Source organism: Cryptomeria japonica, chromosome 11 (assembly GCF_030272615.1).
Source record: "Cryptomeria japonica chromosome 11, Sugi_1.0, whole genome shotgun sequence".
Classification (NCBI taxonomy): Eukaryota; Viridiplantae; Streptophyta; class Pinopsida; order Cupressales; family Cupressaceae; genus Cryptomeria; species Cryptomeria japonica.
In genome coordinates, this window is record NC_081415.1 from 535,936,668 (window position 1) to 536,008,756 (window position 72,089).

The 72,089-nt window shown below is 36.8% G+C and overlaps 1 protein-coding gene across 2 annotated transcripts; it reads right to left on the reverse strand.

Moving 5' to 3' along the window:
• Positions 1-9,467: 9,467 nt before the first annotated feature.
• Positions 9,468-38,579, reverse strand: LOC131066476 (uncharacterized protein At1g76660). 2 transcript variants are annotated; one of them, XM_058001245.2, is made up of 3 exons: positions 37,720-38,579; positions 37,377-37,497; positions 9,468-11,527 (listed from the first exon to the last, which is right to left on the reverse strand). In XM_058001245.2, exons 2-3 carry the CDS (start codon positions 37,485-37,487, stop codon positions 10,190-10,192), a joined length of 1,449 nt encoding a protein of 482 aa, XP_057857228.2. In that variant the 5' UTR covers positions 37,488-37,497; positions 37,720-38,579; the 3' UTR covers positions 9,468-10,189. The 2 variants fall into 2 exon arrangements, with proteins under 2 accessions (XP_057857228.2, XP_057857229.2); XM_058001246.2 differs by lacking the exon at positions 37,720-38,579 and adding an exon at positions 37,600-37,704.
• Positions 38,580-72,089: the final 33,510 nt, after the last annotated feature.

Here is a 72,089-nt window from a genome sequence, read left to right on the forward strand (position 1 = left end):
TGGTCTTTTCTTGAGATTTCTAGGTGTGTTTTCATTTTCATTTTCAGTTTCATCTAGATTCTCCCTCTGAAACTCAAGGGCAGGATTTTCATCTAAGTTAGAGGTAGGTACATATTTCAGGTTCTATGAAGTTTTGAGCTCTTTTGAAAGCCAGGTCTTCTTCAAATATTACATCCCTACTTAGTTCAATATTTCTTTGACCAGGTACATAGATTCTGTAGGCTTTGGAGGTTTCACTATATCCCACAAGCAATCCTCTCTTTCCAGAAGGTTCTAGTTTTAGTCTCTTTTCTTTAGGTATATGGATATAGACATGACATCCAAATATCCTAAGGTGGCTAATATCAAGCTTAATCTTAGTGAATACTTCCTTAGGAGTTTCCTCCTCAAGATGGGAGTGAGGGCACCTGTTTTGTATATATACAGCGGTGCTGGAAGCTTCAACCCAGATATTAGTGTTAAGGTTTTGATCGAGGATCATGGCTTTGGCAGCTTCAACTATAGTCCTATTTTTCCTTTCCGCTACACCATTTTGTTGGGGGTTATAGGGTATAGTAAGCTCCCTCTTAATCCCATTATCTCTACAAAATTCTTTAAATGAGTCTGATGTGTATTCTCCCCCATTGTCGGTTCTTAGGGTTTTAACTTTGTTTCCTGAGTGGTTTTCAGTTAGTGATTTAAATTCTTTAAACCTAGAGAGGATCTCTTCTGATTCTTTACTTTTCAGAAAGTAGATCCAAGTCTTCCTAGAGTAGTCATCAACAAATATTACATAATACAAGAATCCCCCTAGAGAGGATACGGACATAGGTCCGCATACATCAAAATGAACTAATTCTAGAATTTTGCTAGTTTTCCTAGTACTATTTTGGAATGCACCTTTGGTATTCTTACCTAGGGCACATCCTTTGCATGCCCCTGAATGATCTTGCTTTAATTTGGGTAGACCTATGACAAGGTTTCACATTGAAGATAAAGCCCTAAAATTCAGATGGCCTAATCTTCTATGCCAAACTTCATTTGCATTAGTGGCTTCATGGATTAGGGCTAGATTGGTTTCCGTGCACAGCTCATACAAATAGCCCTGTCTCTGTCCAATGGTCTTTGCCTTCTTGATGGAGGAGTTCCTTGGCCAGGCCAATACTTTGTTGTCTATGAATGTCACTCTGTATCCTTTATCTTCCAGTGCCGATATAGAAAGTAGATTTCTTTTGATGTCGGGGACATATAGTACTCCTTCAAGCCATAAGGTTATGCCTGTCTTCAATTTGATAGCATTGGCCATTTGAAGAAATGTGATGTAGTATATAACCTTGTTCTTAAATTTGTTTCACGAAATTAAATAGCCTCAAGTTCAATCAACTTGGCTCTGTTACCATGTAAATGTATTGTAATTTCCAATTTAATGGACAAGTTATATGCAGGATGGTGTATTTTAAATTTGATATTATGCCTATGACACTAATATTGCTATCTTTATTTTACTGTAGGTAAGGAGGATGAACATGTATTGATTTCAATGTCATCTCCTTTGATTGGAATTATGTATAAATAGTAGGGTGGCCATGATCAAGTGGCACCTTGATCGGACATGTCTTTTAGACATGTCCGACCAAGATGTCACTTGGTCGTGACCCCTACTAACAACAACCAATCCATAACTAATCGGTGCTTCAAACATACCTGATAATGAATCGGTATCCTTAATGATAACAGCGCTTATAACATGCTCGATAATGAATCGGTATCATTGTTGATGATAATAGTGCTTAATCATATCCGATCGATATCATATGTTAATGATAATAGTGCTTAAACATATCCGATCATGAATCGGTGTCATTTGTTAATTGTTACAGATATAAAACATACCCGATTATGAATCGGTATCAAAGCATATGGATTAATATAACATAAACAATAACAATAGTTGTTAGCATTATATGCTATCGGGTTAATACCCTGATAGCATATTAATGCCGATATGAATCGACATTAATATGCTATCGGGTTATTAGCTTGATAGCATTTTAGATTGACGCTTAACATAGTTAAGCAGGTCGTCAATCTAATCCAATATCAATATCATAATTGTGACCAATGTTATAATCTGATAAATATAAAGCATGAATGAGTAAACAGAATATAGGAGATTACTGAGTTAGGAGAGTCTTATCTTGCAGAGGCTACTAATGCATTAACAAATAGAACACAAAAAATTGTTGGGAGTATCAATGTCAGGGTTTATGAATCCCCTGAGGAACCTGAGGAAACCTGCAGTGAGAAAGTGGAAGATGAACCGGTTATAGCCTTCTGGGAACCGGTTAAGAAAGAAACAAGTAAAGATCTCAGTGTTCTTGTATCGGTAGAAGTTGCAGTGGGTGAAGAAGAAGAAGTAAGTGAAGAAGAAGAAGAGGAAAAGCTAGCAGAACCAGCTAGAGTCATTCCTAGATATGTGAAACTACATCATGATCTGAAGCAGATCATAGGAGATAAAGATGCAGGGATAATCACAAGAAGAAAGGTGAAAGAAAACTCTTGCATGATTTCTGAATTAGAGCCCAAGGCTTCTAGAGAAGCACTTACAGATGAAGACTGGATTAAGGCAATGGAAGAGGAGCTAGACCAGATAGAAAAGAATGCAACATGGTCCTTGGTACCCAGACCAGAACACAAGAATGTCATAGGTACCAAATGGGTCTTCAGGAATAAGTTAAATGAAGAAGGCACAGTTGTGAGGAACAAGGCAAGACTTGTATGCAAAGGATATGCTCAAGAAGAGGGAGAAGACTATGGAGAAACCTTTGCTCCTGTGGCTAGACTGGAAGGTGTCTGAATGCTACTTGCATTTGTAGCATTCAAGGGATTTAAGGTATACCAGATGGATGTGAAGTCTGCGTTCTTGAATGGAATCCTAGAAGAGAAAGTGTATATTGAGCAACCGGATGGGTTTGCCTTATTAGAAGATAGTAACATGGTGTGTAGATTACACAAAGCCTTGTATGGATTGAAACAAGCACCTAGGGCATGGTATGAATGGTTACACTCTCATCTTGTGAAAATAGGATTTCAGAGAACAAGTGAGGATAGCAACATCTACCTGAAATCTGAAGGTGATCAGATTCTGATCTGTGAAGTATTTGTAGATGACATAATCTTTGGAGGAGATGATAAAATGAGTCATGCTTTTGCAGATGAAATGAAAAAAGAGTTTGAGATGTCTCTGATTGGAGAGATAAAGTTCTTCATTGGTTTACAAATTCAGCAAATGAAAGAGGGTGTCTTTATTACCCAGTCCAAGTATGTCAAAGAGGTATTGAAGACCTTTGGCATGGAGGAGAGCAAACCAGTTGGTACACCGATGGTGACCGGTTGTAAACTGACTAAGGAAGATGATTCAGCGTTGGTGAATGAGAAGGAGTATCCGTCAATGATCGGTAAGCTGCACTATGTGGTGCACAATAGACCAAATATTGCTCATGCAGTGGGCATAGTAGCTCATTTTTAGAAAAGTCCAAGAGAATCCCACTTGGTAGCAGTCACGAGGATTCTTAGATACTTGAAAGGGACTGTTGACTATGGATTGTGGTATCCATACAATGGTGATTTTAATCTCAAGGTATTTACCGATGCAGATTGGGGAGGTAATGTGGACGACCGAAAAAGAACAACCGATGGAGCGTTCTTTCTTGTTGGAAGACTAGTCTCCTAGACAAGTAAAAAGTAGAGTTGTACTTCTCAGTCTACAGTTGAAGCGGAGTATGTGGCAACATTTATGAACTGCACTCAGGCAATCTGGATGAAACATGTATTGGATGGTTTCAAAGTACCTATATCTGAACCGGTGAGTATATTTTGTGACAATACTAGCGCAATCAATATTTCCAAGAATCCGGTATTGCATGCTAGAACTAAGCACATTGAGCTCAAGTATCATTTCTTGAGAGAGAAGGTTCAAAATAGAGAGGTTGTATTGCAACATGTTTCCAGTAAGGAGCACCTAGCAAACATATTCACTAAGCCCTTACCGAAGACTACATTTACCTATTTGAGAGGTGAATTAGGGGTTTTGCCCCATCATGAAGTAAACTAAAGATGTGTGCTCCACATCAGTCAGGTATTACAGTGACAAATCTTTCAGGATTGATGTGTTGAAGGATGCTACTCCATAGGGGGAGCATCATAGTGGAGTATGGAAGCTTGTGCCTCCACTTTGGCATTGTTGTCAAAGGGGGAGAAGATATCTGATAGGGGAGAAGATATCTGATGAAGATATTTTAGATGCACTAGTCTATGATGTTTTTAGTTGCAATGCTACGCTGAGTATTGCCATCAATGCCAAAGGGGGAGATTGTTGGCATATGATGAACCGGTGACAAAGTATGTTGTCATTGATGTCAATATGTGTTCAAGCAGATACATCGATATGCACCGATATGAAGCTTGGAAGTGATACAGGTCAACTGATATGAAGAGATGTAGTGAACCAGTGTCAGGGTTTCACTAAGTGTGACTACCGGTTGGTAGTCTCAGCTCTAGGGTTTCCAGTTTGGCAATCTAGCTTGTGCGATGCAACCGATGGTATTTTGTAATGATTTAGCTAAGAAATAAGGATGAGATCGAGATGCCATGTCAGTTTTGTGCACGTGAAGGATTTCCTTGAGGATCTTGCATATGAAGATCGACTGCATTAAATGTCTACCTCGGGAATGAACATTCTTCTTAGAGGTATGAGAAGAAAGTGTGATGGGTTACTGATTTCTATGTGCGGTGAAGAATGGACAATGCAGAATGACTTGCGATCTGTTTAAGATTGTTTCATTCTATGAAAAGTGTTTGGATGGTCAAGATTGGACCGCTTGTAATTGTCAACCTAAGATGCTTAGGGTTTAAGGTTTGTGTTACCAACCTAATTATTGTCTATAAGGTCGATGATGTTAGTTATTGTGAGTTGTTGGCAAATGTTGTGTGTGTATCTGAGTGATGAGATACTTGCCAGACTAGTGAGAGAAAACTGCAGAGTATTATTGCAGAGTAGAGGAACTGAAAAGGATATGCCTTAGCATATAGTGTTGTTATCAAATCAAAGTTTTACCTGTTGTCTTCTAACCATTTCAACAGAAGGAAAATCCCTTTATCGGGTAGCTTTAACATGCTTATTGTAAAACCTATAACCAGGTGACTCAAGTTCATTGAGTTCTTTAAATCCTCTAGCAAGGTAACCTTTAACAGGGTTTCAACCTTTAACAAGGTATATAGTCATCCCTTAACCGGGTGATCTTTAATAGGATCGATTCCTAGCAGAACCTTATTGTAAAGTCTTTAATCGGACTAGGCTCCTAACAGAGCGAGCTTCAAAAGAGTTCAAAACAAGCTTGTGGGTATTCATCCCCACCGTGGTTTTTCCCATTTGGGTTTCCACGTGAAAAATCTGTGTGTCATGAGTTGTGCATTTTTCATGTGATGATTAAGTATTATTTGTTTGAGTGATTATGCATGCAGAGCTAATGGTTATGGTATTGTTGACATAACACATGCATATGTTTAAGGGTGAAGTAGTTATCAAGTATTGAATGTATTTGAAGTGTTTAGTTTTAGAGGTTTATGTTGTCTGAAGTCTTATTGTGTTTAACCGGTATTGCCATGGTTAAGTTCAGTAATGAAGACAACCGGTTAGCATTGTTTTAACTTGATAAGTTGCAGAGAAGTTTTTGTATGTACCGATTCATCCCCCCCCCCCCCCCTCTCAGTACCAGTTAGGGTATTTGTTGTTCATCATTATTCATTATAACCTTGAGGAGGTTATTTTGCACTTTGTCTTCCAAACTTTCCACATTCATTTCATCTTCACTTATCACCTTGCGTTCAAGTACCTCTACAACTACAACAAATATCTTACTTTGAATTGCCTTGATCACTCCTTCTAGACGCAATCATCAGCTATCTTCCCAAGTATTTCTTTCTTTGCCATCAATGTGCAATACCAATGACCAAAGTCATATATGTCTTTCTCTTCTATCACACTTCCATCAATCAAAGATTGTTTGGAAGTCTTCTTCAACACACACAAGCATGGAATTGTCTTCTCTTGCGCAACTAGGAAATCCTCCCACAATTCAACCACACTCTCAAAATCAATAATATTGACAACATTTACAAAACTATCAATATTGTGCATTCGCTTCCACCCCTCAAATTTAAGGACCTCTCATCAAAGATAGCTCAAATCACACACTTGATCAAATTTTGAAAATGACTTACTTCCGGAGATTAAGAACTACTGCCAAACTAACAAAACCCTAAAGACAACTAGACACCTAGACAGAAAAAGTGGGGGTTCCCATTTGCAATGAGTTGATGTGTGAAAAGGTCACAACAGGTCCTAATGCAAGGACAAAGAGCAATAGAAATATATATTTTTAGGAAGAGAAAAAAGGAATCTCCAAGACTCTTTTAAGCACCATGAGATATTCTACTAGCAAGATCTAAAGGCGATTGAGCTCCTAAAGTAATTGTAGTTTGGGGAGGTTTGGTCTTCAATTTTTGTCTTGTGTTGGGTCTTGGTTTGGGTGGTCTATTCTTCTTTACTATTGGTGTTGGTGTTCACAACTAGTGATTTTTTTGTTGTAGTTTTGTTGTTTCTTTATTGTAAAGAGTTTTGAGGTCCCTTCTAAGCATATTTTACCTTTAATTAAATCATTAAAAATATCATAAATATGTATCACCATCTTCTCTTCAACTTCTTTTGAATTTGCAAACAAATCCTTATGAGAAACAAAAAAATTATAATTAGCTCCTTATCCTTATCTCCGTGATAGGTTCATAGACTCCATTTTTCTTCTTCAATTGTTTTTCACCACCTCGTGTATAGACAAATTAGCATTAAAAAATTCCAAATTTATTTCTTCATTCTCAACTATAACAATATCTTCATGTAAGGCATCACACAAATCAACAGCTCATCAATCTTCATTGTCTCTTGTTCAAGAAAAGGGTCTTCATCAATTCTATGATCAACTAACTGCTTCCAAAGAAAGTTCTATAACAACTCTCTTATCTTCTACAACTTGTACTTCTTGAACTTCTATCACCAATTCTCTTATATATTATCATCAAGCAAGAGGAATTTCTCGTCTTTGTGTTCGCCTTTCTTCATATCTGCAAACAAATCATGTTTGGCAAAACAAAGCTTTTATCACCCTTCTCTCACAACCTTATCCATAAACACATCCATGCCTTTGGACTAACATGATTTAACTACAATCACATTCTTTTATGCTTGCTTGCCACCTATATGATATTCTCCATCAGGATTTCATAACTTCTCCATGTTGCATAGCCTCCAACTTGTCCAATCTCAAATGGATGTCCATCATCTGCTCAAGGATTTTCTCTTTTTGGATCTTCCTTCAGTGTTGCGCTACACACTCAAATGACATCTTCAACATCATCTTTATCTTCTTTTTCAAAGGCACTCACACACACAATTGCCTCCAATTATAGGACTTACACCTACAACAAACTCACTCGCATTTTGACAACAAAACCCTTTATGATACATTCATGTCTCCTTGCATTGACCCTCTAGATCCTTTGAGACACCTACTAGCCAAAAAAAAAATCCATCGAATCATTCCATGCAACTCACACAACTCTCCTCAACATTCCCAATGAACATATCAACTCTAATACCAAAGTGATGTAGCTTTGAGTGGGGTATTGGCAACAAGAAGTCGGGCAACCCAATGAGACAAACTTAGAAATATTGCACTAGCAGCAAAATCAAAATGAAACAAGAAAAAAAAAGTAATAGGAATGAAACCATCATTACAATGATAACTTTATGCTTATCTTAGTCTGAGAGCAATCCAACCAATCATTCAATACAACCAACATCTTATTACAAAGAAAAAGATCATACAACTAATTGCCCAAAATCCTTCAATACAATAGAGAACCTACAACAAACTTCAGGTTCAAATTACTATGGACTCGCAAGATGTTCATTTTCAGAAATAACAAATAATACCCGTAAAATTTGTAAACTCTTCAAGAAACAACATACCAAAGAAAGTTCTCACTACTTTATTAATCAAAAACATACCAAAGAAAGGCCCACACACAACAAAAAGAAACCTGCAAATAAAATGGCCTCTATGGCCAAGTAATCGACCCATTTTGAATGGCCATTGTAAAAAGAAAAATGCTATGAAAACAAACTACAAATTACTAGACATACTGAAATGGACTTCCATGACTATCGTCCCTACTGTGTTTCATTGTGTATTTGATTATATGGATGTATTATCAATGTTTCAATAAGTCTTGATTATGTTGCTTGTGTTCACAATTCCTTTTGTATGAGAATATTAACATAAAATTTAAGTGCCCTAACAATTTGGAATAATCAATATTTTGATTTAACTATACATTACAACTTTATTATTATATGACATGCATTGTACTATCATTAAATGGTCACATTTAATATTGATGGATCAGATTGTCATGAGCTAGATTAGTCAATTGTTGGTCTACCTAAAATGGTCCATAAGTATAGGAATCTAAATTCATGTATTTGAACAAAAATCTTTAGGCCAAGATTTACTAAATTGTAATAAGATTTAGATTTGTGAATAATTCTATAAATTGATTATTCATTCTCCATTTTGGAAGCCATTTAATAATAAGATATTTTTATAACGAGAATACAACAAATTATATAGAAAGGTAAAAAATTGATTTGGTTTTGATATTACTAGCAAGATTCATTTATGTAGTTTTGAATGATACTGCAGACAACACCTCCTAATCATCAATTGATTTAGCGTTTTCAATTCTTTAGAACTTAATGACTAGAAATGTGTATGCCAATGATGTAGTTGTGGATGAATTAATTGAGATTCTCAATCTATTAAGAGGCGTAACACAAGACCAAACTAGATGGAAATTGTCATATGAGCTCTATATCTCTCACATACCTTACATATTAACATAAATACATATAATCAAAATAATGGGATTAATCTATTTTAAATTATCTATATAACATGATAGAACGAGATCTTTAATCCTCTATAGAGCTAGTTATTTCCTAGTCAATATAATAAAACATGGTAGATCAATCTTTTAATTAGTAAGTTATAACTAGCATTAAAATTTATTTGAATAAAGGAAAAGAAATTGCCCAAAGACTCAGCCTACCAATTTTCACACAAACACAACCACCAATATTATTTATCATTTTTCCAAAAGAATTTGCATGCATATCCAACATATTTTTTCTAATTCTCGAGATCAAAATAACATAAATTTAAAAGAAAAATATTTCTATTAAGAAGATTACATCTTGAACCAAATAGAATAGAAAACTAGCAATGAATTGCACCATCCACTTATTGTAGCCTCCACCATCTTTAACCTATTGTGGGAAAATACGATGAATAAAATGCATATTAATGTGAGTAGGAAATTAAAATAACAAATATAATTGCAACGTTCAGATACTGTAGCCTCCAATTCCTTCAGTTATTGTGGGAACATACGATGAATAAAATACATATTAATATCATGGATAACTACCCTGTGCTGATCATGAAGGCTGTTTACAAAGGCAATCAACACTGTAACACAATACATAAGCATTATAATCCATGTTGACAGCCTAAATGAAATCTGTCAGCTAAAAAATTTACAGTGCCCTTGAAAGATAACATTCCACAGTTTTGAAACATGTTTCCAGATCAAGTATATGGACTACTCCAGAGATTGAACACATGCACACCAAAAAGAGCAATCATTGGGTCTTCTGAGCAAGAAATATCGAAGTACCAGAATCAGTGAAAATTTTCACAATTTCTCATTCTACTTTCTTGTCATTTTTTATGGCTTCATGCATCTCTCTGTCATCATAACTTGAAACAACTGCTCCATCTCTCATTTCGAATTCTTTAAGTTTTGAGAAAAATGTTTTTTTTGTCAGTATCAGCATGAAATTTAAATATCTTCGAGGCACTGCTAGTGAATCCTGAATATCTATATTAACATGGGTTGGCGTAAGAATTTTTTAACTTCAGTTCCCAGAATGCTGATTTTATCCTTTTCTGAACATGTTTGTCCATACCATCCCTGATTACTGCAAAAAAGTGACTTATTTTACATGTGAAGAGGACCAATAAACAAAGGCTAACTAATCTTTAACAACACCATCTCTGGCATGACCTGTAAAACATTTTAAGGGATCTATGGTTGATACTTCAGTCTGATTATTTGGTAAAGCTAACTCTGTCAAATGTATGTCTTCCCTGACACATCTGTTGGAAGATGTAGAATACTCCCCTGCATATGAATTCTGAGCTTCTGTACATGATAAAGGAAGCCTTTCTACTAAAACTTCTATGGGTCTGGAACTAGCCTTAGTGATTTCATCAGTGACAAGTTTGATTTCATCAGTGACGAGTTCAAATGAAGCCCTATTTAATTCTTGTTCCATCTGCATTTGACTGTTTTCCATGGGAAACTTGACTAGGATATCCACACTAGACTTGTGAATTACATTTGTGCAACATTTGTTTGTTTCCAAATGCCTTTCCTGCTCCATATTTTCACTGTTGCAACAAACAAAAGCTTCTCCCGTTAATTGTGGCTCTATGCTGCTCTGACCCCCAAATGACCATCGCTGAGACACATGGTCCAATTTGAAATTTGCTGAGGTAGCAGAGAAGAAAGCATTTGAACCCTTTGAGAATATAGAAGTTCCTGAAGTTGCTGAGCGATAATTGAAGGGGTTCGAGTGCTCATTCCTGGAAAAAGGTGAATCCTTAGCAGAATGCAAAACTTTCCATTGAGCAGGAAACTCCAGGTCAGGGAATGGAGAAGAGGGTGCTGATCCAGAAAACCCTGATCTTGGTGATAGAAGACTGCCTGCAGGACTTCCTGGATAAAGTTGGTAAGCAGATAGAAGGTCATTTGTTGCACCATAACCTGAGGATATAAATGGAAAAGAAGAAAATGTTAACCCATGATCTTGGCTAGTTTCTTTTGCATTTGATGAAGACTGAAGCAGGTGTGCAAAAGGTACTTCTGGTGATGGCGGGTTAGTAAGTTGAGCCAACTCAGGTGGTGGTGTAAATGGAGCAGTGGAAGGTTCAGTAGTAAGAGTGGAGAAGACAGGAGGCGAAACCAGTTGAGTCTCATGTGCATATGGTCCAACTGCAAACATATTTGAGATAGGTCTACCAGGTGAACAAGTGGTACCAGACATTGAAGACAAAGGTAAGTACCCAGAGGGGGATGGTATAGTAGATGAATTGCCAGAATTCAAAAATGAAGCTGGTGATGACGGAGGTGCTGATAGTGATGTGGATAAAGTTGTCAGTTGATGAGCACCACCTGCTTGTTGAGCTCCATTTGTGAGAGCTTCTGTTGCATTTCCTTCTTGAACATGATATGCAGGTACGATGCGCTTTGTTCGTTTCTGTGGGCCAAAGCACCAGAAACGACTCCAGTAACCTTTCCATCGTCCATGCTGTAAATCAAGTATAGCACTTTGAATAATTTAGAAAATTGAGCAGATGAACAATTAGCAATTCCATTAGTTTTTGCAAATAAAGCACAAGTGAACATGAATAACTTAAAGAAACATTCGATAAATGAGCTAAAAGAAAAACTGAAAAACGGAACTTATAATCAAACTTTTCTTTTTGCCCATTTCATCCTAAACCGGAGAAAAACAGATCCAATAAAATTTGCTTGCATGAAGGGATGATAAGCAACAAGTTCTGTATCGAAATTTCTTAAGATGAAAAGGTTCGGCACCATATATTTTCATCAAGAGTATGTTAAACAGAATAAAGAACGATAAAATTTCAGAGTTTAGTAGCATTAAGCATACATAAACAACTGTAAAAATAAAACCTAATTACAAGCCAGAAACAGATGATTCAATTTGTTATTTAAAACACAGTATCGTTTTTAACTTTATAAATGTCTACATATTAGAAAATTATGAGCAAAAATGGGTCCTGACCATCAATATACACAAAACCATGTCTACCGTTTACATTCCATGTTATTGCCATTTAATCTTTGTGTGTATTTTTGCCCGTGTGCATGGGCGTGGAATTTCTTGTTGCAGGTGGATGGGAGATGGACAATAAATGAGGGATATCAGAGATTGATACTAAATGCCTAAATATAAGGAACTATAGAACAGATTCTGAAAGTAATAAAAGATAGACTAAGAATATAGTAGGAAATCACGTGCTAAAGACGAGAATGGGTCTTAACTATGAAAATCCCAAAAATACCAGCATCATCTTCATTTTTGGTAGGGATACAAAATGCCCTAAAATCATAGTCCCTCTCTTTACCTCAACAATAGTAGTGGGTTGAATTGTGAACAACCTGAGAAATATGTCTGAAGCTAATAAACAGCCAGCTAAAGACGAGCAAAAGAATATTTTTGATGGTGACTTTATGAAAATCGGCAAACTAAGGCTAAAAAAATATAGCTAGCCTCTTAAAGGCAAGTTTTTCAATTAAAAAACAATTATTTAAAAAAATAATAATTACAAAGACATATTATGATCTCCATATCATCATGTGGTGCATCAACCAATCAAGCAGTTATCAATTACAATACGATTAACAACTATATTCTAAAGCTGATGTTTTACTTCTGTTCAGGTAGGAAACAACACAATCATGGAGGGGGATTTCTGGGCAATATCAGAGCACAAGCATAGTCCGTTTACAACCTTTAAAATGAACTAAAGATAATTCACATCAACTTGTATTGTAAATAATGTGGTTGACAATTATTTGCTTGATACAAATTTCTAGCTTGATTACATGTATGCTAGTTTTTGTATCATATAGAGTGCTTATATTCATCCTTATAATAGTCACACTGAAACTTACAAGTGCAAATGAAGAAAGGAAGGTTTGAATATGTTAGATTTAACTTTGAGAACAAGATTTCAAAATGAGGGAACGTATGAGACCTTTTATTTATTATAAAAATAGTATTATTATATTAATTATAGGAATGTGAAGTTTTATAGTGCATTCTTTCATCCATAGAAACATTTGATATTAACAGGCTGTCTAAGTTCTAGCTATTAATAAGTTATTTTCTATAGTTTTTCCTTATCTAACGGTCAACAATATGAAGGTTTGTTTGGTCAACTCCTGTTGATAAGCGAACCAAATTTTGATATTTTCTTTGGCTCTATGACTCATAATAATTTACTTTGGACTCCTGATTGTACTTAACCCGAATTCCTAGAAATACTGCCATAATAGTTAACAATGGTGTAATACGAGCCCCCTTACTATCCTGAGATACATTTGAAAAATGGAATATTGCACTACTGACAAATCTACAATGTTTAGATAAGCTTCGACCAGCAGTTGTGTCATATAATATATATTTTTCCTTTAGCAAACTTTTTATCTTATCTCACACCATAATGTTGTTTCTTTTATTCAATATTTTAAATAACATGCAATGGATATCAGATCGTAGTCCTTTTGAACCATTATATAAATAGAAACATTTGGTACAATGATTCAAGTGATGTTACAGGTGCTGAAGGGTAGAAATGTAATGCACTTCGCTTGCAACCTTTTTACATTTGATGTCTTTGATTCAGTGAAAATTCTATGCTTTTTCTAACTTCAAATTTGGTTATAAATATTGGACAACCATCGGCAGTGAATTAATTGATGGAATGATTCTTGGACATTTGTCTGATGTTGTTGCTTCTTGTGAGGAAACTCTTTTTTTGATAATCAAACAATTAAATCTCAGATAAAGGATGTGGAGGCCTGGGAATGAAACGCAGATGAATGTTAACAAAATGAAATGGACAGGAAATTAAACAAGAAGCAAGTATTCATACAAATTGTGATATAATGTACATAATTATTAATATGAGATGACTGTTCAGTTCATCTTCAAGATGACTGTTTAGCTTCCAGTGTATCTAGGAAACGTAAAATATAAAATATTATTCCACTAGGTTTCCCCACAACTGGGATTATGTACAATAGCGTTACAGGATGATGTAACAGAAAACAGAAAATACATAAAAGAGATACTATTCAATTAATGTCTCCCAACAATGACCAGGGCCTCTATATTTCCACATGACAATGACAACATTTACCAAAGTGTCATGTGCTGCTCTAGGCAAATTTTGAAAATCACACAGGACCATATCAAATACTCTGCGGAATAATGGAAATGCTTTGTAGACTATATTGCCAGTAGCAGGAGTGTATCTGAACCCTCAACCTTGCCTCTGATTCAAACCCTCAATCTTTCTTATGCTGAATTCAAACAAGCACACAGGATAGGACTAGACATTATGGGAAACATGAAACAACTGGAAGAGTATTTTCTCGTGAGAATAGAGGATGAATAGCCTGCTCTGAAACCAATGTAGGCCTGGGAATGAAATGCATATGTAAGATTAACAAAATGAAATGGACTACATTAAAGAAGAAGCAAGTATTCAATAAATCTCATATTCCATTCACGCAAAATGTGATAAGATGTACATATTTATCAACATGAAGTGACTGTTCAATTCATCTTCTAGATAACTGTTCGATTTCTAGTGTATCTTGAAATTAATAATATAAAATATTATTCTACTAGATTTGACTACACCTAGGAATCTAGGATTATGTACAAAAGTGTTACAGGATGATTGATGTAAGAGAAAACAGAACATACGTAAAGGAGATACTAATCAATCAATATCTGTCATGTCCCCTTTCTAGAGTGGACATCGGAGACGGAGGAGTTGGCCTATCATTGGAGTCTCATAGGCTAGCAGAGGTTGATTGGGACTCATTCAGTGCATATAGTGATTGGATTTTGGCTTTACAGGCAGTTTGGAGCCAGTTTGGAGCAGTTCCTAGATTTTAGGGGGTATCCCTAAATTTTAGGAGGTCGTGACAGTTGCCAGTCGTGAGGTTATTCATGACCTTTTAGATGGTTTCAGTTTCAAAGAGATTGGGCTTGTTTCCTAAATTTTAGGAACATCCCTAGATTTTAGGGATGAGACTACCAGTGAATCCTTGATTTCCGACTTCAGTCACAGACAGGTGACAGGATGATTTTAGGGTTTGTAATGTCAGTTGGGCATTTTGTGGCTATTTGGGTTATATTTTTAATATTTCCTAAGTTAGCGTTTAATAATTAAATAAGGCTAAGTTGTTAGCCATTTTGGAGTAATAAGGGGATTTTTGGTCTCATCTGGATGCGCATCCTATTGTGTGATAGCTCGTTGGAAAGATCTTGAAATTCTTTAAATCTTTCTCTTTGGTCTCAGGGCAATTCAGTGAGCGGATTTCTGTCTATGGGGAAAAAGGTCATTTTCTAGTAACATGACCACTTTAAAATAAGAAATTATAACATTTCCACTAGACCACGCCACTTGGAGACAATTAGGGTTCGATTTGCAATTGAGAGGGGTTATAAGGGGATAGGAGCTTCATTCTATGATTATCTTTTACACATTTTACATCTTGGATTTGAGATTTGGCTCTGGAAGAGCTTTTCAGCATCTGGGACGCCAACCCCAATGCCTTGCCTGTTTGGGACGTAGCCCCCAATACAGTGGTTTGGATTTGTTTGCAGCTATTAGCATCTTGGAGATTGTACAGCATTCTTTCTGGAGGTTCAGCAATTCTGACAGAGTTCAACGTGGGGTTTGGGGTTTCTAACCAGCTGGGTGTACTTGGCAGCCGTACGGCTGTACCTGGCAGCCACTTTCCTTCCCACGTGCAGCACTTGGAGGGCTGGAATCTTGCCACAACTTCATTCCTAGTTATGTTACTCTTTCAGCATCCAGGTTGGAATTATTCCTGATTGTAATCTTCCTGAAATTATTAGAAATCTTCATCTGGTCAAATATTTGATTTTATATTCAGAAATCTGCCTTGAATCGAATTTGTTTTGGCTGTATATGAACTTCATTTTCAGTACTTTGTTCATGTACTTGTACTTCATTATTTACTTGTTGAAAAATCATCAAAATACAAAAAGAATTCAACCCTTCTGCAACTTCTGTCTATTTCTGAAAGAAAATATTAATAAGCAGGAAAAATCAATTTAAATAAATAAAAATTACAGCAGATTGGTAAAAGAGATCCATCAGGGATCTTTCAGTGGTATCAGAGCTTTGATCTTGCCAGCCTGTTGGGTGAAGATCAAGAGTTCTAATTCAGATTTGAGTTTAGTTTGGTTGAAAATCAAATTGGACATCATGACAGGGTTGTTTAGAAATAAACAAGCAGGAAAAGAATTTGAACAAACACCTTCAAGGAGTTCCAGACAGTCTAAGGGTACAACTCCTTCAACAAGTACAAGGAGAAGGTCTCCTGCCAAGACATTCAATGATATAGTTATGAACAACTATGATAAGTATTGCTCTCTTCCTAAAAAGATACGTGACCACCTTTCCTTCACACAATTCATGGGTGTACCAGTTGAAGATGACTTGATGTTTTCAAGTCCACGTCATCAACCAAGAACAAAACAAGAGTCAATTGAGAGCAAGGGAAGCAAAGGAAGAGGAGCAGATATGATGTTTACCAGTGAGATTGGTAGGAAACTATTTGAAGATTTTGAGAGACATGTAGATCCAATTGGTGCCTCTTTGGTTGGTTACAACGCTGTCCCATCATTTTTGGTGGAAGATGTGAAGGAAGAGTTTGTAACTTCAAGCAATACACAAGACATTCATGAGAGGTTTGATGAGTTTTCAGATTGCCCAAAGACTGATTTTGAATCAGCAATTGATGAAGAACATGAGGTTGAAATGGACAGCGTAAGTTTGGATTCATTTGTCACACTACTTCCTCTTCTCAATTGGGAAGACCATGAGGAAAGTCGAAATTTAATGGTGTGTAGTGAATCCAAAGATTTGTCACCACAGTATGATCATAATTCTGAAGTCCATAACAGCAGTGACATAACTTATCTCCCTCAAGATATGACAGCCTTTGGTCATGAAGAGAATAGAGATTTGCATTCTACATTTGCGGGTGCTTATGGTACAAGCATGGGTTATGCTGATGCAAATAATACAACTCACCATAAGTCTGATTTTGTGTACTTTGGGGCAGCTGATATAAAACATTGCCAAAAGTTGAACGAAGATTGGTTACATAGAGCTGCCCAAGCAAAAACGCTTGCTGCCCAAGCAAGACACCACCTCCAAAGAGTCAAAGAGCGTCACAATCGGTTAGATGATGCAAGGATACAAAGAGAATCATCCATTAGATCTTTATTTCTTCCAAGGGAAGAAAAGGACAGCGAAGATATATTGAATGGAAATAGAAATCAGTTTGATTTTCTGAGTTTGATCAGCAATTTTCCTTCATCTAATGAGTCAAATTTGAAACCTTGCATTGAGAACATTCAAGTTGGGAAGACTAGGTGTGAAGTTTATGAGTTGTTAGGTGGCATTCATAGTGGACCAGCCACTGAAGGTTTATCCATGTTGCAGAACAAAAGCATCTACTATTCATTTGTGGACTTGTCACCTCTTTCATATGATAGGGCAGCGATGTACTTGTTAATTGGTGACTCAGTTTTCTTAGATGTGATAGTGGGCTATGAAGATCAGCGTGTAAGAGACTATATTTGGTGCATGGCTAAACAATATATTTATTTGGCATCCTCCAATGAAGACATACTAACTTGTGGAGAAATTGGGCAAGTTGCAGCCGCTGATCAAAGGTTTTGGAGAGGTTTCCATCACACTTTGCTTGTTGGAAATTGTCTTATTGATGGGTCCATTTCAACATTGAAGATTGGTGGTATTTATGGTTTCATAGTGGCTATAGAGAGACACGGTATCGACGATGCCTCTTACTATCATTGTCTCTTCATGACAGATGGATGTGGATTTTATTTTATTTGGGATCCAGGTGTTGATTCATTTGATACAGCGTCTTATAGGGATTATAGTATGTTGCTCCAGATATTAAGATTATATGGCACTTATATCAGAGGAGAGCAGCAGGAGCAGTTTATGTCCTACAGGTGGTTTGTGTGGGATCATGGTATAGACATGTGTAGTACCTTCCTTTCGTGGATCCTACATGGGTTGCTTCACTCCAGATGTATAGATGTAGTCGTGGGTGTACAATGGTTGTTGACACTTGGACGGTATGTTCGGAATATCACGAGGATGGAGCTGGAGTTTACCCACTATCCATCTCAGTTTATCGAGCAGAGTGGGACGACAGTTGATCCACAGGTTGATTGTCATCAGCTAGCTGGCGTGGATGAGTTATGTGATGTTACTCCTAGTGAGTACTTTGAGCCAGTTGATGTGGCAATTTCACCTGATTCTCTAGACAGGGTGATTGTTTCATTGCTAGTTGGTGATTACATATTTTTAGATGCCAACTTGGACAGTGATGATTTTAGTCAGTATTATATATTGTCTAGTGAGTTGGCATTAGATCTTCCGGCACATCAGCAGCAGTGTGTGGCAGTTGTGTGTCACTTGTGTCAGATGGGGTCAGATCACAGAGGGTCTTCCATGGATTGGCATTCATTGGATATTATGACGGATGTTATGCATGTTGGTGATCACAGACACACTAGTGGTCTTGGCATTTATGGATATTTGATCTATGGAGATGATATAGTTTTCCATTGCTCACTTGAGGTATTCAGCGGGAGCTATGCTTCGCTCTGGGACCCAGACAGTGTTGATTTGACAGCACAGGTGCTTCAGCATTTTGAGGAGCCATTCCAAACCGGGGCATTGCATGTTGTTTATATCAGAGATGAGCAGCAGTTACATGCAATGATTTGTTTACATCTTATTTGGGATGGTGGAGGATTGGTGTTTCAGTTGCTTGTGGGCAAGCAACTCCGAGAGGGGAGGCTTGTCATGTCCCCTTTCTAGAGTGGACATCGGAGACGGAGGAGTTGGCCTATCATTGGAGTCTCATAGGCTAGCAGAGGTTGATTGGGACTCATTCAGTGCATATAGTGATTGGATTTTGGCTTTACAGGCAGTTTGGAGCCAGTTTGGAGCAGTTCCTAGATTTTAGGGGGTATCCCTAAATTTTAGGAGGTCGTGACAGTTGCCAGTCGTGAGGTTATTCATGACCTTTTAGATGGTTTCAGTTTCAAAGAGATTGGGCTTGTTTCCTAAATTTTAGGAACATCCCTAGATTTTAGGGATGAGACTACCAGTGAATCCTTGATTTCCGACTTCAGTCACAGACAGGTGACAGGATGATTTTAGGGTTTGTAATGTCAGTTGGGCATTTTGTGGCTATTTGGGTTATATTTTTAATATTTCCTAAGTTAGCGTTTAATAATTAAATAAGGCTAAGTTGTTAGCCATTTTGGAGTAATAAGGGGATTTTTGGTCTCATCTGGATGCGCATCCTATTGTGTGATAGCTCGTTGGAAAGATCTTGAAATTCTTTAAATCTTTCTCTTTGGTCTCAGGGCAATTCAGTGAGCGGATTTCTGTCTATGGGGAAAAAGGTCATTTTCTAGTAACATGACCACTTTAAAATAAGAAATTATAACATTTCCACTAGACCACGCCACTTGGAGACAATTAGGGTTCGATTTGCAATTGAGAGGGGTTATAAGGGGATAGGAGCTTCATTCTATGATTATCTTTTACACATTTTACATCTTGGATTTGAGATTTGGCTCTGGAAGAGCTTTTCAGCATCTGGGACGCCAACCCCAATGCCTTGCCTGTTTGGGACGTAGCCCCCAATACAGTGGTTTGGATTTGTTTGCAGCTATTAGCATCTTGGAGATTGTACGGCATTCTTTCTGGAGGTTCAGCAATTCTGACAGAGTTCAACGTGGGGTTTGGGGTTTCTAACCAGCTGGGTGTACTTGGCAGCCGTACGGCTGTACCTGGCAGCCACTTTCCTTCCCACGTGCAGCACTTGGAGGGCTGGAATCTTGCCACAACTTCATTCCTAGTTATGTTACTCTTTCAGCATCCAGGTTGGAATTATTCCTGATTGTAATCTTCCTGAAATTATTGGAAATCTTCATCTGGTCAAATATTTGATTTTATATTCAGAAATCTACCTTGAATCGAATTTGTTTTGGCTGTATATGAACTTCATTTTCAGTACTTTGTTCATGTACTTGTACTTCATTATTTACTTGTTGAAAAATCATCAAAATACAAAAAGAATTCAACCCTTCTGCAACTTCTGTCTATTTCTGAAAGAAAATATTAATAAGCAGGAAAAATCAATTTAAATAAATAAAAATTACAGCAGATTGGTAAAAGAGATCCATCAGGGATCTTTCAATATCTCCCAATGATGACCAGGGCCTCTATATTTCCACATGATGATGACAACATTTACCAGAGTGTCTGGTGCTGCTCTAGGTAAAAAAGTTCTCTTTTAGGCCCCATATTTTATATTTTTCTTAATTTTGTTAGATTTCTTGTGAAATTTGATGCAAAACCTTGGTTTTTCCCTTGCAATTGAACATCTAAGTTTATTGGTGTATGCAGTTACCATTTATACATTGTTTCCACCAAGCTTGTTCCTTTGGCGAAATACATGCTACAATGGTAAGAAAATTTTTACAGAAAGAATCTTGTATTTCTGTGGTGTTTGTCTCATTGTTCTATTAGATCTTTGGATGCCTTCCACAATTTGTTTTATGTTTTCCATTAGTTATATGGGTTGTAAGTTATGTTACCCTGAGTTTCCGGGATGGGGACGACAGGGAATGGAAGTACGCATTTCCAGGACGGTGATTTTTTTTGTCAATTTTGGGGACAGCTAGGGGACGGCAAAGGGAACAGCTATATAAAAATATGGAAAATTTAAATATTTAGGGAAATTTAAAATATTCATATGAAAACATGGATAAAACATGCATATATATATTATAGAACCTTAACATATAAGAACCAACAGAGTTCTTATGGCAAATTTGTGTTAAATTGAGAGTCAAAGTCGAATTGGTTATAGAATTCATTGTCAAAATTCACTGTCTATATGCAGAATTATGGGGTCGTCCCCTAGGAGTCCCCTGTCCCCCGGACGGAGATGCTTGAAAAAAATACTAGGGACGCGTCCCAGGGTAACGTAGGTTGTAAGTGATTCCCACTATTGAAATTTAGTTGTCCACCTAATTTTTGAAAGATATATTTTTCCAATTCTTGTAAGCATAGTGCCCTAGGAAGTTAGTGAAAAAGTCAATGGATGCAATTTTCCTTGTAATACCTGATATTAGTAGTTAAAGCTTCATGTCGGGCATTTTCTTTCCTTTGTAAACATAGTCCCCTAGGAAGTGAGTGACAAAGTATATGGATATGATTTTCCTCATAATACCTAACATTGATAGTTAAAGCTTCATGTCAGGCAGTTTCTTCACTTTGTAAACTTGGCACTTATCCTACTTATTTAGTTCCTGTTCCTACAATATGTGTTCTATGGTGATTTGTAAAATGTTAGAGATACTCTCTTAGCAATCACCAACTACATATTCTATAATATATTTGTTAACTCTACACAAAACCTTCTATCAACCGAATTCTTACTCTAAATTACCTATAAGTTCAGTTTTAAATGACCAACAATGCAAGAAAACACGGAAAAAAGATCTCTCTCACATCCATACAAGTGCAAACAAACCATGAATAAGGAATGAACATGCAGTTACACCTTGATAAACCCACAAAAGCAAAGAAAACTCCAAAAGAGTGAGCCCATGCTCCTCATGCCACTAATATCCAGTCAATTACAAGTGTTTAAAATGTCACTAGGACAAACTGGACCATTTCAGCAAGTACAACAAGATCCAAACACCTGCAAAATCGTCACTGCACCATGGACACCCTATTCTTCCTCTTGCAATAGTCAAATTGAACACACATAAAGATAGAACTGAGAGCCAAGCTTTGTGCCAATATGAAGTTTAAAAATCAAAAAGCTGATCTAAGAAATTAAACCCTTCAAATTCCACATTCTATCCTCTTTGTACAAAACTTGCACCCCTAATTACACAGCAAAAGCATAGCAAAGTAAAATTGCATATGAAATTCAATCACACAAGTTTAAAACAGGAAAGACAACAAATTAAAAAATGCTAAAATGCTCATAAAAACACAAAAAAAGATCTGTAATTGTTCTTTCATGCCAAATAGAATACATAGGTGTGACTCGCGTAAGTCCTAAAGGTTTTTGTTTTAAAAGAAAGCCAAAAGCTTATATTTTATATGCAATTTTAAGAGGGTGTGTCATTTGCCAGGTTGACCCAGCTTTGACTGAGTGTTGACCAAATCTACAATAACCTGGTCTTGCTGTTCCGACTCAGCATGGACTGCAGCCTGGGTGGTGTTTGCTAATGTCTAACTACATGTAAATCCTGATAATTGCTACTATGCTACCACTTGATGACTTTTGGCAATCACCAAACCACCATAATGGTTATGCAAAGTTGCAAACACCACATGAACAACTAATGGTTTCACAGCCATTCATTTTTTTCATTTTCAATATCTGATGTCATATTTTCTTACGGCTCACCCGCTTGAGATTCTCTGGATTACCCCAAGGCTTCTACAACCAGAGAACAAATGTCATAGCTTCTGAAACAGTATTCTAGAGAGAACACATGTAACCATAGTCTTGAGAGAACTTAATTGGAAACGACATCAACTAACCCAATGGTCATACTACTTGGATCCATTTTTTTCGATCACACTTCCCCACTGAGGAGGCTCAAAGATCTTGCAAGGAAATTTCTTCCTCATCTCCTCCTTGGATACCACTTTGCCTTGCTTTGTAGCTGCCTCTTCAACCCCACTAACCACATCTCATTCTCTCCTCTTCTCAACCTCCTCACTTACTTGTCCAACACATCACCCTCCAACTATTCTTGGCTACTAGGATTAAATCATCAAGGGAAGGCAACAATAGGTCATCTTCTTCATCAAGCATAGAAGGCCCAAACAAATAGATAATCTCAACAATTTGTACATATTCATGTGGGGAGGTAAGTCAATCTGAAAAACATTAGCTCTCACCTGTTTCAATACCTAAAACAGTTCATACCTCATTGGTTTGTGTAATGTACCTGAAATTTGAAATACACTAGAAGACAAAGGACACTAGAAAACAAAATACACTAGACGACAAAACATAGTAAAAGACAAAATAATTAGAAGGGATGCGTGATTTCATAGCCCAGCCTTAAGTAAGAATTATCAAAGGGCACCAGGAGTGAAGTAAAAAACGGTGATTATGATTAATATTAAGGTAGCGATTAAGATGCTACAAAGACAGTAATAAAGGTTAACAAAAGACAGCAAATAGTTAGTTCATTTACATCAATAAACATTAATATATTAATAAACATTGACTGGTTGATTAGTCAATGATTTGCTTAAGGAGAAACATAAAACAGTACTTATTTCCAAAGATGGAAAACTCAGTTGGGACTCGCGAGTCTGACAGCGCGCCAAGTCAACTCAACACGGACTCGCAAGCAGCATCCCAGCGAGCCTCCTCCCAAGACTCCTGAGTTTTAGCGTGTGACTCGCGTAAGTCCTAGGTCAGGACTCACAAGTCCTGAGCTAGGACTCTTGCAGCAGAGTAAAAATGCCCAGCAAGATAAAAACCCATAAAGTTGATGATTTTTTTCGTTTCTTTCTGCTCCTTGGTGTGCAAAACAGGTCTGAATTGTGAAGTTACATTAGAAGAGGAAAGAGGAGGATGTAAACATTTATTTTGACATTAACTTATATGTAAACATTTATAAACTTATAGTTATGATGCTGTTATTATGTTATACATTTGAAAGTTTGAAAGTTGAAACTTGGAACTATGAGTATGATCATTGATTATGATTCATGAATAATGAAATTTGAAATTTTGAGTGTTTGAAGATCATATGACCTGTGTATGTTTGAATTATGGCTCTTATGTTCTCTAAATGCATTAATTTGTTTTTGTTTTTTTGTAGAACTACAGTTTTCTTTTTTGCCGAGTCCTAGCTGAGTTTTTTGCCGAGTCCCGAGTCCGAGGCCTATTTTGGACTGCCGAGTCTGCGGCAAGTCTGTGTTTTCAAACTTTTCTTATTTCTAAGGACGAGGCATCGAATAGTTTGAAGAGGCACCATACTTGGGAAGGTGGTGACCATGGTTCAAGACACAAACTTTTACTTCCCCTTGAGGGACATATAAACCAGATCAGCATTCAAGGAAGAGGCAAGCAATCCAGATTAGAAAATTTATCCAGCAATTAACTGAAGAAAGGACAAAAATCAAATAAGATCAAATATACATAAATAAGTATATATACAGAAAATTGTCTTATTTATAAGACTTCACGATTTTCTGTGGCATTAAAAGAATAAATGTATTAGGCATAAAATAAGATACATCGGTCCATGGATGAGGAACAGAACAGAAATAATGTCAATAAGATTTATATTTGTTAATAATAGGGAAATCAAATTTATATGACAGTTATGATTAATTTCATGAGGGTAAGTTGGTATTGTTAGGGAAACGCAGTAGTAATTCAGAATTCCATCCCAAAATATATGAGCCCTAAGAGGTGGTATGGATGGGTGTTCCTGAAACCCTTGGGCCTATTTGTGGAGGTGGTTTCCTAGCACCCTAACAAGTAATTCCCCATCCACTATTAGGGTTGATGATTAGGAAAGGAATAAGGATTGGGGGCTAAAATATGGTAATTATCACTTGTATTATGAATATTAATTGTTCCTTAGTATTAATAATCTAATTTAAGGCATAATGATATATGTTAATTACTGGAAAACAGGCAGCCTCCTAGTAAAGGACATTACAGCTTGAGCTTTTGGCTGGTCCTTGGAGCCTTTCATTTCCTAAGTATACCCAAACATGATCTCAAACCTTGAACTTATGTTCCAAATAAAGTTGGTCATGTTGCCTCTAGTACCTAGCTTGAGACTAATTTTCTCCTAAACTCAGAGATGAAAATATTGAATCTTATCAATGAACTGTTTGGTCTTGCTGACCTATCCACATTCTTAGACTTATCTTGTGACTATCACAAAGCAACGTTAAAGAGACTAGGAAGCATGAAACCAAAACATGCCTGAAATGCTGACAACCTTGTGGATGTGTAGACTTCCCTATTGTATGAATGATGCATATATGCCAAATTGCAGTCCCATACCTTACAAAATCTCTCATTACACACCCTCAGGAATTGTACCAAGGTGCTGTTCATCACTTCCATTTGTCCATCAATTTGGGGTCGCAAGAATGTAGAACACTTCAACCAAGTGTCCATCTTCTTGCCAAGTGTGTATCAAAACTCCCCAAGAATCTAGCATCAAATTAACCCGCATAAGAAGAAAACAACTCAGCTGCTTCACAGCCCTCAAGAGTTTTCTTGCACTGTGGGAGCATACACATTTTACTAAATTAGTCTACCACCACAAATAAGTTGTCATGCCCTCTCTTGGACATTCTTGAACATGAGTAGGCCTCCTACAAAGTCCATGGAGATGCTCTCCCATGGACTTGAAGGTACAGGCAGTGGTTGATACAAGCCCAAGTTGTGGTGACTTGGCTTGCTTATGCAAAACAATTTTCAGCCTTCAATGTACTTAGAAACATCCACTTCCATACGGGGCCAATACACATACCTTTTATGATTTGCCAAAGTTTTTGCTAAACATAAACCACTTAAACATTTTGGGGTATAAACCTCACGCTACACATAAATGACTTAAAATTTTGGAGCATGAGCCACACAAGAAAAGCAACCTTTCTTTTGGTACACAAAGTTTCCCCATTTGTAAAGCAACCCTTCCTCAAGGAAACGGTTTACGTTTCTCATAGTTTGCTTGTATATATCATTAAAATCCTTATCATCCTAATGATCTTCATCTTCAAAAAGGGTTCCAACTGAGAGAGAGTACTCACTTTGTAAAGAAGAGGTGGTCCAGACAACACATATCCACCTTATTTGTCGCACCTTGCTTGTACTTGACCATCAAGTGGAATTGTTGGAGGAATCCCATCCACTTCTCATGCCTTGCTTGCTGAAGTTTAGTTGGTGCTGGCAAATATTCAAGAGGCTGATGATCCATGTGGACAACTGTCTTTTTGTCCATCAAGTAGTGTTTCCACTTTTTCACCATTTACACTAGCACACACAACTCTGTCATACATGCAATAGCTTTGGACTGTCCCTCTAAAAAGCTCTTAATGATAAGTGATAACATATAGGCTTTCCTCCTTGCAACAAAACAGCCCACAATGCAAAATTATTGGCATTTGTTTCCACTTCAAACAGTTGTTGGAGGTTAGCAAAGCAAAAACTTGTGTATGGCTGATATTAGAAAAATCAAAAACTTGTGTATTAGCCTATTAGGCTTTCCTCAAAAGCTCTTTGCTGTTTATTACTCCAACAAAAACACTTTCCAGTCCCTATTATTGCGTGAATTGGAGCAGCAATCTAGGAGAAAGATTTGAAAAATTTATGCATCTATTGGACAGCCCCAACAAAATTTCATGTTTCAGTGATAGTAGAAGGTCTTGGCAAACTCACAATGACCTCTCTCTTAGGGGGGATCAATTTTAATCTCTCCAATTACCCACCACATAGACAAGTGATGCTCAATGCAAACTCAAATTTCTTTTCATTCAACAACTTACTCTCTTTCAAAATTTGTAGAACTTGCTTGAGATGAAATACATAATCTTCATATGTGCTGCTAAAAACAAGGATATCATCCAAATATTAATAACACGAGATTGTATGGGTATATTAAGTATCTCATTCATCAACCTCATGAAGATAACTAGAGCATTAGATAAGCCCAAATGGTAGAACAAATCACTCAAATAGCCTTTGCCTAGTCTTGAAAGAAGTTTTCCAGTATCTTCTTCTTTTGCACTCACTTGGTGATATACACATTTGAGACCACTTGTACAAACACTTAGCATGCTAAAGTTAATCCAGGAGATCATCTATTCGAAGTAGAGGTTACCTATGATTGATGGTGACCTTGTTCAACACTCTATAATGAATGCAAATATGCCAAGTTTCATTTTTAGGCACCACCACTGTGGAAGATCCACGAGGCAAAGTACTAAGTATTATAACTCCCTGCTCAATGAGAGTTTTCAGCTGCATTTTCACAAAAGGTAAATTTGCTATTAGCATTGTTTCACCTCTTGGCTTGAAAAGCACTCACCATGGATAGTTTGGACCTACCCACATATGAGTTTAGAGTTAAATCATTGCCATTCAAACATATCCAATACTGATTATTTCTTCTAAATATATGGCATCCCAAATTTAGAGATAAAGACTCCCAAAGATGCCACAAACATCCAATGGTATCACATCCACAGCTACCTCATCTCTAAATTCTAGGTTATGTCCAAACTTAAGTTTGCATTGCTAGGTGACTAAAAGATCCACTCCTATTTCAACCACCCCAAAGAATATGAATTTAGAGGATATTCAGTCTTCAAACCAAGCTCAACAACCAGCTTTTGTGAAATCAAATTTGGTTGAGACTTGAGAGCATCTGTCAAAGAGAGCATCTCTATTTCCCCTTTCACTTGAATTTTATTTGGAAAACTTTGGTAAGTTTTTCATCTTGAGACCCATCATTTACTATGTGCGCACCCTTACGAAGTGTTGCACATGACAAAATCCCATCAATATAAGAGTCGCAGTCTATCTTTTCCTTTGCTCACATAGTTGACATTCTTGTCATTCTTCTTCTTGTTTATTGAAGATGCCAACTCTGGATGCAACTTCCAACACCTCTCTTCCATATGGCCATTTCCCAGAATGAGAGCAACAGCATTTCTCCATGTTCTTGACCTTTCAATTGACAGTTGTAGTGACATTCTTTTTGCTTTTTCATTTTCCCTTATCATCAACTTGCTGCCGTCCTTTACCCTGCTATTTCTGAGTGTATGACTTGCTTCTTTTGTTGTCAAACTCCAAATAATGTGTTTGAGTACACGCTTCATTGATATCCTTTGGTTTGGCTATCAAAACAGAACAAACCACCCTCCTATGCATTTCATGAGCACTTCGCAGTTCATGAAATCCTTTCCCAATTGAGCCGACTTTCTTTCTGAACTCACTTGTGTACTCTTGTACACTTTGACCTTGTCTTTGTCTGAAATAATGCCATTGTGTTACTCTCTCTCCTTCATAGCAAATGGTTTAGAACTGTTTCTTGCCCAAACCTTTGAGGCCCTCCCACTTGGAGATTGGTGACACATTAGGAAATCGAAAAGTTCAAAAGAGTGAGCATAGCTTTCAAACCGAGTGAAATATACCTCCATTTGAGAAACCCATAGATCCAATTCATCAGCATTTATTTCTCCATCAAAAGGATTGAATATGTATCTTGACTTCAGCCTTGAAGAAACCAATGTACAATGACTCACTTTGTTCTTCCTCGGTACTTTTAAGCTATTATTTTTACTCTTCTTGTTCTTGTGCAATACCCAGTTATCAAGTTAAAGCTAGGTGTATATTCTCCAGCATATCTATCTTTCCTATTGAGGTGGAAACGCAAGCAATGTCACTTTCCAGACTTCTAAACTATGCCTCATCCTTATCCATCTCTTTTTCCACATCTCTTTCCATCAATCTTGATGTCCCATTCCACTCTCTTGTGCCAGTATTGGGTTCAAAAGGAACCAATTTATCACTTCCACCTGACCTTTGTATTGGCAAGCCAAAAGCCTTCTTATATCTGTAAAATGTTAAGACACTCTTCTAACAATCACAAATAACAGGTTGTACTTGTCAACTCTACACAAGGCTTCCACCAACTAAAATCTTACTCTACATTTCTTATAAGTTCAATCTCAAATGCCCAAAGATGCAAGGAAACATGGAAACAAGATCTCACATCCACACAAAAACAAACAAAACATGAAAAGATGTTACCTCGTACTTCTTATGCCACTTATACCCAGTCAATTACAAGTGTTTACAATGTCAATAGGGTGAGTTGGAATACTTTCAGCAAGTACAAGAAGCTCCAAATGCCGGCCATATGGGCACAGCACCAAGGAAACCCTGCTCTTCCTCTTGCAACAGTCAAATTCAACACAGATAAAGGTATAATTGAAAGCCAACCCTTGCAAAATGTGTTTCAAAGCCTTTTCCATGTCCAGCCTTGGCACCAAAATGAAATCTAAAATTGGAAAGTTGAACTGAGGAATACCCTACAAATTCCACATTCCGTCCACTTTGTATGAAACCACCACCTAATGAATTCTGGCTAGTATAAAACCACTGAGGCAGTTACACAAATGCCTCATGTCGAAAACCAACAGTTTTGTCACCATTCAATTTTCTCTCATTTCCAGCATCTGATCTTTGGTTTCTAACCTCCTTGTGATGCTCTGGATCACCTCAAAGCTGCCCATAACCAAAGGACAAACATCATAGCTTATGAAACAGTCTTATGGAGGAAACAAATATAGCCATAGTCTTGAGACAATTCAACTAGAAATGACATCAACTGTCCCCACTGTCATATTATTTGGATAAATTTTTTGAGTCATGTGGCTTCATAGGCCTAATTACTTTATATGTCGATTGCAAGCAAACTATGTCACAATTGATATAAGACATTATATTCGAAATCATCATTATTGGGTACTACAATTGCATTTTTTCAATGGAAATCATGTGTTTTCTAGCCCATGTCTAGTTCAAGGTCATTTTGTTTTAGAAGTAATATGATTTTTCAACAGTCTTCATTGTTTGTATGTTGTTTCACAATATCTTCAATTTTCATTGTACTACCAAATTAATTAACTCCAGATATAGTATCTACTACAACATTCATTTTCCTAGCTATAAACCAACATGGGTCGATATTCATCAAAATTTGATGCCACCAATACTATCTAAATGGAAGATCTCCTTTAGTATGAAAGTGCAATGGTTATTTTTGGTTGTATACGTATTTCAGAATTGTTGTTTTTCAGATAGTATTTCCAAGCTTGATGACCTCATGTGTCACGCTCCGGCCATGAGTTCATTGATTTTCCAAAACAGATTGCAGCCTTTACAAATCAAACATAGGCGAAGGAATAAATGATAAGAGCTATTCCATGTAAGGGGCTAATCAAGGCAAAGGAAATTGAAAAAAGGGGCTGCGATTTCCTAGATAAAAGATATTTAATTAAAATATAATTAAGGTTCAATCCAGCGATTAAGAGGAAGAGTGGTGACTCTTTCAAAGGGCAGAAATGATGAAGAGGTATGACTTCTCCCTCGTATTGGAAGATATAAAAGGAAGAAGAGTTAATTTGAAATGGAGAGATAAAAGAAGGAAGGATTAATGAAGGGAGCATATCAAAGATGGAAGGATGAATTTGGAAAATAATTTATTATTATCAAAGGGCAGCAATGAAGGGTGGTGACTCAATTCTTAAAGATGGTAACTCTCTCGCCAATAAAATATAAAGGAAAGATCATTCCAAGGATTCAATCATCACTCTATCAAATCAACTTTCATTCAATCATCATTCACCAATATATCAAACTAGCATTCATTACATCATCACTCATCCATCATCTAATCAAATGATCACTTAATCATCACTCACCAATACCTCAAATCACCAAATCAAATGAATTCATTCAATCAATCATTCAACAGCAATACATCAATCAATCAATTATATAAGTCTCAATCATTCACATATCGATTATTCAACAGCTAATCAATTCTAACCTAATTTAAGCATCCACTCATCAATCCCTTCAAGAAATGACAATAAAGAAATCAAGCAATCAGCAATAATCTAGCAAATTCCTTGAGAGAACAGTTTTGAATATTTGGAAGTGCCTTGCAAATAGGAAGGATGAAGTCTCTTCCAAGTTCACAATAGACAGAAGGACGGCCCCCCTTACATTCTCTTATCAACTTGAACAGGAGTTGGAAGGATGGCCAGCCTTCCATCCTCTTGGGCTTGATCAAGGAGGACAGCAAGCCTCCAAGGTGAACTAAGAGATGTAAGGGTGGCCTACCTTCTATGCTCTCGGCAAGCCAAGGACGACCAACCTTGATAATTGCCATTCGCAAGCATTTCCAAGGAATTCACAATGTCATTGGCTGCAAGGAATATGCTATCATTTATTGATCTGAATATTAGAGCTTTGACAAGATAGTCTGAAAGAGAAATATTGCAAAAAATCAAGATAAGTTCTATCTTCTGAATTATTCATAGAATTATAAGTTCAATATTATGATAAAATTTCTTCATTTTTGATAAAATTATATAAATATATTGCAATCCTCACCTTAAATTGGAATTGTTGCTTTAGGGCAAAAATCAGCAATATCCCAAAAAGGGACATTACATCATGTTTAACAACATGTAATACTTGGTTAAGTATGAGTTATCTTTGTTCAACATCATTCCTATTCATACTTTTATGGGCTATTATTCTACCATTATGTAATTAAATGGTTCCTACAATGTGACCACTAACATTGATATACTATAAGAAATGCTATTGGATCAACTGATCTCAGAATTAGTGCTTCAATTAGTGGCTTTTAGATGTTTCTAAATATTGATAACAAAATTCTTTGGTTGAACATGCCACATCAAGGGTGTGATTAAATTTCTTTAGATATAGCTTGCTTCTTTTATCCTTTTGTTTTCCATGTGTTATGAAACTGTTTTAACAAATCCATTTATATCCTACAATAGTAAAATACCTACTCCTTGCATAGGGAAAAAATCTATTTGGTCATAATGTTAGGTGCATAGATACCAAAGTTTAGAATTGTATTTAAGTCTTCTAATTCTCCCTCTTATGTCTAATTCAATAATCTTTTTGAAATATTGACTTTATAGCCGAACTTGCTAGAGACTAGATTTTGTGCACATCCTAAATATGGGGGAATTTGGGATTCTCCATCATTCACATTTCGCTCATTGTGGGAAAGAAATGGTTTTGACCTATTTTTTGTATTTTGTTGCTCAAATCTTCAACTCTTCATTAGATAAGCTTTTTAATTTGTTAGTTTGAGATTGATTTCAGTTTTCTTATGCATTTTTGGCTCCAAAACTTCTCAAAATTAAACCCATGGCAGTTTGGGTGTTGATTTAATTTTTTATTTGGCTAATCCTTTTTTTAAATATTTCCATGCGTCTTCATAGCTTTTAGAAAGTGTCCTTAGTTGCATATGATGTAATTGGAAATTAATTTGTAATTTAGATTCACTAAGAATCTTGGCTTTAATTGTTATATGCATTCATGAAGGAGATGAACTCAGCAGTAGTAGTTAAAAACCTATATTTAGCAAATCTCTCAAGTTGAGCATGAGAATTGAGTAGTGGAGCATCTTGAATGTTTTTGGTGGATCCCATACAAGTTGAGCGATAATTTTGGATGCCCACCCTTGGATATGGGCCATAAATCTAAGAATCTTGGCTTTAATTGTTATATGTATTCATGAAGGAGATGAATTCAGCAGTAGTAGTTAAAAACCTATATTTAGCAAATCTCTCAAGTTGAGAATGAGAATTGAGTAGTGCAGCATCTTGAATGTTTTTGGTGGATCCCATACAAGTTGAGTGATAATTTTGGATGCCCACCCTTGGATATGGGCCATAATGAAGAATCTTCAAGTCAAAGATGTCAACTATTATTGGTATGGAGGTTATTTTTTGCTATTAATGGCTAATTGGAAGTTACGTTTACTATTCTTGTAAGTGCCTCTTCATTTTGGACAAGGGATTTTTTGCATTTTACCATGGTTTGATGATACAGTTTTTTGAGAAACTATATGTGGTATTCCTCTACCATTTCTCTATAAATCAGAGACATGAGATGATAATTTTATAAGATTGCTTTACAGATACACAGGTGTTGCTGGAGTGCTGTCAAAGTGAAGGGAGTGTTAGTGTGTGTATGTATCTCATATTTGAAGATCAATACATACTTTTCCTCTTCCTCGTGTTAAAAAATTTTCCCGGTTTTGATATGATATGCTGATTTATCTCTTATTGCCCATTTGGCAATCACATTATTTTAATTTTATGGTAATCCTTGTTTTAAAAACAAATTTTGGATTTGCATACACTTGTAGAAGTTATTCTTGCAGCAGTTTCACATTGTTTCTCAACATTTTTTTCTTAGAAGGATGATCTATATGTGAATTTTAGGTTCTCTATATTAAGGGCTAATAATATGACTTTGGCTAATTTTCTTGATTCATTTGGGAAAATACCCTCTTTGACATGATGTTTGAGTCTTGAGGCCCTATATCTATCTAACCATTTGGTATTTTTTCAAGGATTTCAGTTAGTCTTGCGGCCTTGGCAATATATTTTAAGTTGTTTTAGTATATCTTTTAATGCTAACTATATCTCTAAGGAAACCCAACCACTTCCCAAAGGCTTCCAATATGGAGAAGCGTGCTTACAATTGTGGCTTGAATTTGGGTCAAGTGTCTACCAGGTCCTTGTAAATTTTCACTTTATTAGTATATCACTCAATAATATGCCTATGAGATGCAAAACTATTCATCTTCTTCCAAATTTTTGTATAACTTAATGATAGTGTCCATAGACTTGAGTCATGATTCATAGTTGAAATTCGCTGGAGATCAAAGATTTACTGATCAACTTTATTGAATCTTTTTGTTGAAAAGAATGGCGAAGCATATTCTTCTTATTCCGTATCCTCTGCCATCTTTTTCCATGTCTCTTGATCTTTGTTACATATCCAAATCAACTTTGATGCTTCTACATCATCTCCAATAGATTTTTTGGTATTGCCCAATTATCTTTGCAACCCATGACTATTTGCATAGTATTTCACTAGGTATATTTATTATTTTAGCCATTATATATGTGGTTGGTAAAATGAAAACGAAGACATGCCCTTGTCATGCCCTTGTGACATCATTACAAATCATCCCACCAGTAGTCGCATAGAATACAAAACCGCAACCTAGGATCCTACAAACACACCCCAAAAGTTAAAGCTTGAACACGAGTACTTTGGTATAAGTGGTGAACATTATCAAACCACATCTTGTTGGTTGAGCTTCTTGACTACACATCCATGAAGACCAATTAACATGGACCACATTAATCCCACTGACATGGATTGTATGTGGATAGTCACCCAAATAACATGGATCTTCCACTAATCACAGAATATAGTTATCCAATTAACATGGATCCTCTTCTGTTGGCAGAGAAGAGTTATCCAACTAACATGAATCTTCAAGCTTATTGTCGGCAAAGTATCCAGTTAGCATGGATCTTTCATTGTTTTTGGGCAATAGTTATCATCATTTTCAGGACTTTCTGCTTGTTGTGGGAAATTGTTATCATCCCTTTTGGGAATAAGTTGTTACCATTTATTTAAATACAAGCTCGCCAGCATAATACTTTAACATTTTTATACTGCAGTAAATATTCAACCAAAACAATGTTAAGGGTCATTCACATCTTAAGAAAAAGCCAACTGAACAATGAAAATACTTTGGTTGAAGCTGAATTTTTAATACAGTTGAAGAATTGAAACAATTCATCTTAGCTCTGTTGGGTATCTACTATCATAAACATTTGATGGTGTCATATACATCAAGTGGCAATACACAGAAACCAGTTAAATAAAGTGGTCCATTTAGTTCAGAATGGCAGTCATTCATTGACAACTCCTCTCCTTATGCTATTTTCGAGTTGCACCAGCAAGGAAAGCTACATGGTTTCCAGTTTTAGCTTTCCCCTTTACTGCTATCCTTTACATTATGACATCACAAATAAGCTAGAAGCAATTCAAACTGAAAAGGTGCAACTGAATAGCCAACCTCATGCCTCAACAATAGCTATTGGCTTAAAAGTTTTTCACTGCACCAAGCATTCATAACAGTTTATATCCACTGCATTAATGAGACTGAACTCTCCTTTTGATTATAGAGTTGAATTTTAGTTGTAAGACTAATAGCTCTTTACAATATTGCGTTTATTTAACTAATGAGATCTTTTTTGGCCACAAAACAAGACAACCAATAAGACTGTACTACATATCAGCAATGGAAGTTATGATACATAAATAAATAGAATACTGATGAATCGAATACAACATCAAATGCCTCCTGCAAAGGTATTTTTATAGATGTATTGAATACATTGTGAGTGTCAGCAAGTTGCATATTGATGCAATAGTGGAAACTAAATTGGAACCAACTGCAGCATCCATATCCAAAACCCTCTTTCTAGTGCCCTATGTATTTCCACTCCAGTAAGTTCTATTTACTCAATAACAATCTATCCTAGTACTCGAGTCACAATCAAGATTAAGATAACTACGATACAAAGATCATCCCACCAAAGAAACATTGTAAATAGAAAGGCAGGTGGTTACAAGAAACTTGTTGCCCAGTAACAACTTTCTGTTCACAACATATGAACTTTATCATGGGAGCAAGCCACATAACAAAGGAAACAAAAAAAATCTATGCACTTGCCAAAAGGAAAATGAATTGACAGACTGTAATGTGAAATAGAATATCCAACCATAATTACCAAGAAACTCCAGTATACAAATAAGGACCATGTCACCATCCCTGTAACCACAATTTTTGATGACTACATGTTTATATATAATATAGCTGTATCCTTATCCATATACTCAAAACATTCTAATATAAATGGCATCTCCATCCCCATACCAGTAACTGTACCCCTACATCTCCAGGTAATTATGTATCAACAGTGACATAAACCATAAGTATGCAGGCTGGAATTAAACACAAGAGAGAAGTATATACTGTTATTGTGCATATCATAAAAAGGTATACTTATAAAGCAAGCAGAATTCTAAGAAGAACTGATCAAGATGCTCACTCAAATAATATAAAGGAAAGCAAACTAATTCTCATAATCAATATATATCAAATCCCAAGAAAGTAGAAGTGAGTGAAGAACAATGGATTTCCAGAAAAGTAAGCAAAAGCACCCCGATGTATTTCTGGTTTTTGAACTTGACACTCAAGAAACAAGACATATCTGCTATTTATTATGCACATTGTGGAGTACCATAATTATAAGACATATTTAAATAACAAGCAGATACCATCCAAAGATTAAACATAAAACTTATTGTTTGTGCATTGTCCCATTATATTATGCTAAAGAACAAAACCTAGTTTAAATTGTTTTTCAAAGCCGGCCAAGATATCAAGAGAGTCAACACAGCAGAAAATAGTCATCATGGAAATAAAAATTATATTTTGAACAACTCCTGAATTGTATTTTTTATCATAAGGTCACTTTGGTGTTACTGTTCGACAACAAGAGTATACACCAGTAAATAAAGAGGTAAACGAGATCAGATAGTTTACTATTATAGAATGTGATACATGGGAAAGAATCTACAAGAAGTCTTCCGTCCTAATGAGACAACATTTAAATTGACTAAGACAACATTGAAATTGCCTTGCAGGAATAAAGAGCACAAAATCATCTGAACATTGATCTAGATGGCATGCTAGTTTGTGCTTAACTCAATGAATGCAATATGATCCAATTTGATGCAAAATCTGTGTCCATTTTTACACTGTAGAGATGAATGAAGAAAGTGACATAGAAAGAGAACCAACTCCAGGGATGCAGTAATATGGCAGAAATCTCGCAGCTTTAAAATTGCTAATTATTAACAAATGGGTGTCAATCTAACTGGTCTAGTTATGAGACGAGGCAATTATCTGATTGACACCCAGGTCGAAACCCTCATGTGCCCGATGTTATCTGGACCCTGTGTTAATGGGGCTTCATGGATATGACCAAAGAGTTGGCTTTCAATGAACCCAAACATCAAATGGCTATATGCTAAGATAGTTGGCTTCCTAGTTGGGAAAAAAATGCAGTTACGAGATGAATATTGAAACCTATAGTGACTGAGAGAACCATCTGCTCCCCAGATAATCAACAACCTAAAAAACCAGGAAGTTAACAAGTGGGTGTTGATCCAAATATTGAACTACACAGTGTTTATGAATTTTCCAGTGACATACAATAAAAAACACACCGTTCAACATAACTGTTTTTCAATATGCAATTTGTTTTCCTTCTGCACATGATACTGTTACTACAAATCCATCGATCACAAAGTACACAAAGGTTGTTGCACCAGGTCTGAAACAAACCTAAACCTAGTCAAACTACAACCTTCCTGAAACAGCTTGCGAAGATGAAAAACTGGGGTTAAATAAACACACCCCACATCACTAATGCAAGCATAATCTTAACCAGAGTCCCCTCGAACACGAAGTTTATAAAATACTTTTGTTTCTGATAAAAGATCACCTGGTGAGGAGGAGGACGTCGGGGATTGATTGAAGTTATGGCATTTGCAGCAGCATTCAAGATTTCGGTGCTTCTACTCGCTGAGTTGTTGGCCATCATTGCCATCCTCATCTTCAATTCTCTGCGTTATTCAGACAACAAGGTAATAAATGTTTTATTTATTAATATCTGTTACAAAATCACCGCCATGAGATGCAGAAACTTGTACAGTAAGTCATCTTACACGCTCAAGCCAGGCTTCCGAAAAAGTATTGTTTTGGTAGTTTAGAATAACTATAAAATTGGGTTTATATGTTTGAAGATGAAGAAGATGCATGGAAAGAAGGGAAAGAGAAAAGCTTACCAACGCCCACATTCACAACAAGTGCCTGGTCAAACACACGGATTAACGTCTAATGAAATCGCCCATTTCTTTAACTAATGATTCTTAGATATCCTAATACAAAACACATCTTGCTATTGTATACGTTATTGCCAAATTTCTGTTATTATATTTGACAAAGAATTTCAATATTTTATTTTATTAAAACCATCTTTTCTTTCATTTCAAAGAATTCTTCTTCCCTGCAAGAAAATTATTTTAAATAACTTGGCACGTGGAATTTGAAGCATTAGACTATGTTGGTTTTTTTAATTCTGTATTTTTTTTTGTTTTTTATATGTTCAGAGTTTGAATTTGGGTTTTTGGTTTGGTGATGCTGTTTGGCAGCTAGTTTATTCAAGACTAGATAATTTTGTTAATGATTTCTTAGAATAGAATACTTTCATTAGTTTAACAAAAAAAAGGGTTGAATTTAATGGGAAAAAAATAGTTTCAGAATATAATTGAAGTTCTAGAAGATGCTAAGCTGTTCTTAGTCAATTGTTGAATTTGAATGATTTACAAAGAATTCTCAAAGATAAATTCTTTTTGTTCAACGTGGAAGTCTGATTTTCCAAAAAAAAAAGATACCCAATATACGTAATAGTGAATATATAGTAGAAATATCATATCAAAACCTCAGAAATTGAAATACAAATTTTATTTAAACTAATTCAACAAAATACCATATATAATATTAATATCAGATGAAAAACTCAAAAATCCAAATAAAACACAAATTTACCCCAGAATCTTAAAATTTTTAATTTAAAAGAAACAGTAAAATCAGTAACAAAAAGAATCGAAAAAATCCCACGAGCTGAAAGAGAAAGTAATCCCAGTCCCACGTCAGTGATTGGTGAAGATCGAAAATGCGGTCCATTGATATTTGAGTTGGCATTATATCTCTCATCACTCATGTCATCAATCAATCACTTTAAAATTAAAAAAGCCAACTACACAAACGAACTACTCTGTGCCGACTCTGCCATGTTCGTACCTGCAAAAGCATAATTTATTCCTTACTTTAAACTCCTTGTGCCTTTTTATGATTGGACCACTAAAATTTACACTTGCACTTTTGATTATGATTTAATAGCTACTAGATTTCATGGAAGATTGCATTTGCTTTATCCTTGCAAGCAATGAGTGTATCTTTTTCAGTTGTTGGAGCCCCATCTGGGTTTTATTTATCATTGTTTAATTATGGTAATCATATATCTATGGTGACGAGGAAATCAAATCTATCATTGCTTAAGATAAAGAGGTAAAACTTAGGTATTTCTGATCTTAATTTTTAAGATTTAAAGTTCAAAATTTGAGTGTGGTAGTTTAGTTTTTTAATGGGGGATTTTATCCTTTCATAAGATCATTTTGTTATTCAATATCGAAGTATGAATCTTAGGGTGAAACTTTTTTAGTTGAAAGTTCAAGATTGAGAGGTGTTCATTTGATCGAAGTCACCCAAAGCACCATCCTAGACTCATCCCTTATGGTGCATTGCACTCAGCGAGTGAGATTGTTGAAAACCAATCAACTTCGCAAGCAAACCAAGGGCCTGGTGAAATAGTTTTTTGAATTGAACAAGAATTGGATAAATTCTCTTTTTTACATTTATGAGGTTAAATATAGTTTAAGAGATAATTAAACTCTTAACTTTTTTTTTTATTTGATTGTGTAGATTTTTATTGCCAACATTTCAGATAAAATTTTATGATCCATCATCAAGGTATGAGAGCAAGAGAAGAGAGAAGTGGGGATTTTAGTAGACCTAGATGACTAAATATATCGGAAAGAGGAACAAGGCTAGTCGAAAAATGAACCTAGGAGCTAGATGAGATATAAAATTATAAGTATATATATATATATATATATATATATATATATATATATATATATATATATATATATATATATATATATATATATATATATATATATATATAACAAAAAGGAACCAAAATAAAATATAAACCAATTACAATTAGAAAGACAATATTAAATTATATCACAATAATATGTAAAACAAGTAAAATTGTGAAATATGATAAAACTAATGCTTAATTATCAAATAGAAAAAGGGGGCAATATAGAGTTTAGAATAAAGATTGTATAACCAATATAAGGACGATCAAAGCAAGGGAAGTATAAAATATAAAAATAAATGTTGCAATGGACGCTCACTTTTAGCTTACAACCCCCCTGATAGTACCATATGAACAATATGTGGTCAATGCTGAAAATATGCTTCGAAAAATGGATACTTACAAAGGTAAAGGTGCTCAAATTCAGGCTAGATTACAATGGACCAAAGATGGAGATCGGGGCTCCAAATTATTATGCCAACCATCCTGACATTATGAAAAACCTTTTATGATCACTTTAGAATTTGTTTTTACTAATGAATCCAAAGATGGCATCCTCCTCCCCGATCTTGAAGAGAGTGTTGTTGATTGTATTCCTAAGAAAATTGACCCTAATTATAATAGATTCCTTGACCATCTTCTCACCGTAGAGGAATTTGATGAATTTTTTCATTGTATGGCCTTAGAAAAGAGTTCAGGTATAGATGGACTATTAGATCAATTTTATGGAACCCTTTGGCCACACATCCATGAAGACTTTTACAATGTCTACCTTGAAAGAATAGAAACTAGGTCTTTTGGAAACGTTAATAATCGAGGGTCGATTAAGCTAGGACTTTTACAATGCCTACCTTGAAAGAATAGAAACTAGGTCTTTTGGACACATTAATAATCGAGGGTCGATTAAGCTTATCTCCAAAGGGAAGAATGAGGGCATTGTTAATGGATGGAGACCTATTATGCTCCTCAACACCTCATACAAAATCATTGCTAAAGTGTTGGATCAAAGAATTAAGTATATGACTCAAGAAATTATTCGTCCGAAGCAAACTAGATTCCTAAGTGGCAGATTCATTTTAGATAACTTGGTTCTGGCTTGGGAGACTATGGAATGGGCTCAACAATTTGCTCAATATGCTCTTATCATTAAACTAGACTTTGATAAAGCCTACTATTGCATTCAGTGGCCTTTTGTCCTTAAAATGCTAAATGGCTTGGTTTTGGCCCAAAAATTTGTGAACAAACTAATATTATTTTTATGAATGCAAATTCTAGAGTGGTTGTTAATGGTGTTCTTTCTCCTCAATTTCCCTTGCAAAAATCCTTTCGTCAAGGGTGTCCTTTAGCTCAATTCTTGTATGTTCTTGTTGTTGATGCGTTGGGATATCTTTTCCAGCATGTTATGCCAGTAAGCTTATTATAGGAATCAAGCTTCCAAGAATACCACAACCCTTAACTCCCATTTTGCTTATCATAGTATGATCTTCATTCAAAACTCAACAAAGGAAGTGACCAATATGCTTCATATTTTGGAACTTTATTGTTTGATTTCAGGATCTAAACTAGCCATGCATAAAATTGAATTTATAATTACAAGACCCTACCTTTACCCCCAATGAGTATAGAGAGCTAAAATATGGTACCATCACAAGAAATCTTAGGATGCCTTTTTTATTTGGAGTTTCCCTCAAAGATATGTGGAAGTTGTTCTTCACCAAAATTATGCATAAGCTCCTAAATTGGTCTAATAGATTTCTTTCCATGGCTAAAAGAATTCAAGTTGCCAACAAAATCCTCATTGTTAGCCATGCCTATATTTCCTCTTACTGGTTACCATCTAAATCATGCTACAATTAGTTGACTCAATTTATCAGAAGCTTCCTTTCTACTAAGTGGGGTAATAAATAAGGATTGCCTATGACTTCATGGATCCAATACATTCAATCAAAAGATAGAGGAGGATTAGGAATCATTGACCCTTACACTCAAGGCATTTTCCTTCATACTAAATTGATTGTTAGAGCACAAGATGGCGATGCTCCTTGGAAAAATTTGGCTCATCATCATATCCAAACTATTAGAGATGGGCACTCTTGGGATTTGATCAAATGGATGGATAAATTTCTACTTGTGCCCTCCTTTAAGACTCATGGCTCTACACCATTCAACACCATTTGGAAGGCTTGGTAGATCTCTTAAAAAAAAATAGTTTGGCTTGATCAATCCTTAAGCCATGGTTTAAGTTTGGCCTCTTCCTTCATATGGTGGAATTGCTTGGTTCAAATTAGCAATGCCCCCTAGCTAATTACAAAGTTTTGAAGGGAAAACAACTTTTTTAAAGGGTATTTAGAATTTATGTGACTTATGGGACCTAGTTAGTTTTAATTGTAAATCATGGTCGTGATTGAAGTCTCAATTTAGACTCTCTACAATAAAAAAACCTTCAATCCTACAAATTCAACAACTTGTCTTGCTAAAACTTATATGCATGTTGTCCACTCTGAGCCATGATAACTTTCTCATTGAATGGAAATGGCCTTGTAATTCAAATTTTGTGTCTTCCCTCTTAAAACAATTTATAAATAATTCCTACCCAAAATAACCTGTCTTAACCTCAAATGGCATTGCAAGTTTAATCATGCTAAGTGGAATAAATTGAGTGCTCTCATATGGAGTTCTAAAGTCAATGCCTAAGCTCAATCAACAGCCTAAAAAAATTGCACGTTAAGCTTCCTATTGGTGTACATCTTTCTTTCATCTCACCCTCCTTGTCTTGTCCTTTCTATGTTAGAAATCAGAAGGCAACTGAGAGGGGGGGTGAATCAGCTGTCAATGAATTTCAACCCAATTATAACTTAATCAAACTTGATACTTAATGTCGGTAAACCAAACTTATTGCCGGTTGACAGATTAACAGTTAATATCAATACCGGTGAAACTTAATGCATGAAACAGAAAGAGAAACAACATCCACAACACATAACACAAAGATTTTGATGTGGAAACCCTGTAAGGGGAAAAACCACGATGGGAAACCTTACCCACAATCAGATGATACTACTGCAGATAGTATGTGTATACAAATGGGGTCAACACATGCAGAAAGGCCAACTGCCTAGAGCACACTGCTCAAATGGCAGTCGCGATGACTACAGTAGGATGGTTAAATCCTAGAATAATGTACTGCTCAAAATAGCACCTCCAATGTTGGATTCAGTACCAGTTAAGCTCTTATAAACACCTTCAAACCTTCCTTGAACCTTCTCTACGGTCTGCTCATATGATCTTCAATATTCGCACATACCATGTTACAATACCATACCATAACCTTACATACATCTCACATCTCACAAATGAGATCTTACATATATACAAAACCTAAGACCAAATGTGTAGGTCGGCTCACTAAGAATATTACAATAAAATCAATTACAAATAAGTCTTGATGTGATGCATCATGTCGGCTCAATATATTTACAACAATATTCAATCAATAAATCATCTCCATAACGTGTTGTGCTGATTTGGAATAGATAACGCACATCGGTCCATAACCTAGACCAATCTGCCGGTAACAGCAAATATGTCAACCTGATTAGACCAATAACCAAAACACCAAAACCAAGTATCCAAACCATGTCTTCAACATAATCAAGTGATCTCTAGATGATAACAAGTCATCATCTATGTTGTTGAACAATATACCGGTGATTGTGCATAAGTCACTGAACTTGTTGGTGAACACAATGTGTCGGTTCAATAGTAAATCAATATAACCATAATGCCAAATCAACAATGTTGATCTCCAGAAGGATAAGTGTTGACATCAATGACAAAACTAATGCAACACATCCATAATACCAACAATCTCCCCCTTTGGCATTGATGGCAACACTAGATGGAAAAACATCTAAGTGCCAAAACAAAATGCCAAAAACCAAAAACCAACAATCTCGAGAATAGATCAATACCAGAAATCAAAATCAAAATACAAAGAGTATATATCTCTCCCCCAATGAATAATGTCTCATAGATCTCTCTCCCAAGAATGAATCAAAATACAAAGAGTATATATCTCTCCCCCAATGAATAATGTCTCATAGATCTCTCTCCCAAGAATATTTTTCCATAGACCTCTCTCCCCCTTTGACATCAAATGCCAAAGCAATAATAAAAAAATACCAGAACATACAACCAACTACTCCCCCTGAGAAGTAGCTCTCCTCCATCAAAGCCGGAAAAAAGATTTCCCTGTTAGTTTCTGCCAGTTTGATGCCAATCTTCAATTGTCTAAGTCTCTACCGGTGAGGGTATTGCCCCAACCTGCTCTCTGAAATATTCAAAGGTTTCCTTAGGCAAAGGCTTTGTAAAGATATCTGCAATCTGCTCTTTAGTATTCACATAAACCAATCTTATTTCTTTTGCCTCAACATTCTCTTTCAGAAAGTTTTATTTGATAGAAACATGCTTAGTCTTAGAGTTAAATACCGGATTCTTTGATATATCAATTGTTGTTGAATTATCACAATAAATGATTATAGGTTCTTTGCAGTTTACCTTTATGTCCTTCAACATTTTCTTAATCCATAATACCTGAGTACAATTAGTTGTTGTTGCAACATATTTTGATTATGTTGTTGATAATGATGTACAACTCTGCTTCTTGCTTATCCATGGAATCAATCTTCTACCAAGAAAGAATGCACTGCTAGTGGTACTCTTTCTGTCATCCACATCTCTTGCCCAATTTGCATCGGTGTATGCACATAAATCAATATTTTCATCTTTAGGATACCATAAGCCAAGATTTGTTGTGCCTTGTAGATACCAGAAAATCCTTTTTACTGTTGATTCATTATTTTCTTTAGGATTACTCTGAAATTTTGAAACAATACATACTGCATTCATTATATCAAGTCTTGTTTGTGTCAAATATAGTAAACCTCTAATCATAGATTTGTATCTTGTCAGATTAACAGGAGTTTAATCATCCTTCAATGCCAATTTATCAGTTGTAGCCATAGGAGTACTTACCGGTTTAGAGTTTTCCATACCAAAATTCTTCAGTAGTTCCTTCAAGTATTTTGTTTGACATATGAATATACCTCTATTAGTTTGTGAAATCTGCAATCCTAAATAGAATTTTATCTCCTCGATCATAGACATTTCAAATTATTCCTACATCTTGTTAGCAAAGTCTTTACACAATCCATCTTTTCCTCCAAAAATGATATCATCAACAAAAACTTCAATGACCAAGATGTCATCATTAGTCACTTTGAAATATAAGTTGTTGTTAGTATTACCTTTAGTGTAACCAAGCTTCAAAAGATATTTGTCCAATCTAGCATACCAAGCTCTAGGAGCTTGCTTCAATCCATACAAAGCTTTCCTTAATCTACAAACCATATCTTTAACATTTGTCAATGAAAATCCATCAAGTTGTTCAATGTAAACTTCCTCTTCAAGATCACCATTAAAAAATGCACATTTTACATCCATCTGATATACTTTATAGTTCTTATGAGCTACAAATGCAAGAAATAATCTAACTGCCTCAATTCTAGCTACTGGTGCAAAGATTTCATTGTAATCAATTCCCTCTTTTTGTGAATATCCTTTACACACTAATCTTGCTTTGTTCCTGATTACCTTACCATCTTCATTAAGTTTATTTCTAAATACCCATTTAGTTTCAATTACATTTTTGTCTTTAGGCTGGGGAAAAAATGTCCATGTATTGTTCTTTTCAATTTGTTCTAATTCATCTTCCATTGCTTTAATCCAATGTCCACATTGACATGCTTCAATAACAAATGCTGGTTCAATTTGAGAAATTAAGCATACTTCTTCATTTGTTAGCCTTCCTCTTGTCATAACATCTTGATACTTATTCCCAATTATCTGATTTTCTGAATGATTTAGTCTTACATACCTGGGTTTATTCACATGTTGTTGTTCTTCAGTCACTATGAAATTCTCTAATGATGTCGGTGTGACTGGATCCACATTTTATACTGGTGCACTCTATATTGGTTCATTTATGATCATCTCAACTATTGGTTTAGAATCTACAGACCTTGAATTTCCTCTAAAGTGTTCATCTATCTTCACATTAGCCCTTTCAATGATCTTCTGCAATCTTTTATTAAAACATCTATATGCCTTTCTCTTAGATGAATAACCAAGAAATATTCCTTCATCACGTCTAGGATCAAATTTACCAACATACTCATCTCTCCTAATATAGCATTTGCTTCCAAATATTCTGAAGTATTTAAGAGTAGGAGTATTACCAAACCATAGTTCATAAGGGGTCTTGCCGGTTTCATTCTCTACCATTGCCCTGTATAACTTGAATTTTCCAAAAGCTTTTGATTTCTCCCTGAGAAAAGTAACACATTCTAGAATAATCATCAATAATTAGCATAAAGTATCTATCTCCCTGTAGACTTCTTGTTCTTGTCGGACCACACAAGTCAGTATGAATTAAATCAAGAACATTATTCGATTTCTCAGAAATACTCTTAAAGGTTGTTCTAACTTGCTTTCCCATTTGACATTCCTTACACACCGGATTATGAGGTTTCACAATCTTAGGTAAATCCCTTACTGCCTTAGTTGAACTGATCTTTACAATGCAGTCAAAATTCACATGACTAAGTCTCTTATGCCATAACCAACTTTCATCAATATGTGCAATCAAGCATGTCTTGTCATTTTTATTCAAATGAAAGATATTACCTTTAGTCTAATTACCAGTTGCAATCTCCAATCCAGTTTTGTTCATGATTTAGCATTTACCATTCTTGAATTGTAACTGAAATCCCTTTTCAACTAATTGACCAACACTCAACAGATTGTGCTTCAAACCTTCAACATAATAAACATTGTCAGTATTGTGCTTACCATCCAAAGATATAGTGCCTTTTTCCTTTGATTAAACAAGCTTTATCATTGCCAAATCTTACTAGACCTCCATTATATTCCTGAAAATATAAGAATTTACTCTTACCACCAGTCATATGATGTGAACATCCACTATCAATGATCCATTCATCTTTTCTTCAATTTTAGCTGCCAGGGCCTGCTCTACCGCTAGAACAGTAGGTGTTAGTTGATCTTCTTTTATTGCAACAAAAGCCCATCCATTGTCTCTCGGTTCTTCATCAGAATCATCAGTAACTCCTTCATCAACATAGTAACAAGATTTATCTATGTTCTTCTTAAATCTATATCTCTGATTTTCAGGGTTAGGCTTATATGTTCTTTTAGCTTCCTCTCTCAATCTTGCATGTCTATCAGGACATCTAGATGCTATATGACCAACTTTATTGAAATTAAAACATTTAAATGATGCTTTACCTTCATACTTACTTCCAATTGGACCTTTAGGCATTTTCCTTGCAAATAGTGCTTCAAGTTCTTCCAGTTCTTCATTTTCCCTCCTGATATCTTCAAGTTCTTTTGCATACAGTTCTTTCCAATCAGATTTGTCAGATGATGATGATGATGCTCTGAAGGCTAGATCTATCTTAATTGTAGCAACGAGACCAAATTTCTCAAGCTCAAATGCTGAAATTTTTCCAACCAAGGTATCTCTAGATACTGATGTATTAGGCATTGTTCTCAACTCATTAATTGCAGTTACTTTCATTTTGTATGCTGGTGGCAAGGCTCTTAAAACTTTAGAAACAATTTAATCTTCACTTAAGGATCCTCCACAACATTGTATTCCTAAAACAATTTCATTAACTCTTTCCATAAAAGCAGAAATTCTTTCATCTTCTTCCATTTTCAAATTTTCATGCCTGACCTGGTAACATTCCAGTTTTGCAATCTTGACAGTGGTATCTCCTTCATTCAATGTCTCCAATTTATCCCAAATAGCTTTAGCAGTAGATCGGTTTGATAATCCCATGATTTGCTGATATGATAATGTGCTCAAAAGTGTTTCTCTTGCTTTGCAATAATTTTCTTGATCTTTACCTAATGTTGGAGGATTAGGTTGATTCGGAGTAGGACCAACATAGTCATTCTGTGTAACTTCCCATATGTCTCCATTTTGATGTTCCATATACCATAGTTAGTTCCATCAAGTTTAGGATTGTCCTTCCTGAAAAAGTTAGTTGTCATAGGATCTCCTCAAGTTGTTAGGCTTATGCAAAAAGAGAACTTGGCTCTAATACCAATTGTTAGGAACTGGAAGGTGAGAGGGCATGGCGGGGCGGGGGGGTGAATCAGTTGTCAATGAATTTCAACCCAATTATAACTTAATCAAACTTGATACTTAATGCCGGTAAACCAAACTTATTGTCGGTTGACAGATTAATAGTTAATATCAATACCGGTGAAAGTTAATGCATGAAACAGAAAGAGAAACAACATCCACAACACATAACACAAAGATTTTGACGTGGAAACCCTATAAGGGGAAAAACCACGGTGGGAAACCTTACCCACAATCAGATGATACTACTGCAAATAGTATATGTATACAAATGGGGTCTGCAAATGTAGAAAGGCCAACCGCCTAGAGCACACTACTCAGATGGGAGTCACAATGACTACAGTAGGATGGTTAAATCCTAGAATAATGTACTGCTCAAAATAGAACCTCCAATACTGGATTCAGTACCGATTAAGCTCTGATAAACACCTTCAAACCTTCCTTGAACCTTCTCTATGGTCTGCTCATATGATCTTTAATATTCACGCATACCATGTTACAATACCATACCATAACCTTACATACATCTCACATCTCACAAATGAGATCTTACATATATACAAAACCTAAGACCAAATGTGTAGGTCAGCTCAGTAAGAATATTACAATAAAATCAATTACAAATAAGTCTTGATGCCATGCATCATGTCGACTCAATATATTTACAACAATATTCAATTAATAAATCATCTCCATAATGTGTTGTGCTGATTTGGAATAGATAACGCATACCGGTCCATAACCTAGACCAATCTGTCGATAACAACAAATATGTCAACCTGATTAGACCAATAACCAAAACACCAAAACCAAGTATCCAAACCATGTCTTCGACATAATCAAGTGATCTCTAGATGATAACAAGTCATCATCTATGCCAGTGAACAATATATTGGTGATTGTGCATAAGTCACTGAACTTGCTGGTGAACACAATGTGTCGGTTCAATAGTAAATCAATATAACCATAATGCCAAACCAACAATGTAGATCTCCAGAACGATAAGTGTTGACATCAATGACAAAACTAATGCAACACATCCATAATACCAACATTCTATGCTAAAAAGAAAATGATTAAACATGCTTTCTGGTTTTCTCACATGCTCAACATCTTTGGAAACATCTCTTCTCCAACCTCCTAGTACTCTACCCATGGGATTGGAATTATAAAACTATGCTTATTGGCCTCTCCTCGTACTAAAATGTTGTTTCTCGGATCTTTAGGCACATTATCTTAAAGTTCATATGGTAATTATAATGCTTAGTGATGGGTAGGCTTTTTGGTTGTTTTACATGGACTTATGTTATGTTAGAATTGTCATTTTATAGTTTAGACATTTTAGTTAAGATGGATATAAGTCTTTTTGCAGCTTGAACCTATAAACTTTGTCATCTATTAAAACAACCTCAATGATATGATAAATCTCTTTTAATGATATGGGACTGCTTGATGAAATGTTAGTTGGAAGTAATATTGTTTGAGTATGTGTTTTTGTGCATTAACTTCAGTGTGTGCGGCTAGAAGAGATACTAAGCCAACAGAGAGACATCAATTGTTGTTTTAAGAGAGTTGCAACCTTACTTAAACAAGGATTACTAAACCAGTCAATTTGGGAGTTGATGACCCTAGTAGATCTACCAGTTATAGTTGATCAGTTGTTGTTTTAGATCGCATGTCGGTCTATTGAGAAGATCTAGAGGGTGTCGTGGCCTATATTCGTGCATTGGACTAAGTCCTGGAATGATTCACCCTTCTATGCTTTTACTTTCAATAAAAGTCATCCTCCTAGTTTGTTGGGAGTGGATCGACTACGTAGTTAGTTAGTTGTTGAATTTCCTACAAATCCATCAGTTGTGGATGAAGTTTGTAATGCATTTTTTATCTTTCAAATACTTAATGTACTTTGCTTTCATAGTTTAATAAAGCAAGAGATTTCAGTTCTACCATATCTGTTGTTTAGAATTTCAATGTGCATGAGATGATGTTATAATCTTTAGGTTTGGTTAGAATCTTGGAGGCTCAACAAAGGGGACCTACTTGGGGAGCATCCACACTTGTTCATTTCTCTGCTTTGTTGAGTAAGTTTACTATCGAGCTTAAGTTTGTTGTTTAAGGTTTTTCGATTGACTCTCCTGAAACCACAAAAACTTCATTCTGTGACTGTTCTTGCAGCCAAAGGAAAGCATAGTTTTAGTTACCAGCTGGGTTAATTTATTTCTCGCATAGAATTATAAGCTTCACAATCAATAGGTCAAGTTAATGTTAGTAGAAGCAATGTTAAAATCTCAAAATATCTTCTAAAACATGTTTTATCTTTTTATGTAAAACATAAAACATAAAATATAAAGCATATAAAATATAAAAACATCTATTTAAAATATAAATTAGAAAACATAAAATTTATCTAAAATATAAATGAGTTAGTGATAGCAGAGAATTGAGCCTTCTAGTCAAGGAAATAAATCTTTATTACTAAGGCATTGTAAGAAACCAACACTTAGTTGCCTTCTCTCTCATGTTCTATACCTTTCAAATGGAAATCCTAATGATTTGTGGAAATCTCACCACCCCCCCCCATCTCAACCTTTTGCAATCCCTCACCTAGAACAACCCAAATCTAAAAACCTTCCTAAGCAAAGTCCAAGTGTAATTATACAATGCTTTTGAGGAAAATACTTTTGGCTCTACATGTAGGATTGTTGGTCAAGCTAATAGGCATATGGATTAACAATGTTATGGATAGCAAGGCCTATGATAATGGCAATGAAGTTCAACCTATGAAGAAGATCTTTGCTACTGTGTGGTTTTCTAAAATGTTTGTTGATGTTGAGCATCTTTAGAAGAACTTGTTGATTCACGGTGGTTGTCATTGATGTGGTCTAAAAAAAATAGATTGTTTGGTGCATTCCACCTAATGTTTGGTCTAAAAATTTCAAACTGTGGTATGAAAATTTGATTTGTTGCTATGGTTCTTCTCCTTTTTGTGGTTTTTATGGCCTTAGAATTTGTTGTTTCCACAACTCTATTGTAGAATTGGCTTTCTTTATCTCTATTCTTTGTAATTACCCCTAGAGGCCTCTACAATGGCATCAAAAACTTGTATCAATCTATATCTTTTAGATTTAAATTGACGTGCAACTAGCAATTTTAACCTTGAAAGTGAGAAGATTATATTCTCCTTTGTAATTCATTAGGTGTCTATAGCGGTATTAAATGGACTTTGCATATTATTGGCATTACAACTCTTGCATAAAGTAACTAACGAGATTGGAATAGGTGAGCGACTGAGTAGTGGATTGTGTTACATTTTAGTGCTTATATATGTATTTTATCAATACACACACACTATTTGTAATCAATGTTTGAATTTTTAGTTTTAGCATTCTCAATATTAATTTAAAACTAAAAAAATATTTTCATCAATGGAGAAACAAATGGATTCTCCAAAGGTAGTTACTATTGCCAATATTTTGCCACTCTCATGACTGCATTTTGATGTAAAGAAGTGCATATTTTAAAGAATAATATCGCATACATTCAATTTTTATCACATACAGTCAATTTGTTATCATTTCATAGATTTGGGAACACTTCCAACAACTTTGTGTTTTATGAATTGGCATATTTTGAAGCAAATGAGTGGATAAATGAAGAAGACACAATTTGGATGATTGCATTCAAGGTAGGATTCAAGTGTAGTGGTAGTCTCGATTGACTAGGACAGAGGGCTCTGAACCCTCATCTTCAAATACAAAATATATATTCATGTCTATCTTGCAACTAGTTGTTGTTGTATTAGGGCATTGTTACTATGAACATGTTCTATCCATTTCTCAAAGAGACATGTGAGGTGGCTTTTCTATGTTCTGAAGGGAAACATTTCTTTTTTTACAGATATGTTAAATGGATTTTTTATAGAATTTGTTCTTGTACTTATTATTTCACTAATTGCAAATATTTGTAGTGACATACCTATGATATGCAATTCTATAATTCATATTCATACCTTAGTATTGTTTCAAAATTATATTTATAATGTTTTATTTATTTATAGTTAGATGCTTTTGGTTTTTTGCTTCAGCCATCTTCCAACTTGAAGTTAAGCACCATTTCTAGTCAGTGAAGGAAAGTAAAATTAGGAGGGTACTTCAATGTCATACTCAATCATGATGAAAAATCTAGAGGCATTCTACTAATTTGATGCAATAGCATCTAGGGGTGTAGAGCAATTTTGCATCTCCCAAATATATTGTTATTTTAATTTTCTATAATGGTCATGTGGTTAAAAATTAATGTAAGCATGTATGGGTTCCATGTACTTAGAAAAGTATACAAGGGGGTATAGGGGGTTGAAAATATTTAATATTTGTGGCCTACATGTAAAGGAAAATGTAATTTTACAAAAGGGGCACATTTTCTATCATTTATAATACTAAAATCATAAAAAATTCCCTTCTTGATGTGGGAACAAGGAAGGGAAGCATATTTAATGAATAGTTATATAATAAAATGGGAAAAGACACCTTTTAGGCACCCACTTTAAAAAATTGAAGAGACACCTTTTAGGAACCCTCTTAGGGATGTTGAAAGGTCATCTATTGGCTATGTATTACTTTTATTGATAGCCATGTGTTTTTCATCAACAAGAGGACTGGGATTTCCAAGATGTACAAGGATACTATAAAAGGGAGGATTGGGCTAGAGGTTAGGCATTCAAAGTTAAATTATTCTCTTCATAGATAAAGAGGAGAAGTGAGGGGTGTAGAAGAATAGCTTGTAGCTCCATCTTGAAAAGTTGTAAAGCTTAAGTGACTAATATTTTGTAATTGAAGAGTATGTATTTCATTTTATTGAAATGGAAGAGAATGTGTGAATTTCCACTTCATTGTGAAATAGAAGGCAAGTTATTTCAAGTGCAATTTTTTGATTTATTTTGTTTGTTATGCAATGCATGAATGTTGGGAGGAGTAACCCTCATATGGTGTAAGAGAGAATGTATTTTGAGTGTGTTATGTGAGTCTTACATCATTTGGTATTAGCGCCACAAGATCTTAAGAGTGGAGGGGATTCACCAAGACTTGCGGGTAGAGGAAGCTTGAAGGTGTCTTAAGAAATCCCTAGAAAGAGTTTATTGCAAGTGAGAGGAGACATGTAATTGCAAAGGGATTGAATCCTAGAAGTATTTGTTGCAAGGAGGACCTGTGACTAAAAAGGGTAGAGAAGGAGGCACAAAATATTTGAATGAAGTTGTGAAAGTAAGTTTGTTTGTAGAGGGATATGAGAGTCTCTAATGAAGAAGATGAGTTCGAAGAGGAGGATGAGCTGGGTCATGAGGAGACCCGTGATAATCTCATTTTGGAAAGAATATTGGGAATAAGTAGAGAACAAAAATCTCCAGGAAGAATTAAAAAATATTAAAATTAGAATGAATGCCTTGAAAAAGAATTATTTTTCTAATAATGTTGTGATTGCAGGAAATGAAAAAGAAGTAGAATTTAATGAGTTTATAATAGAGACGCGTCTAGTGGAAAGCATGAAATAAAAGAATGTTCATATAAGGAGATAAGTACAATAGTGGCCAAAAATGAAGAAGAGAAGAACAAGATTGTAATAGTTGAAGAGGTTGTAGCAAATAAATAAGTTGAGATGATAGAATTAGAAGGCCCCATATTTGACAAGCAAGTGAGCAAAAAGAAGACTAAACTTCAATATAAATAAAAGATGAAGAACATCAACATATTGTTAGAAATAGATTGGACAGACGAACCTAAGGAGCTTAATAGTGTAGCAAAAAATGAAGGAAAGGAGGTTCAAGTAGCAAAAAAATAAGGTAAATAAGGAAAGGAGGTTGGAGTAGAAAAAAAACAAGGTGTCTAATGCAGGAGCATCTAAGGGTGTAGGGAAATCCTGTATCTCCCAAATATTTTATTAATTTTATTTTCTATAATGGTTAGGTGGTTAAAAATAAATGTAAGCATCTATGGGTCTCCATGTACCTAGAAAAGTATCCAAGGGGGCATAGGGGGTTGAAAATATTTAATATTTGTAGTCTATGTGTAAAGGAAATTGTAATTTTAAAGAAGGGACACCTTTTTCTATCATTTACAATGCTAAAATCATAAAAATACCCTTCTTAGCATGGGAAAAAGGAAGGGGAAGTGTCATGCACTCATATTTATTGAATGGTTACATAGAAAATGGTAAAATACACCTTTTTAGGCAACCACTTTGAAAAATTGAAAAGACACCTTTTAGTAGCACTCCCAAGGAAGTCGAAATGTCATGTATGGGATACGTATTTATTTTATTAACTGTAAAGCGGAAAATCGCGATCGAACCCTAGTTGCTCTCCCCTCTTCCAACTCCAAGGAGAGAGAAGGGAGATTCACTCTAGGGTTGATGGTTTTCACTTAGGGAAGAAACTTTACATTCAAAAGAGGGGTTGAAACCCACAGGATCCAATCCCACGCAATGCAAGATTGGATGCTAAATGAGTTTCAAGGGTTATGACAGCAAGGCTACCCTCTTTTGTAAAGAATGTGCATAGAAGAATTAAGCTAGGAATGCATAGAAAGTGACAAAGATTCGCTTATAAACTGAGATAGGAATATAGGATGAAGCTGCGGACCTGGAATTAGCAGTAAAATGTCGATACGGCACTGTCCTGCAAATTTGAGCGAAAGTTGTCGGGACGATGGCGCCCGAGCGCCACGGTCCTCCGAAAAATCCGCGAAACAAAGGGGGATCTATTCGTCTCTGCACAAGGATTCCAGACCTTCAATTTCAGCCATGTACCTGCAACCTACACACAAAAAAGCGAAGACGATTGGGGGGTTAGGGATTAGGGGTTTGCCTTTAGGTCAAACCCCGGTTTTGGAATTAACCAAGAAATGAGCAAGTGTTGTAAATGTAAATGTATGTAAAACAAGTACTAATACCTTGTTCTAAGGATGTTTGTATCCTTATGTGCGAAGGTATAGATGTTGTATGTTGTTGTAGTATGTTGTATGTAGTATGTGATCTCCTCTTCAATGGTTGAATCCTTGTCTTGAATGCAACACTTAGCCTTGAATGGAGACTTGAAATGATCAATTGCTTGAAGGAATGCTTGAATGCTTGAATGCTTGAGTATAATTTCCACGCTTGTACACATATGTCCTTCTTCATGTGTGTCTCTATCTAAATGAGAGAGGAAAATGTAGTTTATATACTTGTCATTTAGGGCTGATAGACTGATTTTCCCGACCTTAGGCCGACCAGGAAAGTTAATTTCCAAATTGCAAACAAAAAGACCCGAGACCCCTTAGGAGACCGGGCCCAAAATAGGCCCAGGGACCAGGGCACTGGGCGCCATGGTCCTGGGGGACCAGGGTGCTGGGCACCCTGGTCCTAAAGGACCAGGGCGCTGGGCGCTCTGGTCCCACCTCCCGGGACAGCAGGGTGCAAGGAGGTTCAGGCCAGGGTGCTTGAAAAATGCAGTTTTCAGTGTCATAATCAGGTTTCGGGGTCTCCATTCAGGTTGCGTGTTGCGTCGCCATCGTGAAGACCGAAATGCAGTCAAAATTGCAAGTGTCGCAATTTTAGGACGCTACATTTAGCCCCCACTTTAGCGGGAGTATGTATGCTCATACTTCCGGTAAAGTACAAGGAAACAATATTGAAAGACTTTCACCACGTCAAGGAGGCAAGACACACCAAGCCCCCAGTGGACTAAGGATCTTACGACTTCGATTGACAAAGTAAAAGGGAAGATCACAATGGAGAACCATGACTGTTAGTAGTAAGGTTCCCTCACTATGAGTCATGCAAGAAAGATATCAAAAATTTTCAAGGCAAGGCTAAATTTGCCAAGAAATTTTCAAGTATCTTGAAAAGATATGAACGGGATGTATGCCCCCCTACATTAAAGCGATCGCACACGCCTCACCGGGGGTGATTGCTTTAAGGTAGTGATACACATAAGAAATGAGAAAGGAAAGGAGCACGTTATCACAAGGATTTAGCCCCCAAGTGTGAGATAAGCCCAAGGATAATAGACACAAAACACAAAGCACAAGGTGACTTCGCTGTCCTCGGGGTCAGTATGCTGTATGATAAGTCATGTATATATATCATATGTATGTATGCATAATTGTTCTTCATTCCCCAATCAAGGAAGGTCACCTAGAAGAAGGGAACACATGTGTCTTTTGAGTCAACATGAGAGAGACCAAAAGAGATCTCAATGCTTTGCATTGTCCTCAAGTAGACAACACTAAGGATGACAAATAGAAGAATGAGAATAACATATAGAAGAAGTAACAAAAGAGAGGAAGAGAGAATCTGCTATGCTAATGTGACTAGTCTAGCACATCATCTACCCCCCGATCTTGCTGATCAATGTTTCGGGAAGGTAGGGAACACGCTAGAGGAGGAACATTCAACACAGCAGATGGAGCTATCACAAGATCCAAACAAGGGCTATGTTCATGTTCCGAGCCACGTTGTTCTTGTCTAGGAGCTAGGATAAGTGCTTTAGAAAATGCGTTAGATAAATGGTTATCAATATCAACAAGTTCATATTCACTATCAGAAGCAAGAGGAGAAGTAACATTTTCATCATGAATAACATTTTCATCTATAGCATCATCAAGATTTATAAAAATAGGGTCTTTAATTCACACAGGATCAAGACCATCATGCATCTTATGTTTAGGAGATTTCGGCTCAATCGTCGGCTGAGGAGAAAATGGAATAATGCTTGTTGAAGGTGTTTTTGGAGATTGTAAAGTTTGAGAAGCGGCTGCTTGAGCCCTAAGACGACGCTTTCGTCGACGTTCACGTGTAGAACGGTTACGTCTAGTCTTAGTAGGAAGTGGAGAAGATTGAGGAGGAGGAATGTTCTCATCCTTATCACTTGGGTGTTTAGGTTGTGGTCTCTTAGGCTAGATAATAGGAGAAGAAGAAGGTCTCTTCTCTCTATAAAAAGAAGGAGGAGGGACTGCTCCATACAAAGGAGGAATATTTGGTTTAGGAAGGAGACCAAGTCCATCATGATGAGGAGGGATAGGTCTACTTTTAGAAGGTTTATTAGGCATAGACATAGTCACATCCATGGGAACGGGTTGGGAATCTTCTTGAGGAAAGACATTAGTTTTATCTTTCAAAGGAAGAACTTCCTTCTCAAGAATGATAGGAATATCAAGTTTAGGTGTTCTAGGTTCACTTAGAGATAGGATCATATCTGTTTTCCACTTTTGATAAGATTTGAAAAGATGATCACTTCGCGGAGGAAGAGATTGGAATTGTTTAGGCCAAAAGTAATCAATAGGAATGCTAGAAGTTCTTTCAGCTGGTTTAAAGAGACTATGATTGACAGTAACAACTTCACCATTATGGGGAAATTTCAAACACTTATGAATAGGAGAAGCAATAGCTTTCATGGAAGATAGCCAAGGATAGCCAAGCTTCACACGAAATTGTTCGGATGAAGGAATAATAGCAAAGTTCACATCAAGGGATTTGTTATGGACCTCAATAAGCAATGTAATAGAACCAATTGCAGGAGAAGAAAATGCATCAAATAGTTTCACAATCACATCTGTTTTGTCATATATCACTTGATTCAATTGCAAAGTAAAAAGAAATTCTTCAGTAATAACATTAACCATGCACGAAGGATCAATAAGCACTCCACCGCAAGGTGTATTCTTGACTTTTGCAACTATGTATAAAGGACCATCAGGTGCCCTAATGGTTTCACTAGAATCAAATGTGATGGAAGGTTCTTTAGGGTTTTCTTGCTGCTCTACAAAGTTAATCACATTCGGAGTCATAGACACAAGACCATCAGATGAGAGAGAGGAATCATTAGCCTCAATTGCATTAGAGGTATGAGAAGGCAATGGATCAGTGAAAATCTGAAGATTTTGGTTAGGAGGAGCTACAAATTTGTTGCCTTTATCATTCACTCCAGAAACAGAAATAGTATTGTTATCAATCAAATCTTGAATTTTACCCTTTAAAGAAAAATATTTTTCAGTATCATGCCCAGGCTGACGATGAAATTGACAAAAAGCTTTGTTATCAAAATAAGGTGAAGTAATCTTTGCAGGATCAATTTGCCTTATAGGAGGAAGAGTAAGCACATTTTGTTCCAATAACTTATTCATAATACTATGCAATGATTCATTCAAAGGAGTATACTTTCTTTCTTTCTTGAAAAATTTAGAAATAGGAGGCACACCTGATGCTGCATTCACATTGTTGTTGATGATGTTTTCATTGAATTTGATGGAATCTCTGTTCGGTTTAAACTTCCCAAATGGTTGTTGACTGCTATCACCCTTATCACTCGGAGCCATAGGATGTGATTGTTCCATTTGACTCACAGTCAGTTGATAATTGTGAAGAGTTGCACACAACTGTTGGAAAGAAGTAAACTCAGAAAACAGAAGTTTATCTCGAATATCTTTTTGTAAATTAGAAATAAAGATTCTTTGAATATCATTGTCAGGCACTGGAAAAGAAATTTGAGCATACAAATGCTTATATCTACCAATGAAATCAGTCACTTTTTCTTTAACACCTTGTTTACAATGCATTAAATCAATCAAAGTAACTTTAGGACTTATATTGTTTTGAAATTGTTGAATGAAAGCATTTGCAAGTTGTTCGAAAGAAGTAATAGAATAGGAAGGCAACGAGCAATGCCATTGTAGGGCTTTGTCTCTTAATGTTCTAGTAAACAATTTTGCAAGCAACCTTTGGTCATAAGCAAAATCAGTACATATTGTTTGAAAAGTCTTAACATGTGTTAGAGGATCACCTTTAATATTATAAAGCTCCAAATGCAGGATTTCAACATGTTTAGGAGGGATAGCTCGAACAATGTCAAGAGAAAGTGGGCTCGCAACATCAAATGTGGGCACACTAAACTTAGATTGATTCATAGAGGCAATTTGTTGCTGTAAAGAAGAGACAGTTTGTGCAAGATTGTTAATGGTCGCTTCAGTCGAAGAATTCATATTAGATGTGTTAGATTGAGATGGAGGTGTTATGTTATTGAAAGAAGGTAAAGAGTAAGGTGGTGGGACTCTATGATAATTAGTCATAGGAGATGATTGGACAGGAGGAACACTACAAGGAGGAATGGAATGGTTAAACGAATTGCCCCCTTGCGTCATGTTCATTTGTGGAGATATAATAGGAACACTCATTGAAAGAATGAATGAAGAAGTCGGATTAAATGAAGGAAGAGGGTTAATTGAAGAAGAGGGATTGCCCCCATGACTAGTAATCATAGGAGGAATGTCTTGTGTAGAAGTAGCCATTATGTTTGATGTAAAGGTAGGTATGCTAGCAATAGAAGTCACCAAAGGAATAGAATGATTGACTTGTGTAGGAGGTTGTGTATAACCTAAGGTTTCGGCACAACTTTTCATAGGCATCACATTTGAATCCACAATGTGTGCAATACCACGCAAAATATCAATTCCATTCTTATCACTTTGAAGCATACGTTTTAGACCCTCAATTAAAGGAAGAGCTTGACTGTCGGGGTATTCTTGAGACATCCATTGTCGAAAATCATCAAATTGGTTATCCAATTTTGAAAGTTGTTCTTCAGAAACCTCATGGAGAGCTTCTTCATCATTAGGAGGATTAGAGGAATTACCCATGTCCTCGTTAAAAAGGCTATTCAAATTAGGTTCCATCTCCTCGGTAATTACACCTCGGAAAGACTTAATTCTACGGCTTCGTCTAACGGGAATAGTGTAAGTAGGGCTTATTGTTGTAAAACTCATGCACTAGAAAGAGAGAGAAGATTTTGAATTTAGAGGTAGCAATTTTTAGTAAAATCAGCCAATCTTCTGGATTTAAGCTGTTAAATGTAATCACGACAGTCTCCCGAAATTTCGGAAAAAAAGTCCGGGACCGTGGCGCTCGGAGTGCAACACGGTCCTTGCAACTTTTTTCGAAATTTGCAGGGATAAAAGGTATGATGATTTTAAAGCCAATCTGAAAAAATTGAGTGATTTTACGATCTGTAGGTAGGCCAAATTAAAGTTGCAATCTCGAAATTGAAGCCTACCAAGATTGTCGAAAAATGCAAAATTTGAATTTTGAAAAAGAGAGGGAAACTAAAATTTTGAATTTTATGATTTTAGAGGGAATGTCAAGAGCAATGCAAATTTTGAAATTTGAAAATTGACTCAATTTCACGCAAAATTCAATTTTGAAAGCGGAAATTAAAGTTGATTAAAGTTGTTGTAATTAAGCACTTAATTTCAAAAGTCACAAATTGCAAGAATTTGAATAAAGCACTGAAATTTTTAATGAATGCAAACACACTTTTCAGATTTAGGACAGTAAGAACACAATTTTGACACAAAATTTCAATTTCAATGATTTTTGAATGTTTAGAAGCCTTAATCCAAGCAATCACAAGACCAACTTTGACTGTAATTTTGAAGGTGTTAAAATTGATAAAATCAGCCAAAATTCTGGGTTTTAGCAGGAAAATACAGTAAGATCTTGCTCCCGAAATTTCGGAAAAAATGTTGGGGACGATGGCGCTCGGAGTGCACACGGTCCTCGCAACTTTTTTCCAAATTTTCAGGGATGAAAGATATTGTGATTTTATTGCGGAATCCAAAGTTACAGCTGATTTGGAGATGTTTTGATCAGTGAAATTATCGGACAAAGGTTGAATCAAGAGGGTTTCAAAAATTAGGGTTTTGACACTTAACCACTTAATTTTCAAAATTAAAGCACAAATATGAATTGATAATTTGTAATAGAAGGGCAGATCTGAAACAAGCATTAATAATTAAACATTTCACAAGTTTCATTACTTAAAAAGGAAATTTAGGGTTTTTATGCAATTAACCTCTAAAATTTTGCAAAAGATCAAACATGGAAATGTAATCAAAGAATCAAATTTCAGATCTAATCATGAATAATCAGAAAGGATGTTCACGTCAGGTTCACCAAAATGTAAAGCGGAAAATCGCGATCGAACCCTAGTTGCTCTCCCCTCTTCCAACTCCAAGGAGAGAGAAGGGAGATTCACTCTAGGGTTGATGGTTTTCACTTAGGGAAGAGACTTTACATTCAAAAGAGGGGTTGAAACCCACAAGATCCAATCCCATGCAATGCAAGATTGGATGCTAAATGAGTTTCAAGGGTTATGACAGCAAGGCTACCCTCTTTTGTAAAGAATGTGCATAGAAGAATTAAGCTAGGAATGCATAGAAAGTGACAAAGATTCGCTTATAAACTAAGATAGGAATATAGGATGAAGTTGCGGACCTGGAATTAGCAGTAAAATGTCGATACGGCGCTGTCCTGCAAATTTGAGCGAAAGTTGTCGGGACGATGGCGCCCGAGCGCCACGGTCCTCCGAAAAATCTGCGAAACGAAGGGGGATCTGTTCGTCTCTGCACAAGGATTCCAGACCTTCAATTTCAGCCGCGTACCTGCAACCTACACACAGAAAAGCGAAGACGATTGGGGGGTTAGGGATTAGGGGTTTTCCTTTAGGTCAAACCCCGGTTTTGGAATTAAACAAGAAATGAGCAAGTGCTGTAAATGTAAATGTATGTAAAACAAGTACTAATACCTTGTTCTAAGGATGTTTGTATCCTTATGTGCGAAGGTATAGATGTTGTAGTATGTTGTAGTATGTTGTATGTAGTATGTGATCTCCTCTTCAATGGTTGAATCCTTGTCTTGAATGCAACACTTAGCCTTGAATGGAGACTTGAAATGATCAATTGCTTGAAGGAATGCTTGAATGCTTGAGTATAATTTCCACGCTTGTACACATATGTCCTTCTTCATGTGTGTCTCTATCTAAATGAGAGAGGAAAATGTAGTTTATATACTTGTCATTTAGGGCTGATAGACTGATTTTCCCGACCTTAGGCCGACCAGGAAAGTTAATTTCCAAATTGCAAACAAAAAGACCCGAGACCCCTTAGGAGACCGGGCCCAAAATAGGCCCAGGGACCATGGCACCAGCGCCCTGGTCCTGAAGGACCAGGGCGCTGGGCGCTCTGGTCCCACCTCCTGGGACAGTAGGGTGCAAGGAGGTTTAGGCCAGGGTGCTTGAAAAATGCAGTTTTCAGTGTCATAATCAGGTTTCGGGGTCTCCATTCAGGTTGTGTGTTGCGTCACCATCGTGAAGACCGAAATGCAGTCGAAATTGCAAGTGTCGCAATTTTAGGATGCTACATTAACAACTATGTGTTGTTCATAAAGAGGGGGACTAGGATTTCCAAGAGGCACAAGGATGCTATAAAAGGGAGGCTTGGGATAGAGGCTAGGCATTCGGAGTTAACTTCTTCTCTTCATAGAAAAAGAGGAGTAGTAAGGGGTGTAGAAGAATATCTTGTAGCTAGAATCTTGAAAAGTTGTAAAGCCTAAGTGGCTAAATTTTGTAATTGAAGAATGTGTATTTCATTTTATTGAAATACAAAAACAAGTGTGGTTTTCATTTCATTGAGGAATAGAAGGCAAATTATTTCTTACAATTTTTTAATTTATTCTCTTTGTTATGTTGTGTATGAATGTTGGGTGGAGTAACCCTCATATTGTATAAGAGAGCATGTATTTGAGTGTGTTATGTGAGTCCTACATCACCCTCCAAAGCCAACTAATGGATTTGCTATTTTTTTAAATGAAAACACACTTTTGGATTGCCCTTAAAAAAATGGCTTGTTTACATGGGCAAATAGGATAAATGATTTCATTTTAATTGTTAAAAGGCTTGGTAGATTCTTCACCTCTCTCTCCTATCCTTAAAAAAATTCTCATGTAGCAATGAAACTATCTCCTTCTCAGGTACATACTGTTTATGGTGAAAATGGATAACAACAATATTGAAAGGCTAAATGAATTCAACCACAAAACCCTAGCCTAACAACAACAAAGATCCACCACAACATATGGAGATTACGTAAGACAATGCAAATCAAATGAAATCACAAAGATTATACCATCACATGTCCAATAGGGTTTTGATCTCCATTCTTCCTATCTCCTTTGATCTTGCTTGATATATTTGCTCTCAGATTTTATGTGCACAAGAGCTCAACAAAGAACGAAAATGTGGTTGCATGCTAGGTAGTCATAAATGCATGCTAGGTAGTGCAATAAATGCGCTTTAGGATAATGTAAAAAATGTCAAAAATGTGTAGGCGCATCTGCGTTGGTGCCAGGCGTGTCTATGTTGGCTAGGCGCGTATGCGTTTGTGCCAGGCGTGTCTATGCTGGGAAAAGCGTATGTGCCAGATGCGAGTGCGTCTGCGTTGTTTAGGCGCATTTGTGAAATGTGGGCACGTTTGTGTAGGACAAGCACGTCTGTGTAGAGCAGAGGCACGTTTGTGTATTTCAAGCGCGTCTGTGCAGAGCAGGCGCATTTGTGCAGTCTGCATGCGCGTTTATGTCATGAAGGCATGTTTATGTCTTCAAGGTCAAATTGGCAGTTCTGTGATGAACATATGTTGTCGATTGGATAAGCTGCTAAGAGGATACACTCAAGAAGGTCCTCTAGGGAAGACTAGGATAGCAGATAGGGCTAGGATTGACAATTCTGTGATAGAACATACGTTGCCAAATAGGAAACTATTCAAGAGGATACACTCAAGCAGAGGCCCTAGGATAAGATAGATCAAGGCACTTTGTGATGAACAAGGAGTACTAAAAAGAGAAACACTTTGTGATGAACAATGAGTGCAAAGAACACGTAGTACTTTGTGATGAACAGGGAGTACCACTAGGATAGATAGCAACACTTTGTGATGAACAGTGAGTGTCACTAGGATAGAAGCAACACTTTGTGATGAACAGGGAGTGTCACTAGGATAGAAGCAACACTTTGTGATGAACAGTGAATGTCACTAGGATAGAAGCAACACTTTGTGATGAATAGTGAGTGTCACTAGGATAGAAGTAACACTTTGTGATGAACAGTGAGTGTCACTTTGACTGACATGATTGTTTTGCTTGACTATAGGAGTATTTGCCTATGCTGGAGTCACGAGAGAGATTCCCATCGATGCAAAGGTTACGACCGGAGCTGACCTTTGAGGACAGGGCTGCCATTGAGGTTATGAGTCTGTGATACGTTTTGTATGTGCCTAAGTTTCGGGCGAACATGGGTTTGCTGACTGCACTTGCTGAGAGGTGGCATTCTGAGACATGCACTTTTCATTTGCCAATGGGTGAGATGACAGTCACCTTGGAGGATGTTTATAGGATTCTGAGGATACTAATCAATGGGGAGCTGATACCCTATGATCGAGATGGAGACAGGGAGGCTTTGAGACGAGTGTTTCAGGATCCGAGATTGGAGATGAGGGCTGGACACGTGGCATGGGACATAATGACAACGACAAGACTGGCACTACCAGCAGTGCTAGGAGGAGTGATCAGTGGGTTCCTATGTCCAGACAGGGTGACACGAGGGTTGGCTATAGGCTGGGGGAGCACCATGGAGACACTAGTTACATAGCATACTAGATATGCCTGGGGACCGTGCGTGCTGGCACACTTATACTATAAGCTGCATCCGTTTTTTTATCATGGATCCATAGGATTGGGCTGCAGAGTTACATTGTTGCAGGTCTGGGCATATGAGCATCTGTCGGTTACCCGATCAATACATTTCAGGGGTAGGGGTCATGGACGCAACTTTGTTCATTTGTACGATATGATTACATCACAGCCATAGATTGGCAGGTTGGAGCATTGGTGCCGAGTTCTGGATGAGATCGACACTATGATATGGAGGTCGTATCGTGAGTGCGAGTAGTGGGAGGATGACGCAGTGGATCTACCCTATACTTTTCAAAGCAGATATCTGATTGGGCGGACGCCCTATGTATTGGAGAGATAACTAGTTGACAGGGTATGTAGGCAGTTTGGCAGGATCCAGCGGATGCCACGGGCTTCCGAGATGTATGCTTGGATAGTCAGGGATCAGGTACACTTTGGGCCATTGTTGTCGTATGATCAGGTCGTGATGCAGCTGGTAGAGATGGTGCCTATGCCATGGGATATGTGGCCAGAGATTGAGGATGCAGACATGGATGCAGAGTACACTACATATTGGGTTGAGCATCCCTTTCCACGACTGACAAACCTAGGGGAGTCGATAGATGGAGATGGTGGTGGGGATGGGGATGATGATGGAGATGGTGGGGGGAGAGGCCAATGGAGGAGGAGGGGTGCAGTTGGAGAGAGGAGGGTGGCTCCACGGCGAGGGGGTGGGGAGGAGAGACAAGCTCGGGTGGTGAGGGGTCGTGGTGGATTGCCACTACAAGTGCCAGCAACATAGGGTCCTAGACAGGTGCAGGGACAGGGACAGAGGCAGGTACAGGTACTAGTACAGGGGGAGCCACAGGGGGCCGAGGAGGAGGAGGATGAGCTATTTGAGCTGAGGGAGATCTGTCAGGGACAGGCAGATGAGATCCAGGACCTGGAGAGGGAGACAACCAGGCTCAGGAGACAACTGAGGGATACAGAGCGAGAGCGGGATTAGGCCATCCAATGCTACATTGAGGCTGAGACAACACTAAGGGCTGGGAGACAGGCGACAGAGGACATAGGGGCTGGATATGCCTATGTTCTACGGGCAGGGGAGGAGATAGGTTATTGGCGAGACCTATACTATGGGGCAGTGCCACCAGAGCAGCGGGCGAGGAACAATGACAACCACAGGAGGGAGTCAGAGGAGACAGGCATCCAGTGGTGGGGTTATGAGTCCTCCACTACCACCAGATAGAGGGGGCAGGAGACATGATCCTGGGGTGGGTCCTTCTAGGGCTCAAACTCCGTCGAGGCCAGGTAGCTCCGAGGGAGGGAGTTCATCATAGCCTTAGAGGGCTTCCTATGTATCAGTTTTGTACCATTTTTGTATGATGATGTAGACACCTTCGGGTGATTGTAGCCATATGATTTTGACATCATTGTATCATGACACTTTTGATTATATATATATGAGAAGATTCATCTTTGCGGCAGCTATATGCATGTGTACCTATGTGATGAGATGTTTTATGATGTATGTTTCTATGTGATGTTTATGTTATGGATGCAAATATGTACATGATGCAATGCAATATTTTTGTTCTTTTATGTTTTTAATATGTTATGCCAATGCGAATTTGAATGTATGAAATGTAGATGAATATGATAAGAATTTAGAATGTGCTAACATGTGTTGTGTACAAGATGTGATGCAATTGTGATATCTATATGTATGTATGAAATGCTTAATATGTGGTAATGCAGGTACAAACTACATGAAATGCAAATATTTTTGGCGTGTCATTATACTCAGTCATGTGATATCAGGATACACGGACTTAGGAAGGACGATGGAAGTCAATCAAGAAAGGGGGATGAAAGATAGAAGATATGGACATGAAAGAGCTTCTTGTGCATTATCATCATTGAACTTTATTATGGAAAAATAGGTTATGACAATCGAGGCATATGTTCAACCCAGAAAGTCATTGTACCTGTTTGCATGGAGATAAGACAGTCATAAACAAGGAATGCCCCAGTTCACACTAGACTCATAGTGTCCTCATATCCTTGGACAAGTCATATCATTACTAAGAGACAATCCACAGACAACAAAGAAAAATAGGTGATGATACCCCATCCTCACCTTTCTAGTCAAAGACATCCTGGAGATAGAATCTCTAGTCAAAGACATCCTGGAAACGCTAAAAGACATGTCACCAAAAAGATAAAATCAAAAGAAAACCAAGACTCGACACCAACATCCACTGTAGTCATCAAGTTTAGTGTCACTTGTCACTTGTATAAGTCTTATTTGATTGTGGTCACAATGTTTACTTTCACAAAAAGGATAGATAGCACTGAACCATAATGTTGTCTGAGTCTGTTGAAAGATTTGATTTGTTGAAGCCCATTGTTGCTGTTGTGTCTCATCTGAAACTAACTGAATCCATGAAACTGATACTCTATTACGGAGAAGATGGAACTTTATTGCGGATCTATGATGCAAATGTTGCTTTATTGCGGATTGTGGGCGGATAGACTAAAGAAAACTGGAAGAAATTGTACTCCTCAAAACGTGTTATGTTCTTAGTTCCACACCCATCACTAGACGTAGGATTTGCCTTAGCCACAGATAGGAGCTGATTTATTATGGATGGAAAGGGATGAAAATGAATGTTTATTATGAATGGCTAACCAATCTTGGGTAGATCAATAACAAGCCATGATGGGAATGTGTTAATTTTATTATGGATGAAGAGGTTGTGAGTGTGTGCAAAGTGAAAGGATGAAAATGGAATCCTGAAGGAGGGAGGAACAATGTCTCTACGCATGGCACTGGTGACCCATTTTTCACCATGGTACTTGCCCAAGGCACCACCAAAGTGGTTTTCACCATTGGACGAAATGTTTTTCTTTACTTTTTTGATTTTTTTGATTTTTTTGTGTTGTCACAAGGTGCCTGTTTGCCAGGTTTTCACCAAGTAATGATTTTTTTATTTTTTGATTTTTTTTGTATTTTTGAATTTTTTGATTTTTTTGTATTTTTGAATTTGGGATACTCTGAAGAGCTATGTAAAAAACCTGCGAAGGTGCATGCTGTTGATAGGATCCTCCAAGGATTCACCCTCTATGGTTGAGAGTTGATATGCACCAGATCCATATGCTGTTGTGATGATGTAAGGACCAAGCCAGTTTGGTTCGAACTTGCCCTTCTTCTCTCTGTCTTGCTGACTTTTAGGATTTTCTCTGAGAACCAAGTCACCTACCTCAAATGTGTGAGGCTTGACTTTATGATTGTAGCTGCGACTCATTCATTGTTGATAAGCCTTGAGATGATTTAAAGTAGTTTGTCTTCGTTCATCCAATAGTTCAAGTTCTTGTAAGCGAGAGACCCTGTAGTCTTCATCACTGATAATGTTTTGCAAAGATACTCGTAAAGAGGGTAACTTGAACTCAATAGGCAAGATAGCTTCAATGTCGTAGACAAGTGAATAGGGTGTAGCTCTTGTAGGTGTGCGGACGCTTGTGCAGTAAGCCCAAAGTGCAGGATTAAGTTGGATATGCCAATTACGGCTAGTGTCGTCGACTGTCTTTTTTAGAATTTTAAGGATTGTTTTATTAGACGCCTCAGCTTGACCGTTATCTTGGGGGTAATATGGTGTGGAGAAATGATGGGTAATATGGAAGTGGTCAAAAAGTTCATGAACATCCTGATTTTTGAAGGGATGCCCGTTATCAGTGATGATGGAAACAGGAATACCGTATTGACAAATGATATAGTTGAGAATGAAAGTAGTAATTTGTTTTCCAGTGACTTGTGTGAGAGGCACAACTTCGATCCATTTTGTGAAATACTCTGTGGTAGCGATGATGAATTTATGACCATTAGAAGATGGAGGGTGAATCTTGCCTATGAGATCGAGTCCCCACTGACAGAAGGGCCAAGGAGTTGCAATTGGTTGAAGTTCTTGCACTAGCGCATGGATGAGGTCTCCATGAAGTTGAGACTACTTAAATTTCTTGACAAACTGATATGAATCTTTTTCCATGTTGGGTTAGTAATATCCCGTCCTGATGAGTTTCTTGGCTAAGGTAGGACCACTAGAATGTGGACCACATATCCCTTCATGTACTTCACGTAACACAATCTGAGCTTCATCACTTTCTAAACATCTAAGAAGAGTTCCATCTAGACCTCGACGGTATAGGATATCAGCTAAAATGACATATCGAGAAGATTGGCGAATGAAAGTGCGACATTGGTTATTGGATAGGTTAGGAGGTAGGGTATTGTCATGAAGGTATGTGAAAATGGAACCATATAACTGGGACTCAGGACCAACAACACATATCATCTCAGTAGGAGTGATTTCATATGAGGGAACCAAAAGGTTATCCACCAAGAACTCATAGCGGGTCTCATTCGGTGGTAGATCAATTAGTGAAGCAATTGTAGCCATGGCATCCGTGGCTCGATTTTGCTCTCTGGTTATCTGCTCAAAGTCTATCTTCGTGAAATGTTGTTTTAGGTCATCCACCATTCTTTTGTAAGGCATTAATTTATCGTCCTTTGTTTGGTAGTCATTAGTTGCTTGATGAATTACAAGTTGAGAGTCCCCAAAAACACGAAGTTCCTGGATCTTCCACTGAACTGCAATCTGTAATCCAGTTGTTAATGCCTCATATTCCGCTATGTTATTAGTGCAGGGAAATGATAATCGATATGATTTTGGTATAGAATCCCCTTGAGGAGTTATGAAGAGGATGCCAGCTCCTGCCCCATGTTGTGTGTATGAGCCGTCAAAGTATAGTTGCCAAGGCTTTGCATGTGACACTGTTAAAATGGATTCATCTGGAAATTATGAAATTAGAGGAACATCATCTATCATAGGAGCATCTGCTAACTGATCTACGATCGCTTGTCCTTTTATTGCTTTTCTGTCCACATACTCGTGTCGAATTCACTCAGGAGCATCACCCATTTGGCTAGTCGTCCAGTAAGTGTTGCTTTATTGAGAAGGTATTTCAATGGATCGATCCTTGCAACCAACTTAGTCTAATGAGTTAGCATGTAATGTCATAATTTCTGCGAAGCAAAGACCACAGCGAGACATGCACGCTCAATTGGTGTGTAGTTTAGCTCATATCCCACCAATGTGCGACTGATATAGTATACTGCCTTTTCTTTGCCCTCAGCAACTTGTTGTGCTAAGAGTGCCCCCAGTGCTGTTGAAGTAGCTGATATGTATAGTAATAAAGGTTGGTCTAGAACTGGTGGCATCAAAACTGGTGGATTAAGAAGATAATCTTTGAGTATCTAGAAAGCCTGTTGACAGTTATCATCCCATTTGAATTTGATGTTTTTATGTAGCAAGTGCTGAAAAGGATTACACTTATCTGCAAGTTATGCTATGAATCTTCGTATGGACTAGAGTCTCCCTTGCAAAGATCGAAGTTGATTGATATTTCTTGGTGGTTGCATCTCTAGGATGGCCTTGACTTTTGCTAGATCAGCTTCAATTCCTCTTTTTGATACAATGAATCCCAAGAGCTTCCTGGAGGTTACTCCAAAGACACATTTCTTGGGGTTTAATCTTACTTTATACTTTTCCAACCGATCAAAGATGACTGAAAGTATGTCCAAATGTGTATCTTTCTCTATTGATTTACCCAAGAGGTTGTCAACATAATCTTCCATAGTTACGTGCGTGAGATCATGAAAGATAGTAGTCATGGCTCTTTGATATGTAGCGCTTGCATTTTTTAGCCCAAAGGGCATAACATTCCAACAAAAAGTTCCCCAAGGACAAGTGAATGCTGTTTTGTGCTAGTCCTCGGATGCGATTTTTATTTGATTGTAACCAGAGAATCCATCCATCAAAGATAACATCGCATGACCTGCTATGAGATTGACAATCAAGTCAATATTTGGTAATGGAAAATTATCCTTAGGACAAGCTTTGTTGATGTCTCTGAAGTTTGTACATATTCTGATACTACGATCTGGTTTACTGACAGGCACTAAGTTGGAGATCCATTCGGGGTAATCAATTGGGCATATGAATCCGACATCCAATAATTTCTCAAGCTCTACTTTGACTAATAATGCGACTTGTGGATGCATCTTTCTTAATTTTTGTTTCACTGGTTTTGCCCCCGGTTTAACTATCAAATGATGCATTACCAAATCCGGATCCAATCCAGGTATATCAGTGTATGACCATGCAAAGTTGATATGTCATCCTGTGAAGAAACTTATGAATTTTGACCTTTTTGACTCTGTTAAAGATTGAGCCAGGAATATGTTGTGTGGAACTTCTTCTGTGCCAATGTTTGTTTTGATAGTCGCCTCTACCAACATGGATGACTTTTCCTCATATGATGCTGGGAGAATGTCGAGCCTTCCATCTTCGGGTGCCTCAGAGAGGTTTTCACCCTCAGACACGTCCTTTCTTTTTACTTTTTTGGGGTCAGACAACGCCACAATGTGGTTTTCGCCATAAGACCCTTGGTTTGTTTTTATTTTTTATATTTTTGCGACTGGAAGGCCCGCCACCCTTACCAAAATATGCCACACTGTTGAGTTCTATAATGTATCCCGCTTTATGGTCCCCAAGGGGAAGATCATCTTGTATGCCAAGATAGTCAATAAAAGATTCATCATTTTGGAATGTGTCAAACTGTGCAGGTCCTTCATGGTCCCAGTCAATAAGTTGGTGGTGAACAAGGGGAAGGCCTTTGATGTCTTCGAAGTTAGCAGGGCTAAGAGTGAAGAGGCAGTTATATCCAGGTATGTCGAGGTAATTATCAAGGTCATCATTGGCACTCTCCTCATCAGTCTCGATCATGAATGAATCCAAATTATCATCACTAGTAGCACATTCTAGGACAGGTGTTCTCATTCTATGTGATTTCAACCTAGGACCTAGAGGCAAGGACTGTATGGGATCCTTCGGGGTTGTTTCTTGACCAACTTTGAATTTTTCATAAAATTCCTCTTCTTCTGTGGGTTCATCTGGCTCTCTGAATGTCTCGGTGAGCTCGTAGTCACTGGCAGATTTGTCTGAACCCCATTCCCATTCATTGGAGTCTATGGAATAGCGATTCTCTTGTTGAATTTTGGTAGCTTTGATTTGTAATGCTTCTTTTGTCCTTTGAGTGTGGACCTTGGAAGTCACGAAACCAAGTCCCTTCAAGCGTTCCTTTTTGAATGTCAATTCAGGTTGTAAAGGTTCAATGATGCCTTCCTTTCTTAAGCCAAGAGGGCTTTTGCCATCATACCCAAATTTTTGTAGAATCTTGAACCCTTTGCCATACTTTTCACATGGTATGCTGATGTGATCTTGTGTATCATTTTCAAGGTCTTTGTAAAACATGTTGTATAAGTCTTCTTCTTCTAGTTCACCCCATCTTTGAAAGATAGTAGGGTCCCATTTGAGTATAATGATAGATACCTACTTATTAGGATGTGGTCTTCCATATTCTTTTGGTGAACTCGTGACTTGTCGTAAGTACATGGTTTGATTCAAAGTGTATTCACCCATGCCCTTGTCCTAGAATTTTCCTTTAAGCTCACCTTGCTTTGAGGTCGAAGGTTTTAATGATTCAGGATCAATGTATGCAGAAGAAGGGACAACTTCCCTATTACTTGGAATGATCGTTTCAGTTTTCGGTCTCAAGTTATTACAGTATATGAATGGATTAGGATCTCCATTAATTGTTATTTCAACTCCACT

Coding starts and splice junctions, on each gene's coding strand:
- LOC131066476 (XM_058001245.2), bottom strand. CDS start 37,487: ATGAGGATGGCAATGATGGCCAACAACTCAGCGAGTAGAAGCACCGAA. Junction 11,528..37,376: donor GACGTCCTCCTCCTCACCAG/GTGATCTTTTAT, acceptor CTTGATTTACAG/CATGGACGATGGAAAGGTTA.